General features: G+C 51.3%; 1 protein-coding gene across 2 annotated transcripts; it reads right to left on the bottom strand.

Moving 5' to 3' along the window:
* Nucleotides 1–14,739: 14,739 nt before the first annotated feature.
* On the bottom strand, nt 14,740–68,603 carry VDR (vitamin D receptor). 2 transcript variants are annotated; one of them, XM_046669633.1, is made up of 11 exons: nt 68,540–68,603; nt 67,287–67,380; nt 49,179–49,259; nt 46,136–46,283; nt 35,597–35,727; nt 28,161–28,345; nt 27,822–27,942; nt 25,472–25,643; nt 19,063–19,214; nt 18,736–18,852; nt 14,740–17,418 (listed from the first exon to the last, which is right to left on the bottom strand). In XM_046669633.1, the coding sequence occupies exons 4-11, from the start codon at nt 46,279–46,281 to the stop codon at nt 17,159–17,161; spliced, it is 1,284 nt and encodes a 427-aa protein (XP_046525589.1). In that variant the 5' UTR covers nt 46,282–46,283; nt 49,179–49,259; nt 67,287–67,380; nt 68,540–68,603; the 3' UTR covers nt 14,740–17,158. The 2 variants fall into 2 exon arrangements, with proteins under 2 accessions (XP_046525589.1, XP_046525597.1); XM_046669641.1 differs by lacking the exon at nt 67,287–67,380 and having other exon boundaries at nt 68,540–68,585.
* Between the last annotated feature and the right edge of the window lie 2,138 nt (nt 68,604–70,741).

Below are 70,741 nucleotides of genomic sequence, written 5' to 3'. Positions count from 1 at the left end.
GGATCCAAACCACTCCTTCTACAGATGAGGAAACTGAGCCCCAAAGGGGAAACAACTTGTCAGAGATGACATGGTTAATCAGTGGTGGGGCAGAGAACGGAGGCCTCTTGGCTTCTAGGTCAGTGCTCCTTCCACAGCCCGCGCTGCCCAGCCCCGGAGATGACTGTGCCAGCAGAGATTATGGTCAGGGAGGCAGCCACCGGGCCATGCTCTAATCATGAGCGAGAAGAAATTCGTCTGAGTTGCAAAATGCCTTTCTGCAGCCAGCTCACAATTACTCGCTCCAGTGGGCCCCTGCAGGGACGCTGTGGTCCACCCCCTGGCAGGCTTGGGGGTTCGGCCTGGCTACATGCCCCCAGCAGGACCCTATATAGCCCCAGTGGCTAATCGGCTGGAAGGCACGGTCCCATCTTGTTACAAATCTGAATGGCTGCTCTTTGGAGGCATCTACCTCTGGCCTTCGAATCTCCAGGGAAGACCTTGAGGAAGTCCTGGCCTAAGGACACTCACCTCTCTCCCCAGGAGTGTCTTTTAGGGTGGGTGTGGACTACACCCCCATGTGTCAGGGCAGTAGAGGCACAAAGGAGGGACAAGCTGAGGTGAGGGTGAAATGGGGTGAGGATGGCTGTGCTGGGGGCGAGCGGGTGTGTCCTTGCAGTACCCCACCCACATATGACCACCATTATACTCTTTTGCATTTGGTATAATTTCTTATTTATTGAGCATCTACCCTGTGCCAGGTTCTTGGGCATAGAAGCAAGAGAAGCCCCTATCTTTGAGGAGTTCATCTTCTCCTGGAGAGCAGGATACAGCTGAAGAAGAGAGCCTGGAGCGGAGAGAACTGTCAAATGACAGTCCACTGACCTGTGCTGCAAAGGAGATCCTGGCTTCACAGAGTCACAGAAGTTCCACGTTGGAAGGGCCCTGATAGATCATTGGGTCTATGCTGGCTGAGGCAGTGGTCCTGCTCTGATCTGCCGCTCTCTGTGCCTGGAACAGTGATTCTAGAAGTCTCTGCCCCTATCACCTCCCTCCCTCCAGCTTGGCCTGAGTGGCTAGGGGTAGAAGGGCATGGGAGGCAGAGAGACAACGCCCCCTTGCCCCTGGGCAGCCCCTGAGGCTGGGCTCCAGGTGTCTCTACACTGAGCCTTCAAGGAACCATTTAAAAATGGCTAGACCAATAGCTAAAGGGAGGCAGGGTTGCGTTGTGGTCAAAAAGCAAGAATGTGGAGTCAGGCTGCTTGGGCTGGAGTTTGCTTACCCACTGGGTGATCCTAAGCATTAGTTGACCTCACAGAAGCTCATCTGTGAACTGGGGTGTGAAGCCTCGCCATATTAGGGTCCTTGTGAGGACTGATGAGATGGGGATGTGAAGTGCTTAGCGCAGAGCCTGACCCAGGCTGGGCTCTGTGAGGGATAGGGCTGGAGGCTGATGTTAGGAACAGAAGACAGCGTCCTGTCTCTTCTGTCCCTCTAAGCTTCAGTTTTCTCCTACAAATTCAGTCTCAAATGAGTACTGACCTAATTCATGCAAAGGAATCCAGACAGGTCTCCTGGGGTGGGCAGGGTAGTGGGCCAGGCTCTGGCAGTGGCGGAAATATGAGGCACCTTCTCCAGCCCTCCTGGGGTACTCAAGGGTTGACTCAGAGTTGAGGGGAGTCTGGACCGTGCTGCAGGGAATGCCCATACTGACTGCAGAAAGGGCCTCGCTACTCTCCCAAATCTGGCACTGCACATCTGGAGTGATCTGCGCATCTGGCTGCATCCCTGGGGCAATGGCCACAGCTGCTGACATTTGAAGGAAGAGCAATGTAGCTCCTCAGCCAGGGCCTGGGGGGCTATAAATAACTAGCTAAGAGGACCAGGGGGACGAGGTTGACCTTTTGGGGGGCGGGAGCGGCTGGCGACTTCCCCCACCTCCTTGGGTCCAGAGCCAGAGTTTTAGCAAAACAGGAAGAGGCAGCAGCAGCTGCTGGGAAAGTAGGAGTGGCTCCCCTTCCCCCACTTGCCTGGGGCCTTCGGATCCCAGCCAGGACCTGGGAGAGGTGGAGTCATCTTGGCGGGCGGGGGGAGGAGGGGCAGACTGCCACCCCAGCTCCCGGTGCCCTCCTGTGGCTCCGCTGGGGCACAGGCAGGGGAGAATGAGACAGAGAAATGCACCCAGTGGGCTGTGCCTGCCACCCCGGCCCCCTCCTATTCTCTTTCTGTTCCCCTATTAGTGGGACAGCAAGGATAGGCATTAGAAATGGAGCGTAAAATAAGCCTGCGACCCAGGCAGCATATCAAGAGGCCCAGGGTGGCCTCTCCTATCTTCTTCAGCCTCCAGTTGGGCTGAGCATCAGCTCAAGTGGGTGGGAGAGAGGCCTCCAGACAGGAGGAAGGATGCCTTTGGGCTTCTGGAGAGGGGTCCAGGGCCCAGCCCCAATGGAATGATGGAGAACTTTCCCAAGAACTGTTGAGGTGAGGAGATTGAAAGCTCTAGAGTGGCCCTGGGTGACTGATTTCCTGGAATAACAAGGCATCCACAGGAACAGGCTCAGGAGAGCCAAGCCCCAGCTCAGAGGGCTCCTTGAAGTCCAGGGGTAGAGAGTTATCCAGGAAACCTTGCTTTGCTTTGCTCCCTCTGGGAGACCGGCCACAGAGAACCTGTCCTTCAGCCTCTGACTGGGTGGTGCCATCTGGCTCGAGCTTCGGCTGGCCCATATCTCCAGTGGGTTCTGCATCTGTATCTGTCATGGCCTGTCATTGCCTCTCAGCCTGGATCCCCATGTTTTGCCTGCTGGGAGCGTCTAGACCAGCACTGTCTGGTAGAAACAGAATGTGAGCCATATATATAACTTGAAATTTTCTAAAAAAAGTATAAATATAATAGGTGACATTAATTTTAATAATATATTTATTTAACCTAATATACGTAAAATATTATTTTAGCATGTAATCAAAACAAAAAATTTGTAAGGAGATATTTTACATCCTTTTTTCATACTAAGTCTTTGAAATCCCATGTGTGTTCTAACTTGTAGCACATGTCAGTTGTGATTAGCCATGTTTCAAGGGCTCAATAGCACATGTGGTCAGTGGCCACTGCATCAAACAGCACAGGTTTAGACAACTTTGTAGCTTAACCTTTTCTTCAGCCCTTCTAGTGCCTTGCTGAGGAAGAGGCTCATGAAGCAGAGGAGGATGTCAGTGAGGTCAATGTTTAGGGTTAATTTGCTCTAGGGGGACGGCTTCCCACTTGGGCTTTCAAGCATCTACCTCTAGAGCTGGAACCTGTCCTCCTATATGGGCAAGCAGGGAAAGTGACTCACAGAGCAGCAGCTTCCTCGATAGCTGGCCTTCTCTTCCTCTTCCCAGCCCTCCTCCTTTAAGCTGAAGGTTGGTAGAATCTCATTCCCTCTTGAGGTGTGCTAGCCTCTACCCTCCTTTTTCCCCTTCAAAACAGGACCCCAAACCCAAAGGTATTCAAGCAGCAGAGCTACGGAATATGGGAAGAGATGCAGATTTGGAGGGGAAGACAGAGTCAAGCTACGGACATGTGGAGTTGAGGTGCTGGTGGGACAATCGAGGGCATGCTGAGTTGTCTGTGGCTATCTGGAGCTCAGAAGAGGAGGGAAGGGCCATAAAGATCCGGAATCATCAGTGAGAGCTGGAGTTGTAGGTGGGAGTGGATGAGACCACATGAGCAAGGGAGAAGAGGGGAGAGACGGGAGGGAACCAGGAAGACAGCTGCATAGAGAAACTGGAGAAAACAAAGATTTGGGGAGCAGAGGAACGGCTGCAGGTGAAGGAGGCTGACAGGGGACAGAGATTTCACTGAAGCCAGAGGAAGGGCCATGTCAGAAACTAAAGTGGGAGAAAATGTCATGAAGGAGAGATTTATATTCGATTACAATCAACAACGCTTTAAAATCATTCTTACAGAGAGAGCTCTCACCAATTGATAAGAAACACTAAAACAGTGGTAGGCTAAAGTTCAAAGCACAGGAACGACTCTTCAGGGAAAGAGGAAACACAGCTCGTAAGCAGAGGCAGGAGAATGTTCAACCTGATTGTCATCAAAGTGATGCCAATTATAACCAGACAAAGGTAGGCACCATTTTCAAACATTGGTGAGAGTGCGGTGAAATGTACATGCTGTTGGTGGTGGTATAACCTCTTTTGAAATCAATTTGGCAATATATAGTAACAAGTATAAAATATTTTTACCCTTTGACTCAATAACCCCACGCAATGTGCCCTAAACTAGATTTCTATAGCCAAAATTCGGGTAGGGGGAAGTGGAATATGTGCATAATGATGTTCACCACCACACTCTTTATAATATGGAAAATTAGAAACAATTTAAACACCTACAATTGGAAAATTGTGGGCAAATTATATTTCCACTCAATAGAAAATTATGAAGCTGTTAAAAAGGTGTTTATGAATGTGACACAGCATCACAGGAGAATATAGATTTGTGCATGCCTTGTGATGGCAACTGTATTTGAAAAAAAACCAACATAAGCCTAGAGAAAAAGATCAAGAGGAAATGTGGGCACTAGGTAGTGACTGTGGAGGGTGGTAGGAGTACACACGTTTTTCTAGTCATTTAATAATTGTCAACATTGGGAAGGGGTGGGGGGGTGGGGTGAGGGTTGACCAGAAGCCTAGATTGGGCTATAGGGAGGCCCTGACAACATTGTGAAGGTCATGAATTCCTGCATCTAGCACATATATTTACTGGGCTCTGTCCATGCACCAGGCACTGTCACTGTGGATATGAGCTCAGCCCTGTCCTGATGGAAAAAGCCCAGATTCCCTGTCTAGGTTCCAGGGTGTTCTGTCTACTGGAAGCTACTGGGCTCCACTGGTTCCTGTGTCATTGCTGAGGGCGAGACCTTGTCCTGGGCCTGGAGGTACAGACCCCAGAGGACAGGACCAAGGCAAGTCAAGAGCAGACACTGGGGAAAGGGAGCAGTATGTGTGGGTAGCAGCGGGCCCTAGCAAGATTAGGGGAGGGTTGGGGGGATGGCCAAGGAACCTAGGGGATGCGCGGCTGCTCTGCTCTGGGGGAGGGGTTGGCGGGCTGTGGTCGGCCACCTGGTGTTTCACATTACCCTGAAGGTAACATGAAATGTGAGTGGGCTATCACCTCCACCGCCCCCCACAGGAACTCTACCTGGGCCCCCACCTACGGGCACCATCCGGCCTGGGTAGCCTCCTGCTCCTCCCCCCTCAGCTCTCTTCCTACAACGACATACTGGGGCCTTGAAATAACACATCTTTATTTACGCCATCATTTCCACATCATTTGCCTATGATTCATTTGTTGTCAAGAAGCATTAAAACCTCCAGCCCCAGCTCCCAGGCACCTACCAGTCCCTGCCCACTCTCTCCTGTGTCCACCACCCCCCTTCTCACTATCTCACCCAGCTCTCACCCCTATCTCTGCTTCCAGAACCCCTGGCATTCCCCAGTCTCAGCACCTCTTTCTGCTCCAGTGCCCCCCACCCCTAGCTCCTCCCTACTTGGCCTTTGTTGGGGGGTGGGAGGCTGCGAATGGCCCAGATCAAATGTCCTAGATGGCATCCATGCACTTCCTGTGCCCAGACCTGGGCCTGAGGAAGGCCCTGCTGGGAAGGCCTCTAGTCTTAGGACTAAGGTGACCCCACGCAAGCAGGAAGCCCTGGAAAAGGGAAGAAGCTTCTCTTTGCCTAGAAGTGGGAAGCTGTGGAACCCCCAGTCCCAGAGGCAGCCCCTTTCTGTGAGCCCCCCACCCCCTCACTTCCTCAGGCTGGATTTTCCTCATACCTCAAGGCTGGTCCCTGACTCCCACCCCCTCACTCTGTTTTCTACAGGGCACAGGGGTATAGAGTTTCCATGTGTGAGCGTGTGTGTGTGTGTGTGTGTGTGTGTGTGTGTGTGTGTGTGTGTGTATGTTGAGGGGTAGGAAGAGTTGTCTTCTCACCCTCATTACCCTAGTAAGGCTTTAAGGTTTGGGGGAGCCCCCTCTCCAGCCCTCCCCAAGGGAATTAGGTGAGTCAGGGAGCTACAAGGTGGGGGAGGCAGGAGAGGAAGAGGGCAGGGGGCGAGGAGGGGGCTGCTGAAAGCGGGTGGAGTGAGGGGAGCTGCTGTGGTTGGTTATCTGATGTGAGGAGCCAGGTGTGCAGCTTGGGGCTCTGGGGGTGGGGGCAGAGCAGCCTGAGAGAGAGGCAGACACTGCAGAAGCGGCCCAGAGACACAGAGAGGCAGACACAGAGAGACATAGCAGCAAGGAACTAAAAGGAAGACCGGGGAGATTTCGAGATCTTTCCCCATCAGACTGGCTTTCCTCCTCATGCTCTGGAAGCAGCCTGGGGGTAGGGGACAGTGTCCTCCTGGTCGCCCCCATCCTTGGTCCCCAGCCCCCAGCCCCTGGGACACCTGCCCCCCAGCTCCCCAGCTCCCAGAGAAGGAGCAGCCTCCCCTCAACCCGTCCTGGCAGAGGTGGGGGTGGCCAGGGCATGTGTGGAGTGGGGCTGAGGGTCCAGCCTTATCCCTGAATCAGAGCAGTTGGAGACAGTTGAGGGACTATAATCTCGGTCGGGAGTTGGTGGGTGGAGGAGGCTGCAGGAGGAGATAATGGGGCCGAGTAGAGCCCTGGCCTGGAACAGGGTGCCCTACCAGACGCCCCTCAACCAGCTCTCCCCCAACAGCTCCTCCTGCCTTGGTGGCCCCAATGGAGACAGAAGCTGCCCTGCCAGCACATGGAGGTGGAGAGGAAGCCGGGCTGTGAACACCACTGAGGGGCCAGCTTGGTGCCGCACAGGAGGGAACTACCTGTGCATGCTACCTTCCACCTCCTCCAACCCTGACGTGGGATGTGTGTATGTTGGGGGCACGGTGCTCCTTGTAAGGAAGAGGATACGGGTTAGAGGAGACGATCCCCAGATGGTGATGAAAACTATGACAATAAAGGCTAATGGTTGTCAAGTCCTCACCATGTGCCAGGAACAATTCTAAACGCCGTGCACTAACTCATTGAGTCCTCACAACACTTATGAAGTCAGAACCATTGTTATCTTCACTTTAAGCAGAGTGACAGGACAAGGGCAGATTGCCAGCAGTCCCACAGCTGGTTCAAGTCCTGCTCCCCCTCGATGCTGTGTCTGCTCTTGTTACCTGCCACCCTAGATGGGGCCCTGGCAGGCACAGTGCTACAGGCCATCCTTTGTGTTATCTTCACAAAGACCCTATGACCCCATTCATCGATGAGGAAATGAGGCCCAGAGAGCTCAAGTCATTTCCCCCAAGTTACACAGCTTGTAAGAGACACTATCAAGATTCAGGACGACCCACTTGTAAAGTCCACGCCCTTATTTACTACCTTGGCTGCTTCCCTCAAGCCGGGGAGTGGCATGGAGACAGGGTGGGAGAGCATCTGCTTTTGCTGCCCTCACAGCCTAGCACTGGGCTGGCCCATGGTAGGAAGAGCTGTGGTTAAGTATTTGCTCAAACAATGAACTAACAACCGAGAGAACCAACGACGAACGGTCATCTTCCAAGGCCACTGACATCCTGCCCACCGACAGTGTCCCCTCCCTTCCCATCCACTCCTATACCACCTCAAGGCCTTCCTGTAAACACAGCAGAAGGCAGGGAGCCCCTTGGGGTGGCGTCCCTATCGGAGAGGAAGTGGGGCTGGCTTCTCTCCCATCCCCTTTATCACCTCTCCCCATCCCCACTTTATCACCAAGGGCTGCTCCACCATCCCCTCCCTGCCGCTCCTCTCCCCTGGGCTCCAGGGTGGGAAAGAGGAAGAAATTTAAATCCGTGGAACTGGGGGTAGGGCTGAGGATGCCAGGAAGGGGTTTCCCTGGCCCTCGGAACCTGGTGCTCACAGTCCTCCATGCCCAGGCTGGGATGGCCTGGTGGTCGAGCTTTTCCTGATGGGCTGCGTGATCTACTCAGCCATCCTGGGAGGCAAATGGAGAAACAGGAGCCAGGCGCAGACGCAGTTGGGCCCCTGCCCTCGGCTTGCCCTAGTCCCACACTGGCTCTACGGATGTTCACAGGTGTCTGTGGGATGCAGTTTAATTAGATGGGGTTGGGTCAGGGTGACACAGGCCTTTTCAGATGCCCTGTAGAATTCTGGATGCAAGTGAAGAGGGCAGTGGAGAGGCTCCATGGAGCTAAATAAGGGCTGCCAGTCTAAGCTACATGTGCCTTCTCCATTCCCCACCAAGGTACGGATGCTAAAGGAGAGTTCTGCCCACTGCCCACTGCCTTCCTCCTCTCAGCAGCCAGTATCTAGGAGACTATGCCTTTCTTCCCTGAGCCAGCTCAGACAGAATTTGCAAAACAATGCAGCTTGGAATTTGATACTTGATCCACCCCTCCCTGCATCCCCTGTATCAGATATCCCTGGATCCCCGATCCTTGGCTCAGATCTGGTCTAATTCTATAAAATCTGTTCAGACTTGGGGAGAGACTGTCAGGTCCTGAGAAGAGCAGGATTGTGGAAGCACTGACAAGCTCCCCAAATTCCTGCAGATGCCTGGGTCTTTCCAATTCCTCCCTTCTCCTGAGACTCAGTCTCTCATTACCTACCCCCTTCCCTGGCTCCCAGTGTGGTCCGGAACCACTGAACCCAAGTGTTCCTGGTCAGTGCGCTAACGTCAACCTGCAGGAGGGCATCCTCTTAGCTCTGCCTCAGCCAACCCTGTACATGGTCTGCAGACTTAAATTTTTGGAAGATGCAAGGCCAGGAAGGCATGGTCAGAATATTGGATGACAAAATGAGGATTCAAAAGATCTGAGCAGGCCAAGATGTGGGAGAAATCAAATCAGATAAATGTGAATAGGCATAAGTGCGAAGTTCTACATTTTGGCCCAAACAACAAACTGTCCACATATAGAATGCGGGCGATGTGGCAGATGCCTTAGGGAGAGGTAGTTAGCATGTGGGTTCTGAAGCCACAGGGACTTAACTTCTCGGTTTCCAAAGTTCAAGGGAAGGTGTTCAAATTTGCATAAGTCTGTTTGCATTTCATATTCTAGCAGGGACCCGAGCAGAATTTTTTTTAACCTGACATCTATTGTGAAGATTAGCTCTTTGAGATGCTAACAGAGTGGGGAGCACATTGTCTCACATTCATTCATTCCTCATTTATTTGGCTGTATTTATTGAATTTCTCCTTTGTTCCAGTTTGGTAGGGAGCCCCAAAAGCGAAACAGAAATTTAAAACACACTATAATGTACCTTTCATTCTACAATAAAGTGGGTGCACAGTTCTACCCAGATGAGGCAAGTGGGGGCACAGAATGGTGAAGTTCACAGTAGAATTTGTGAAAGACATGAAGCTGAGCTAGAAGCTGAAGGAGCAGAAGGAGTTTGCCCAGTTGAGAAAACTGGAGGTTAGAGAGCAAGGGGCGGGCGTGTCAGGCCAATGAAACAACATGTGGAAAGGTGTGCAGTGTGGATCTCAGAGTGCAGTCTGGGGATGCCTGTGGGTCCCTGAGCCCCATTTAGGGACTCTGCATGGTCAAAACTACTTTCATAATAATACAAAGACATTATTTCTCTTTTTCCCTCTCATTCTCTCACTTGTATACAGAGTTTTCCAGAGGTTTCGTGATGAGTGGTATCCTAACAGGTGGAATGCAGAGCCAGATCTGAGAATCTAACTGCCTTCTATTAAGCCAGATGTTAAAGAGACTTGCAAAACTATAAAACAATACCTTCTTGTCACTAAATTTGTTTTGCTTTGGAAAAAGGTTATTTTTAATAAAAATTGTGTTACGTTTACTTAGATTCATAATTGTTATTTTAAAAAATCTAATAGATATTTTTTAAATTTCTCAATTTAAATGTCTAACGTGGTAAATATTGATGGATATAATTCATATAAACAAAAACTCTTTGGGGTCCTTAATTTTAATAGTGTAAAGGGGTCGTAAGACCAATTGTTTGAGAACCAACCACTGGCGCACAGGCACAGAGCTGCAAGTGTTTGGACGTGGCAGTGGCTTGAGTTGCAACAGCAGGACAGTGACACATGACCCTGGAGAGGCAGACAGGCTGGATCACGGTGGGCTTTGTATCTCGCCAAAGGAGTAAATGTCCAGTAAATGCTGGGGCTAATGAATGAGAAACAATGTCACAACAAATGCATAGAGCAAATCTGATTCTCGAAGTTCATATGGATTCCCCTTCCTCTGGGCATGAGCCCTTCTTCCTAGAGAATACTGACATTCGTTATGGGTGGGTAATATGTGTGCAGTGAAGTCAGGTAGCGGTGGTCGTTGGAGGAGAGAAGCTGGCAAAGAAAGACCATAAATAAAAGAAGCTGGGGACAGTATTAACCCGAGTGCCACGTGTTTCAGATTTCAGTGCCTCCTTCCTATCTCTTTCCCACACTTGTGCCTCTGGCGGGCTATTTCACTTGGGGAGGATTTGACTTATTAAGTTGCACGCCTGCCCCCTGGTGGCCAGATGGCACAATGATGCCTTCCCCCAGGTCTAGCAGATAACCATGGAGCTGGAGCCCATAGTTCCAGAGGCTGAGATCCAGAGGAGGGGCCAAAGAGATCCGTCTCGGGCCAGTCCAGAGGGCTGAGCAGAGATCAGTGGTCAGAGGATGGGAACAATGTCAAATCCCAATGAAAACTTATTGGACCATCCCTGCACTGTGCAACCTAATGATGATGCTAGTCAGCATTTATGAGTCATGAGTTGTACCCAGGTACTGTGATAAGCACACAGATTATATCACAACAACAAACCTAGAAGTACATACTATTATTGTTGCGGTTGTTTAGATGAAGATTTGAAGTTCAAAAACATAAAGTAACTTGCTCAAGGTCACACAGGTAGCAAGTGGCAGAGCCAGGACAAGGACCCAGCAGCTTACACCATTAATTGTTCTATTTGGTGGCTTCTGCTTGGGCTGCAGGTGATGGTCTGTTTGTAGGTCTCCTTTCTTGGGGGTGGTGACTGTCCTGTTCATGGCTCTGTCCCCAGCACTGAAATCAGGGCTGTGTCTGTGCTTGGAAACACTGGAAGGCCTGTGCCACCAGGCTGGACCTCAGAGGAAACCTGAGGCCAGCATAGAAGGTGCTCAGCAGCCCTGGGCACATGAGCTCGGTACTGGGGGGCCCTTGGCTAAAAGTGAGCGTCAGATTCTCCCCTGGCTTGGCTGTGACTCTAGAGGTGGCCCGGAAAGCCAGAGAGCAGGTCCATTATTCATCCTGCTTGGTGGCTGGCACGAGGAGAGAAAAACACCATAAGGTGCCCGCAGTGGCGGGTACTCTGGGCCTTCCTTGCTGGATCTGAGTTGCCTTCGCAGATATAAAGAGCAGGAGAGAGGTAGACCAAGCAAGGAGATGGGGAGAGAGGGGCCAACAAGTACTAGCTCCAACTTGTCCCAGAAGGGCAGTAGCACCACCTAGTGGTGAAGCTCAAGATGATTCAGGAAAAACAATGCCAGATAGTCCAGAGCTGGGAAGAGGCTGGAAACATGCTCCTCTGGAGGGAGCTCCAGGGACTATGCAGGCCTCCTCTATCCCAAGAGCCAAAGGGAAGGGCCTGGAAGCTTTCCAACTTCTCCCCAAAGCAGAGCAGCCCACTTTGAAAGAGCCACCTGGTAGTACAAAGGGGGAAGAAACTGCCCCCAGGGCTACTTGCCCTTGGCTGAAAAGTACCCCATAGTTCAAGGTCATGTCAAGGTTACACTCTCTTTCTGGGGATGGCCTACATCCAACGACTAGCTGATGCAGGAATATAAAAGCTAGCTCCCTCACTTCAGCTTGGAGCCATCTGAAGGGCCATCCCAGTTTCAGAACTCCCTGTAAGTGTTGGTCAAGACCTCTGTTATCAGAGACTGCACGGCAGCCCAACTTCTCTGTCTACCTGATGCGATCTCCTTCCCTGCCGCCAAAGCTGGTGATCCTGAGGCCGCTCCCCAGCAAACTCCCTGCCCTTCAATCTACATGTCAGAGTCGGCTTGCCCGGAACCTGACTTGCAACATCATCTCGTATATCATGAGACATGTCTGAACACAGATTCAGAGCAGCTATCTGGAGCAGTGACTTCCCCCCTGGAATCCAGTCCCTTGCCTGGCCTCCACTGCTCCACACTCCCCTGTGCTTCTTGGTCACTTGGAGCACAGACTCGTCTGGGAGCCTCACAGCCTTCTTGCCCACAATGAGGACTAGTCACTGACAAGATGTTGGCATGATGAGCATCACCGCAGCCACGCTAGGAGTGCCAGACGTCACTCATCACCCTTGTCCCCTGCAGGGCCATGGGGCAGAGGGCCACATTGCATAGATACTTCCAAGGACTCCAAGGAGCCCTGGCAGAAGCTAGAGATACTGACCTGAGGGCTCTCTCTGGCCACTCTGGACAGGCCTCATTTGCTTGCCCCCAGGGCTGAAGGAATCAGTATTTCCCAACGTACTCCTGACCTGTTTCTGCTACATGAAGCTCTGAACCTATCAACCCCACTGTGAGATGTTTTTCCTATATGTCCCTTTTGAGGAGCAGACCTGTTCACTGAGTGGGGTGCAGCATTGCTTGATATAAAGGGAGGCTGTCTCCTAGTGGGGAATGCCAAATAATTTAGTGGTTCTCTGCCCAACAGATCAACAGAAGCATATCATCCACAATTGGTCCCAACTAAGAATGCACTGCGTAGACCAGCACTGTCCAATGGCTCTTTCTGCGATGATGGAAATGTTTTGAATCTGCACTGTCCATTCCTGTAGCCCTGGGGCCACTGTGCACTGGAAATGTGGCTAGCGCAATGGAAGAGCTAAATGTTTACTTTTATTTACTTTTAGTGAATTTTAATTTAAATAGTCACATGCGGCTACTGTATTGAACAGCACAGGTGTAGAACCGAAGCTTGGAATGCGAAAACTTAAAATCACTTTATCCTAACTATACAATCTTTCCGGGGTGCATTCCTCTCAGTTTACCTGGAAAAAGTTTGCTGTAACACACAGCCTTGGAAATTCTGTGTTCCTCTAGATCATCCATAAAATGCTAAATAAGATTGTTCTAACAGTTTTTTTGTGTGTGTGTGTGTTTTTTTTTTTGAGGAAGATTAGCCCTGAGCTAACATCTGCTGCCAATCCTCCTCTTTTTGCTGAGGAAGACTGGCCCTGAGCTAACATCTGTGCCCACCTTCCTCTACTTTCTATGTGGGACGCCTGTCACAGCATGGCTTGCCAAGCAGTGCCATGTCCACACCCGGGATCCGAACCTACGAACCCCGGGCCGCCGAAGTGGAATGTGTGAACTTAACCGCTGCACCACCGGGCCAGCCCCCTAAAAGTTTTTAAGAACTCATCTTCACACGTCTCCAGCCAGAGGCATGCCCATTTATATTGTTGGTTTCTTTTCTCTAAGTCCATTCATTTTCCATGACAAATAGCCCTCAAGCCCTATCTCAGATTCTCTCAAACCCCATCCCATCCCACATTGACACATTCTAGCCTTTGGTTTGAAATCTTTCAGATACTTCCAAAAATTAAAGTAAATTACATCCACAGGTTCCCAGGCCCACTTATCCTAAATAAATACATCGGTTGGGCATAATTTCCTCATTTACAGATCACGATGCTGTGTCTTTGGTTATTTTGCCTGCTATGTTTAGCAATGCTGCCTTTTATCATAAACTCATTTCTTGGGAAACGAAGCAGGGGAGTTCACTGGGTCCTGTTTATGCACAGGAGTCATTTGCAATTCTTCAAGTCACGGCTCAGCATTTTGGATATAAGACACATTTAACAGTTGCCTGGGTTTCATTCCCGAGCTTCTCAGGTAGGTGCCACACTTGACTGGACCCAACGCACGTGACTGAATGCTCCCTGAGAGTCAAGCACTGTTTGATCCAGCACCACCAATTTCCCCATCTCGGGCCCTCCTTTAGGAACAGGAATCTCCCTTACATCCTCATTAGCACAGAGCTGGCAAGACTATCTGTCATGTGTCAGGCCCCTCAACTCAGTAGGAAGCCGTATAGTGTAGCAGTTAATTATTGGCTTCTGGAGCCAGCTGCCAAGGGTTCAAACCCAACTTCTGTCACTTCCCACCAGTGTGGCTTTGGGCAAACTATCCGTCCTGTCAAAGGCGGGGTAGCAGTAGTCCATCTCCCCTGGGGTCCTTATAAGGATAAAGGAGGTTGATTTGCATAACGCATTTATTTACAGGAGGACTTGCCGCAAAGAAAGCACTATGCAAGTAGAAGCCATTTTTATTGCCACAAGCAAAGCTTTCTTCATTGATTTATTTGACAAAGTTCTGGCAAATTTTTCCCTCTTTGGCAATCACTCAGGAGGCACTCTGTGAAGGCCTCTGCTGCTGCTTGAGTCCCAGCTTTCACCGAATCGCTCACATTCCAACCTTCTCTGTTGGCCTCACTCCGATTCTCCAGTTAGCCAGCAGGATTTTCCTATCTCCTGGTTTGCTCAGCATTTTGGTGCACATTTTCCTAGTTTCCCAGTAATATACTTCAAGAGTTTTAGATTTGTAAATGTCTACCTTCACATCCTCTCATTCTAAAGCAGAACAGACGACAACATTTTCTCCCAGGGCAGCCCCGTGAAGCCCCCTTTTCCTCTTCTCTTTCCTCCCAGCTCCTAGACTTCCTTCGGGAGTGGGCTGGGTTGTTGTGGGCCCAGGGCAGAGTGACCGGTGCTCTCCGTGTGTCCAGTCGGGTTCCCCTGAGGAGGCAAGGCTAGAGGGAGAGCTGAGAAAATGGAAACACTACAAAGACAAATGCACTTTATTGATAAGGCAACAGCATCACACAGGGCTGAGGCAGAGACCCCATCCATCCAGCCAGGGTCACACTGGGGGTGGGGGATCTGATTCACATTGAGATGCAGGCTCAGGTGTCCTCCTCCTCTTCCTGATGCATCAGCGGGGTGAGAACCCAGGGAAGGGAGGCCGGGGTCCCGGATCTAGACTTGCTCTGTTTAAAATCCAGAGCTTCCACCAAAAGACCAGGTCAGCCCCCAGGGGAAGGGACATGGGGTCTGAGCTCAAGTGTGTTCTAGTGAACCCTGCACTGGACCAAAGTCCAAAGTCCAAAGTCTGGGTCCAGTCCCGGCGAAGCTTCCAACTAGTTCTATGAGCTTGGGTGAGTCAGGCCCTCCTCTCAGCGTCAGTTTTCTTTAACAAGGGAGTTGAACTAGTTTAGCGATTTTTCAAGTCTTTTCTCCCACTGAATAGCAAGCTGCACCAATGTGTTCTGCAGCTAAAATCAAATAACAAGGGTCTCTCTCTAATTTGTAAAATGACAACAACAATAATAATTAATGTATAGAATTTTCACCATGTAAGCTTTCCCCCCATAAATACCTCTTAATCAGTGGTGCCTACTACCCGCTATATTCGAACGTAGTACAAAATGGAGTCTGATTCTGAAAACAACTCAAATCCAATAAACGTAAGATTCAGCCATAAGGATGGTATTCTGCACTCAGGACCGTGGCCGTCAGGCGTTTCTCCTCCTGAAGAAACGGTGGGCCAGGTGGGCTCTGCCGTGCTCGGTCAGATTGCTCCCGGGGCTTCCAGGGAACAGCAGATGCAGGGGGAGGGGACATCCTATGGACATTAACTCCCCCCTGTTGACACATCAAATGCAGGCGTGTTCCGCAAACTCAAGCAACAATCTGAAGGACCCTCTATGACTCCTGGAAGAAGCCCCTCTGTGCTGGTCCTGCACACCTACAACTCACTCACCAAAGAGCCCCACCCGGAGTAAAGAGAGGAGCGTTCCCACCTCCCGGGCTGGTCAAGTTTGAAGTTATGGACCCTCCACCCCTACCCTGCCCCACAGGCCCCTGCTGACTTTGGGGTGGTAGAGTGAGACTAAGAAAGGAACCAGCCCCACATGCTCTCTCCGACTAGACCCCAGAGGCCAACTTCCTCCCTCCACCCCCACCTGAGGTGCTGGAGCATTAGCTCCTGGTTCTGCCGGGGGACCAGCAGCCTTGGAACCACACCTAGGTGGGCAAGGGGAGCACGACTTTGCTGTTGGGTCTGGAAGTTCTTCTCCTCCCTCCCATACTGCCAGGTGGAACAGATGCAGCCCCCGCTGGTAAGCAGAGCAGGCACCGCTTCTCCAGACTCAGGGGTAGTTGGGAGAATGGGCCTATCTCTGGATCATCCTTGGCTGTCCTGGAGGCAACACAGTCCTGCCAAGTGGGTGGTTGGAAGGAGAGCTCCCGCCTCAATCAACCCCTCAGATCCAGGCAGAGGATCCCTGGGCTTGGTGACAGGGACAGCTATGGCCGCCATCTACTACTCTTCTGTGAAGCTGGGCGTGTGTGTCCCCCACTGCCTAGGTCTTGCTTCCTTCCCTCCTTGGGCCTCTTAGCAGGTGGGTTCTGGGCCAGTGGCCCCAGGCTAGGGGAGAAAGCCCACCTTGCTATAGCTACTTGCAGGCAGAATGTTATTATGGTGACGGGATGAAGTGGACACTGAAGGGTTATACAAGTGCCTTTTGGCAAGCAGAGGTGGATGAGGGGCAAGTTGTGACCTTAGTCACCTTGTTTCTGGTTATTCTTGGCAGTGACTGTCCTAGACAAGCCTGGGATGAGAAGGCAGAGGGAAAAGACCCCATCTTGGCACACTGCCCTGGGACAGAACAGCACAGAGTGGTAGCAGGATGAGATGAGGGTGGAGTGGGGTTGTGGCCAGTTGTTTATCATGGGTGGGCCGGGCTGGGGGGAGATCCCCACCAGGCTCTGGACAGGTGGGCCTGGAGCAGGGGGAGGTATGGGTGTCTCTGTCCCTGAGGAATGGGTGTGCTTTTTCTGCCTGCCTGTTCCCTCGGTCCAGCCAGCAGCCACTTCTGGAGTGTTGGGGGCATCCTCAGGCGAGACCCTGCCTTCAGCCTCTGCCCTCTGCCCCTACTTGAGTTTCTTGGTCAAATAAACAGTAACTCCTCATGACTGAGGTCTCAAGGGACTGGGGGTAGCCTGTGGCCTGCAGGAAATGGGGACCTGGTGTTACGTTGGGCAGGAGAGAGGATGGGCCGGAGGGGGGAGGGAGGTAGGAAAGGAGGGACGGAACTCCAGGAGGGGTGGGAAGACCTGCTGGGCAGCACCCAGCCCCAGGCCCTGGCACATGGCCCCAAGGGAGCAGCCCCACCCCAGTGCCACCACAGGCTGCCCTGGTCAGGAGATCTCGTTGCCAAACACCTCGAGCACGAGGGGCGTGAGCTTCATGCTGCTGTCAGGCTGGAAGGAGAGGCAGCGGTACTGCTTAGAGTGCTCCTCATTGAGGCTGCGCAGGTCGGCCAGCTTCTGGATCATCTTGGCATACAGCTGGTGGCTGCCCGGGGGTGGGTGGCGGCAGCGGATGTAGGTCTGCAGTGTGTTGGACAGGCGGTCCTGGATGGCCTCGATCAGTGCGGGGTCCTGTACCCCAGGACGGTCTGTGGGCACAGGGGGGTGGGAGGAGGAGGCACAGGAGCTCTGAGCTGGGTCCCTTACTGTTCAATCTCCCCACCACCCTTGGCTCACACAGAGACACCCAACCTCAGCATCCTCCTATATGGCTGCTGACCTGTAACACCACAGTCCTTCCTAAAGCCCCTCAACCACTTCCCATTGCATTTAGGATCAAGTCCCAGCTCCTTTTGTGGGCCCATCTGGCCCTGTCTGCACCTCACCTTTCTCCCTCCATCTCTATGCTCCATCTTTCCATTAGTATCCTGAGGTACCATGCTCTCTAGTTTCCATGCTTCTCATTTGTGTTCCCTTTGCCTGGAACTTAGCTCTTTTATCTTGGCCTGACTCTTACTGACCCTTCAGGTAACAGCTAAAAGGACTTTCCTCAAAAGGCCGTTCCTGACAACACCCTACCTCCATGCCAGAGACTACATCAGCATCCCTCCTTCTATTATACCCTGCTGAAGTATCACATGCTTCTTTACTTTTAAAACTTTTGTCACATCAGGAATTAGTTGTTAAATAGCATTTGTTTCCTCCTACACTTCATGGGAGAGAAGTCTGTGTTCCCAACTCCTACGCCTAATACTGTGCCTGGTATCCAGTAGGTGCTCAATAAATCCTTGCTGAGTGTATGAATGGATGAATAAGTCAATGCTGGAAGGGAAAAGGGAGGGAAGCCCATGTTCATTCCTTGGGTTCCCAGCCCAGGAAAGCATGGCCACTTGCTTGTTTCTTGAACACAGTCTAAGCTGAGGCAGGGCTGCCCTCTTTGGGCCTTATCAGCAACACAACACCCCCAGGACCACAATAACGTCCTTCTTAGCCTCCCTCTCTCTTCCCACCCCAAACAGGTAGAAGAGTTCAGACATCACAGCACACTGCTTCCAAACTCAGTCAGGTAAATTGTCTAGGCAGAACCATCCATCAGGCCCCAGGGCTTTATACCTTGTCCCCAGGGGACCTCAGGAAAGTTTAGTCCAGTTCACATGTGAGCAGAGCCTGAGTAATGGGAACTCCAGCCCTGCCTGTGGCCTGAGAAACCCTCTCTGTGTGGTTCCTCAGAATCCCACCTATGAATCACCTACAGTCTCTCCAGGGCAAGGCCAAGAGCACTGAGAGGCCTCTCCCCCTATACATATCACATGGGCTGTGCAAACCAAGCGAAGTGGGTATTTACTGTATGTTTCTCCTTTTGCTCATCCCTCCCTCCAGACCACGCTGCTGGCCCTCAGCAGAGCTTCCTCCTTCACACTCGCCACGTCCCAGATCCCTGAGTTCCTTACTCCTAGGCTACGTACCTGGGGAGACAATGCAGATGGCCATGAGGAGGACATGTTCCTCCTCATGCAAGTTCAGCTTCTTCAGCCCCACCTGGAACTTGATGAGGGGCTCGATCAGCTCCAGGCTGTGTCCAGCTATAAGAGAGAATGGCCAGATGCTGTGGGCAGAACTGAGGAGGCACCCTGCCTCACCCTGACTCCAAGGCCAACTGGGCCTGACCCTCATCTGTCTCTCTTTGTTGCAGCCTCACCCCCTCTTACGTCCTTGACTGGGGCCCATGATCCCAGGAAGGATGGAACCAGAGTCTGGGAGCTAGAAAGGATGGAGGTGGAGCCCATGCTCACCTTGGGTCACATCTCTGGCATTGTACTTGTAGTCCTGGCTGCCACAGGTCCAAGACATGTCGTCCATGGTGAAAGACTGGTTGGAGCGCAACATGATGACCTCAATGGCGCTTGACTTCAGCAGCACGATCTGGTCCTCAGAGGTGAGGTCTCTGTCAGGGAGGGCAGGAGTAGGATTCAGGTTACCAGTTAAGACCTTCAAGTCATGCAAATCAGTGTAGTGCTTTGACAGGTATACATCTGCCAGGTGACCAGCATGTGCCCTGGGTCTTCCACTGAGGAGCCTGCAGCCTGGATGGTAAGGATAAGACTGATTGTTTCTTTTCATTTTTTTTTTTTTTTTGCTTGAGGAAAACTGTCACTGAGCTAACGTCTCTGCCAATCTTCCTCCATTTTGTAAGTGGGATGCCACCATAGTGTGGCTTGATGAGCAGTGTGTAGATCCGCGCCCAGGATCTGAACCAGTAAACCCGGGGCTGCAGAAGTGAAGCATGTGAACTTAACCACTATGCCACCGGGTCAGCCCCAAGACTGATTGTTTCTTGAGGGAGAACAACCCAAGGTTGTGATTATGTGCCAAGGAAATATAAAGAAGACAAAGACAAGGAAAGAAAGTCCTAAGACAAGGAAAATCCAGTGACTTGCCAGGATCTCCCAGGCCTAAGTGGCCAGAGCTATTAGGGACAGGAAGATAGAGCCCGAGGAAGCTCCCAGGTTATGGATTGAATATGGTGGTCTACAAAAGGTATGGCCAGAGTCATCTTCAACAACTCCCATTCTTTCTTTTCTTCTCCTTCCTCCTTTCCTCCAGTCCTTCCCCAATAGAAAAGTTCAGCCAACTCTGTCTCCAGGGCATCTCTGATCCCTTGACTTCATTCCCGCTCCTACCAGGACTGCTGTGGTTCAGAGCTTCATTGCCTTTTTCACTCGTCTCCTTCTAGAATCTTGGAGTCAAGTCTCTCGGGTGTCTCATTCATTGTCTGACTGCTGCTACAGGGAAGTATCCCTCCTCTGCTCAGAAATCCTCCTGATTATCAGACACCTAGGATCAAGCCCGCACTCCATAACTTGGGTCCAACCTGCCTTTCCAGCCCGCTTCCCATCACAAATGCCACCAACCCTTCATTCTGGCAACACTGGACTACTCCACAGTCAGATGCTGTGTGTTCTCTCACCGCCATGCCTTTGAGCATGCAACTGCTGCATAAGAATGCCTTTCTTCTTCTGTTCCATCTCATCTTTCTGATCCTGAATCCGGTGAGGTGTCCCTTGGAGCCCCAATCCCACCCCCTGATTCTCTTCAGCAGAATTAGAGCCACTTCTTTACGACCCGCTGCACATTGCCTCCTGTTTTGCCCTTTCTCCTTCATCTCTGGTCTCTATATGTTTGTCTTTGGCTCTTAACTGTAAGCTACTTGAGGACAAGCATCACCTCTTAATTACCTTAGTGTCACTTACACGTTGATCATCCAGCCATGAGCACAATGGGGGTCAATAAATATGTGCTGATGAGTCAAGAGGCCAATGACTAGTTCCACTATTTTGAGTCATGAGCCAGGCTTACATGAACAATAACAGGAAAAAGCAGGCCCCACAGATCAACTTGCTGCTGGTTTTCCCTTTCTCTCCCTGACTGTATATTTCCACCTGGATATCCTGTAAATAGGCTGTCATCCTCTCTGTGGCTGCACTTTGATTCATAAAAAGAAGAGAAGTGGATGTCAACTGATGAGAGTTCTGTGTCAACACATGATAGATGATGGGGAAAGAAAAGGCTGGAGTGATTAGGATGACCAGCAAAGCGTCTCCATTGAAAAAAAAATCACAAAATACTAGAGTTAGAAGGGTTCTCTTAGAGGCTATGTGGACAATTCCTTCTTCAGCATTCCTGACAGATGACTCTCACACAGCCTATGCAGGATTCTCCCAGTGCCAGGGAGCTCACAGCCTCTGGATACAGCCATGAGGTTGTTAGCTCTTAAGTCAAAAGTCTCTTCTACTGGGGCTGGCCCCGCGGCCAAGTGGTTAAGTTCGCATGCTCCGCTGCAGGCGGCCCAGTGTTTCGTTGGTTCGAATCCTGGGCGCGGACATGGCACTGCTCATCAAACCACGCTGAGGCAGTGTCCCGCATGCCACAACTAGAAGGACCCACAATGAAGAATGTACAACTACGTACCGGGGGGCTTTGGGGAGAAAAATGAAAAGATAAAATCTTTAAAAAAAAAAAAAAAAGTCTCTTCTACTGAGCTAGAACCTACACGATGACAAGCTCACCTACTACTTGAAGTTCTGTCCTTTCGAGGAACACAGAACCAGACTTCTCCATTAGCTGTGGGACAACCCTTCAGCCATTTAAAGAAAGCTACCATGCCCCTTCTGTGTCTTTTCCAGGATAGACAGCCTAATGGCATCGTGTCTAGATGTCTCACCATCCTTGTCACTTTTCTCTAGATGCTCAAGCCACATTTTAAAAAATAAAAACTAACACCACCCTCATTTTGGGTTTTAATTCATTACACAAGTAAAACATGTCTATTATTAAATCTTTGGAAAATATAGAAAAAGTATAAAAGCAAATAAAAATTACTCATAACCACAATTAACATTTTGGTGTATTTCCTTCCTATCTTTTTTTTATGCAAATCTCTCTCTTTATCTTAAACCTACTTGAGTTCATACTAATTCTGTGTCCCACTTCCTACGTGACTAAAATTTCTTTAGCCCAGTTCACAGTGGGCTGCATAATGTTACACGATATTAACATACTGTAAGTTATTTAATCAGGCTCCCATTCACCTATTTTTGGACATTTTGGTTTCTTCTAATTTTTGCTATTATAAGTAATTCTGTGAGGAATAATGTACATAACCCTTTGTTCAATGGTCCACTCAAAATGGTTGGCCAGAAGAGAACAAACACCCAAGGGTGCCCGGCCAGAGAGATTTCGGGGGAGACCACTGCCTATTGTGTCTATTGTGATCCAGACATGCCACTTCCATAAGCAAACCTAGAATGACCTCAAACACCACCCTCAGCCTGGAAATACAGGGACTTTCTAAGTGCAGCTTACAGCCAGAACAGGGGATGGTGGTGGGTGGGGGGAGAGGTGGAGATAAAGGAGAAACCAGTAAGAGAGCTCGTTGCGGCTGCGATAGGCGCCAGCTCAGGCTCTGTGCCTCCTCTCTAAACCAGGGTAATAAACCTGGGTGATCACACCCTGATCAGTTTTCACACCTGTGACTGCTTCTGGGCACCTGCCATGTGCTCTGGAAATGTGTTGCTGTCTCATCTTCCCACCCCTCAGGCAAAGACCAACCCCTCCCGACCTGCATTCCCACGGTTTCTCTAGCAGGTCTCTCTTCGCCTCTATCTCATCACAGAAACTGTTTATATGTCTATCTCTTCCATCAGACACTAAACCCCTGGAGGCCAGGGACTGCGTCCTAGTCAACTTTGATCCCTCACAGTTTATCTAAGAAAGCTGTTTGCTGGATGGATGAACAAGTGATTATAGAGGGAAGGGCAGAGGGCAAGGGAAGCCTTGGGACCCCAGGCCTTAGACCCAGGAAGGAGCTCCTGGGAATGGAAATGGCAGTGAGATTGAAGGCATGTAGCCCATTGGGCTGGGCTTCAGCCAATTTGGCCTCTGCCTTGGAACACCTCTCTTGGCAGTGAAACCCGGGGGTCCTTGGTTCTCAGATCCAAGATTGCTCCTGACCATTTAGATCCTGCTCCTGACATCACTTCCTCCATGTACTTCTTTTGCAGTGCTGAGGGAGGGAGATTTATGAGGCACAGAAATGAGAGACTGAGGGAGGGGAGGTGGGAGGTGGGAGCAGGGCCGGGGCCACACCGTGGTACAAAAGTTCACACCCAGTGCAACCCATCCAGTCCCGCCCCACTTTGGTCCCATGCCTACGCTGGAGTCTCATCCTGTCCCCTCCACACTCACCCACACAGAAGTCTCACCCTGCCTTCCCCACACCCTCCACCCCTGCCTACAGGCAGCAAGATCAAAGCCACCAGGGACACAGCCACTGTTCTCTCACTTCTTGGAAAAACAGAACCCCTAAGTACAGAAGCTGGCAAAACCAGAGAGCCGTTGTGCTGGCCCCGCCTGGGTTCCACTGGAACCTGGGCTCTGGCCCCAGGCCAGTCTGAGCATCATGTCTGCCTGGTCAGAGAGTATCCACATCAGTGTCCCCCCCAAGAGCTCTGGCTAAGGTCTGCTTCATTTTTATTAGAGAACATTCCACTTTGGGACTTCTCAAGTCATGCCGAAGAGAGAGAAGCCAACCCAAGTATGTTCAGGATCAATTTAACCAATTTTGCATTAATAGCTGGGCAGCTCCAGTACCTGCTCCCATACACCTCACTCTGGCCATGACAGGAACGCTAGACTAGGGAACTCTGGAAAATGAGACTTGAAAGGGAAGGAAGGGGGTAGACTTCAGCTTGTCACTGGGGAGAGAAATTGAGGGGCAGGTGGTAATTTGTGTCAAGGTTTATGAGGCGAGGGTAAGGGATGGGGCCAAGGGCGTGGGTGAAAAACGGGGGCTCAGGTTACTTAGTAGAGGGGGCTGCTTTGGGGTAATCTGGTTAAGTGAGTAACTTTCTTTCTGGAAACAGTTTTCCCATGTGTACAATTTGTCACCACTTAGAATCATTTAGAACCTTAGCATCTGGACGGGGCTTCAGGGGCCCTCTCCTCCAACCCCCGACTCTTCAAGGAAGGACGAGCCCTGCATAGATGAGGTCTGCTCCTTGGAATTAGGATGGCAGCTCAGGTGCTGCAGTGTGTCCACCGGCACCTTGAAGTGCTTTTTCTCTAGCTGTTTACACAAAACAAGACTTTGGAACACATGGAGTTTGCCAACAGTAATGTGAAGAGTGGAGGAGGGAGCTGGAACTTGAGCTAAGCAGAATGCGTTGTCAATTCCAAGGAAAGGCTCTGGAGGGTGAATCCCAGGCTCAGCGCGATGCTGGCTCACAGGTGACACTAGCTGGCTCCTGCCTGCCTGCCGGACTGGCCCTGACTCCTTTTGCTGCAACCAAGATGTGCAATGCAGTAAGAGTGTCTCGATGTCATTTGACCTTTTTCTCTTTTTTTTACAATTTCCACATTAACTCCAGGGGAAGAGCATTGGAGAATTCTTGGTATTTGGGTTGGTGAGAGGCATAAAATAACACAGAGCCAACTGTCTAGGGCAGAAAGAAACTGGGAAGTGCTGGGGTTAGCTCTGCGAATTACTATCAGCTAGCTGGCAATGTGGTAATTTAGACAGTAACTGATGGCTTCCCTAAACAGCAGAGAGATTCATGAAACAATAAATGGCATCTCATATTAGTCTCCATCCAGAGCTGGCCAATGTCAAATCATTCTCTGGCTCCCAGTATTCCAGGCCTGCATCTAAGCATTCAGAAATAAGAAGCATTCTGCCCATTCTGCTACACCTGCCACTCTTGGCACTACTTGAAATGATGATAATATTGCCTGATATTGATTTCTTTCTTGCTATCTCTCAATCACATAGAATATGTATTTTATGGCACGTCCCAAATGAACTTTTAAAAAGAATGAAGATAAAAATACACATAAATATAGATATAACTACCTCCCAACATATCTACTAAAAGCATCAACACTCTATCATTTTAAGAATATTTAACACTGCACGACTATATAAATGTACGTACTGTACATGCCACTATTACCAAAACAATGAAACATTTGGATGAATGAATGAAATTTGTATAAGTGAATCCATAATGGAGGCTCTCCATTGCAGTGGTACTCCTTATGCTTATGGATTTGGGCAAAAAGGTCTCAGTACGTTTAGGAAATGGCCTTGGATGAAGGGTAAGTTGGGTAAAGGATGCTTAGGTCACATACGGCCATAAGTCTGTCTCCCTCTAGGATTCTGAAATTATTTCACAAGTCTTCATGCCCAACCCTTTCTCCTCTCCTTCACCCTGGTTTCAGAATTGGGTGTGGAGGATTAATGTAGGTTTAATTTAAAGGGATAACACAAAAATTAGACCCAAGCCAGCTGGAGCGGACACAGCAGCGAACTAAGAGCTCTAGACCTGGCTCTGACACAATGGCTCCAACGCTAGAAATCCTGGTGTTAGCCATTGAACCTCTCTGGGCTTCTGTTCCATCATCCAAAGGGGATGGATAGCTCTCCAGTGCTGGCCTGCCAAGTAATGCTGGATGTGCCACACTTCCTAAAATATAGATTCCTGGACCTAGCCCAGAGACTCTGATTTATGAGGTTTTACTATTTTGGGAAGCAGATTACTTCAGATTTACTATTTTGGGAAGCAGTGGATTGGTGATATCCAAGCCTTCTTCTGGCTCAGTCCAGGATTCTGACTCTGTTCCCCAGGTAACCCAGAAGCTTCTTACCTGAACCCTGGGATCATCTTGGCAAAGCCGACCACCTTTTGGATGCTGTAACTGACCAGGTCAGCCAGGTGGGGCAGCATGGAGAGCTGGGACAGGTCCAGGGTCACAGAAGGGTCATCTGAGTCTTCTTCATTCAGATCTAGGTTGGAGAAGCTGGTCGGTTCCACCACATCTGGAGAAAGATGAGGAAAGAGAAGGAACAACTTAAGGATATAGAGCCAGGCCTCCTCCTGCTTGGTCCTGGGAGGACCTCCTGTATCCTGGCAGCAGGGCCAGCTGGGAATCCCATGGTGACCCCCTCTCCTCAGCCCAGGCTTCCCTCTAGGATGCCCCTGCTCTTCCTTCAGCAGAGTGTGGCAGGAAAATCAAAGATCAGAGACACTCTGAGAAACGAGACCTCCTCAAGCCATGAGTTCACAGACCATGTGTTGTTCTTCATGATCTCAAATCAAAAATGCATTTGGAACCAATAAACTTTTGGAAAACAATGTTCAACCTCACTAGTGATCAAAGAACTGCAAAGTAGAACATCTACACTTTTCACCTATGAACTGGAAATAAATATGTTTAAATGCTGACACCATTTGACAACGGGGTCAGAAGCCTACACTTAGGTATACTCTTTGACCAGTGATCCAACTTCCATGAATTCACCATAAGGAAAAAATTCTGAATAAGGGCAAATATTCAGCCACAAGCATACTGTTATCTTAATGAAAAGCTGGGAAACAATCTAGATACCCAACGATAGGGAATTTAGATACGTTATTGTACATTCATACCCGAGAATACCATGCAGCCTTTAAAAATGAGATGAGATGAAATAAGATAAGTTGAAATGAGATCAATGAGATGAAAATATGATACAACATTTTATTAAGAGAAAAAAGCAAATTACCAGACTGTGTATAGCACAATTCCATTTCTGAATATACATATATGTTAAAAAAAAAGATGGAAAAGAGACACATCACAGTGTTAGCAATGATTATCTTTGGATAGTAAGATTAAAGATTATATACATCTACACACACACACACATATATAATTTAGTTTATATTTTCTGACTGCCTACAATGAACATGTATTACTTCTGTATAATAATTTTTTAAAAATTAGAATGTTAACCAGTTTGAATTTTTAAATAAAATATTTGCTATACTGAACATACCATTAGTTGGGGTGAGCACCTCAACTCAATTAACCTCTGAGAGGCTATCAAAACTCCTAAAATACAGACCAATGTATAACATTCAGATTGACCCTCGTTGATACGAATGTCATCAAGGGAAAAAGCAGGGAGGTGAGTAGAGAAAATTAACACATGGGAGGGATCTCTCCAAGGTAAGAGGCTCAGTGGGTCAGTCAATCCCCTGACCACCTCCCTCATGTCACTCTCAGGTGGGTAGACACGGTGTCCAGCTCCACTGCTGCCTCTGTCCAGTTGGCACAGGGGCCCCTCCCACCTATTCTGGATCGGGCCCAGATCCGTGAGTCTGGAAGAACCATACTGGAGGGTTCCAGTTACCAGAGTGGAGGGGGCTTTTCCATCCCTGCCCTCCTGCAGGCCTCAAGCAGGGGGCAGCAGGGTTGGGTGAGAGGTAGAGGGATGAAGGACGAGGGCAGAGGAGGATGAGACAGGAAGATGAGGAGGAAGGTAGAAAAGACCAAAAGAAGAAAAGCAAGAATGAGCTGAGGGCACAGGTCCTCCAGGGCCTTAGTGGTACCCAATGGCTCAGGAGTAAGGTGGGCTGCAGTGGGACCCACATGTTCTCCTTCCAGACTGAATTTCACCTTCCACAAGGCCCAGGCTCTGAAGACCATAGTTAGCAATACTGTTTGGTATATTTGAAAGTTACTAAGAGGGTAGATCTTAAAACTCTCATCACTAGTGAAGAAAAGATCTTTGTGACTATGTGAGGTGATGGATGTTAACTAGCCTACTGCGGTGATCTTTTTGCAATAGATACATATATCAAGTCATGATGCTGTACACCTTAAACTTATACAGTGTTCTATGTCAACTATATCTCCACAAAACTGAGGAAAAACAAAAACAAAAACAGAAAACAAAACCCCAAAGGGTCCAGGCTCAAAATACCATATAAAGGAACCAGGTCACCCCCAGGGAGGAAGCCAGGAGCAGAAGCTTGGCTCAGAGGAAAGAGCAGATGCTCTGCGGGCAGACCCTGCCCTACAGACACCCCAGCTTGGCTGCTTCCCCAGCATGGGCCCTTGGGCTAGTTACACCTCTCCTGAAAAAAAAAAAAGGGACAGGTGGGGTGGGAAGCTCTGGGTCCTCACCCCTCACCCTCACCTCTCGGCCCCCTGGGGGTGCAGTCCTGCTTACCTGGAGAGACAAGGCAGGGATCTGAGCAGGATGAAGATGAGTCTCCGGAGACGCTGGGCATGTGTCTTGAGGAAAGACCCCAGGAACAGCTCCCTCCACCCTCACCCCTGCGAACTGGAGGCTGGAAGGGAAAGATGGAGTGTCAGAAGCTCGCATTTCCAGGCAACCTTCTAACCTTGTCCCTGATCTCTGATAGGAGCAGCTTCAAGGAAGGCCTATGGGAAGGGGAGGCCTCCCCAAGGCCAGAGGGACAGAGCAGCCTCCGTCCCTCCCCAGGTTCTGTGCCAGGATGCCCCTCGCCCTCCACCCCACTCTCCCCGTCCCAGCAGGCGGACATACCCGGAACTGGCCAAAGTCAGCGTAGGTGGGGTCATAGGTCTTGTGGTGGGCGTCCAGCAGGATAGTGATGATGCTCTGCTGCTCCTCGGACAGCTTGGGCCGCAGACTGTCCTTCAAGGCCTCCTCCTCCTTCCGTTTCAAGATCATCTCCCGCTTCCGCTGCACCTCCTCATCTGTCAGGATGACTGTGGGGCAGGAAGGGGGGAGGCAGGCGGGCTGGGCCGGCAGCTCCTCCAAGGAACCTTCCTCTAGGCACCAAAGGCACGAGACAGGAGGGCTGCTCCCCTCACACTGGGCGCTCACTGGGGCCTTCCTGCCATGGGGGATTCCAAGCCCACAAAGTGGATGGAAAATGGGTTTTTCTATGTTGAAAAAGCAGGTGCACGAGGAAGGAGACGAAAGGGGATTTGAGAGGTGGGATGGTCTGGGCGTGAGGGAGTCTGGATTCTCGAGAACAAGTTGTATGACTCTGGGCAAACTGTTTGAACTCTCTGGACTTTTGCTCTCTTGTTTATCAAATGAAAAGTTTGGACCACACAATTTCTTCTGAGGTCCCTTTTTTGTTCCTTCTGTCATAAAGTGCGTGTATGTGGGGTGGCAGAGTAACAACATCTACCCCAAAGGATCGACTGTTTTGAGAACTAAATGCATGCCTAACGTAGGACAGATGCTCATTAAACCTTAGTTCTAGTTTCTTCTCCCCTTCCCCATGGTCCGTGATCCTGAGGAAGACTTGAGGGTGCAGAGAGGGTGAAAGAGGCACTGTGTGGCCTCCACAGTGCTGGAAGCTAGGAGATGCGGAGAAGACCCCTCGACATGGCCATTCCCACGTCCAAGTTTCCAGACATGGAACTCGGGTATCTGATCTATTCCAAACAACTTAGAAAGACTTTGCTTCTTTGGTTTCCTGCCTCCTCCAGCCTGTCCAGTCTTGAAATTTCTTCCCAAGGAAGTTTTTGAGACCTCTAGAAGTCCCTGAAGATAACACCCCACCAGCTCTAATCTGGGAAGTTCTCTCCAGCTGCTAGTCAGGATGTCAGACCCTACCCCACTTTCAGGCCATGAAGGGGCTTTGGAGGTGGTGCCTGCCTCACTGTGCTGGGGCAGCTGCCCAGGAGGGTGGGGCTGGGAGCAGGGATGCCTGGCACAGCAGCCAGGCAAACAGAACCTCCTGGCTGGGGCTTGTAGAGCTCTGACGGCAGGAGTGGGCACTGGGGCCCTCGGCCTGTAGCTACTTGCTCTGTGCTGGTGTTGCCCGGGCCTCTGCCCACAGAACTGGGGAGTTTCACAAGAGCAGGCAAAGGAACAAGAACACCAGAGTGGGTGGGTTCCGGACTTCGAGACAGACCCATTGGCCTAGGCTCCTCAGTTGAGGGAGGATGAGAGAAGTTGGTGGGGGGTGAGGGACAGGCTAACAGGGGTTGGAGTGGGCCACCAGAACCTCGGGCACAGCAGGAAAGGGAAGCCTGCGGGAAAAGATGGCACGTGCCCTCCACAGCTGAGGTAGGACACACCAGGAGGAGGACTGGGAAGAGGCCATGCCCAGGGGACTGACTCACCTGCCCAAAGACCTGCCAACCCTCCTCCCACAGAGGGTGTCTGCTCAGACCTGAAGAGGTCAAGTCGGGTGGAGGGGAAGGCACAGGGAGCACCCCATTCAAGGCAGGGTGTGAGGCCCTAGCCTGAGGATGCCAAGGTTAGGTGTCTGGTCTTTCCTGCTCACCTGAGGGGTGGGCAGAGGAGGTGGTGAGACCAGAGCTAGAGGGGCTGGCTCTGCCAGTCACCCCATGGGTGTCCACGGGCTTAAGCCACCCCTTGTGATTCCTCAGTGTCACTCCCCTGCTCAGAAACTTTTCCTGGATCCTTCCTGCTTACTGGGTCCAAACTGAAGTCAAGATTCTCCGTGATTTTGCTCCTTCCTAATTTCCAAGCTCATTTCCCAGTGCCTACGGACACGGCTTCTGCTTCTGCTCTAGTCCTGTTGAATTTGCTGACCTGTGAACATGACACGCTCACTCTTGTCACCACATTGCCGCTTGTACCACATGCCTGTCCAGCTGTGTCTTTTCTCCCCAAAAGCTGTGCAAGTTCTATTGTCTCTTCAGCGCCCAGCCTACAGCCCTCTTCCACCATGAAGCCTTTCATGATTGCCTCATCTGCACTGAGCTCTCATTTCTTATTTCTGCAGAATGTCTAGTTTTTCCTACACACATTGGCACCCAGCTGTCTTCCACTCTGTAATACTGATGGTTAGTACACATTCCAACAAATGCCTGTATAGAGAGAGCCTAAGAAGGTCAAGATCTCCTTTGCTATCCTGTAGGCTGCTTGAGGGCAAGGGCCACATCTTACAATTCCTGTGTTCCCCGACAAAAGCTACCCTAGTAGGGCTTCCTGGCCATGGTGCTTGCTCAGTAGTCTGACAGATCAGATACCTAATACCTCAACACTGATTGTACCTACTGTGTGCTAGTCATTGTCCTGGCTCAGGAAAGGACAGTACACTAATGCTGCATGTACCCTACAATGTCGGGAACGGCATAGGCCAGTCCACTGGCTGACTGAACAAAGCTTACATTTTTAATTTAAATAATTGTGATTTAAATATTTTCAAGACGGAATACCTTGTAACGGGACACCTGTAACATCATGTAACCTTTTCTTGATGATTCAGAGGTATCATTCTGAACAATTACTCTACCTTGCAGGAACAAGGTTATGACCTCAGAATTGTTTAGGGCTGTTTCCCCGCACTAGATGACTCAGCCTGCTATGATTTTGAGTTCCTGTGCTACTTTTCATAGCTTTCGGTCTCCCCGCTCTGTGAAGCTATATGTCGCCTCTTCTTGTTGATGTCTACCTCTAGAAGTGTGCCTTTATCCCCCTCGAGAGTTACTTCTAATCTGTCAGGATCTGGACATCCTGGTGACCAAGTTTTATGTAATAAAAAATAGTGTTAATAAGAATGGATAAAATATAGAGAGCTTTTTATGTACCAGGCACTATTCCAAGTGTTTCTTTCATATTAACTCACATATATTTAGTCCTCGTAGCAACCTCTTAAGGCAGGTGCTATTATGCCTATTTCGCAGATGAGGAAATGGGAGACCCAGGGGCTATATATGTTGCTCAAAGTCATACAGCTAACAGGGGTGGAGCTGGTATTCAGGCCTGGGTTCTGGAGTCCGTGGTCATAACCACTACTCCACACCGCCTCTGATTATAATTGGCTATGACTGCTCAGCAGGACTCTGGTCTCAGCCATGGAACGCACAATGTGTTCCAGTCCGCCTGGAGAGTGTGGAAAAATAAATAAAGTAGCAAAGTTTATAAATGATTTACTTTAGAAGGACAAAGTTCAAGGTTGACCTGATGACATTGTTCTCCTCCATCGCTTGTATCCACAGCGACCACCATCCTGTGTGCAGCACTAGAGGAAAAAATCCTGAGATCTGCTAGTTTCAAACAGGGGCTGCCAATCCATGGACCTCCCACCAGGCAACATGGTCTGGGGACTAAAGAAGACGTAAGTCTCGCCTACGCAGATGCTGTTGTGATTACGAAATAAATCATTTCTTTAAAGGAGTTATTAATTTCATAAGAAATTATTTTTATCATTTCCTCAATGGATTGTTATTAAAAAGTCCCATGACTGTCATGCAGGAGGACACCTGTTTTGAAGTTAAAGCCATTGAGCTAGAATAAGAGCTTATAGGTTCTGAAAGGACACTTGCTGGGCTCTCCCACAAATGAAGAGCATGAGCTGTGACCATGACTTTGTGAAATCTGTGTGGCTGCCCAGCAGCTCTTCTGTCTTCCTTCTAGCTCCCTGCTGAGCACATAAATGGCTTATTCCCATGCAAGACGTTCCCTGCTCCATGAAGACTAGAACTGAGTTAGACAGTCAAGATCTGAGAGCACATTTCCAGTTGTCCCTGGTGGCCTAAGGACAGTGTTGGGGAAGCAGGCATCAAGTTTCTCCAAGTGAATGATCCAGACAGTGCCAGGTTTGGGAGAAGTTCCTGATCTCTAGACCCGTGGGAGATGCAGAGATACAGAGAGGCGTGATGAGGAGCTACTGTTCGGTCACTCAGCACACAGTTATTGAGCACCTGCTACCTGCCAGGTGCTGTGCTGACGCTGGGCAGAAGAGACGCACATCTGGAACAGCATGATACAACCTAACATGAACTGGGGTTCTGCACAGGACAAGTCTACAGGAAGCAAGAGCTCAAATATGCAATTTCTTGGGCTCAAGGATTTAAAGTCCCCTAGGACTTGAAGAGAGATAAAGGGAGACTTCAGAGTGACAAAGCTCCCCTCAGCCCATCCCTGAGGGCCCCGGGCAATGCCTGGAAGCCCATGGTAGAGGAGTTCTGGCCCTGCAGGTGCCTGAGGCTGCACTGGGGTGGATGGAGCCAACTGGCCTTTGGAAGCAGACAGACCATCCTCTTATTAGCTTAGAGGTGCGACATTTTAATTCCTCTGAGTCTCCTCATCTATTAAAACCAACAACAGCAGTATTTACATATTTAGGGATTGTAGTGAGAGTTAAACAAGAAAGTGCCTGTGTCTGATGCTGTATCTGGCACTTAGCAGGTAGTCAAGAAACCCTTGTCCCAGGCTCCTCCCCTCCCCCTTCTTAAGCCTCTTCTAGGGAAGGGCACCTGGCTCCCCAGCCAGAAAGGAGCCTGGTTGGAAGCTCCCTTCATGGGAGCCCTGGGGTGTGCTGTGGTTTTACCCATGTTGAAACTCAATTGTCTCTGGGAGGCTATGCCTTGGGGACAACAGCCAGCTCAGGTGACAAATGAGCAGCTCTCCCAGGGTTCTGAGCCGGGAGCTCCAGGCCCAGACGCACTGACAGGCGTCCCACAGCTGGGCTAACTTGGCAGGGAAGTACAGCTCCCCTTGGAGGACCTGCCCTGCAGGTCAGTGGAAGGAATGAGCCTAGTCCTGGCCCAAGGTTTCTACTTTAACTGGGGCTCTGGGGCTCCAGATCCCAAGAGCTCAGCTCCATCAGCCCATCCTTAACTCATTATAGCTCCCTGCACTGGCATCACGAGAGTGGTAGGCACTGGACTGCACTGGGCATAGAGCAGGACGGGGGCACCAGACTGCACTGGGCATACAGCAGGATGGGTGCACCAGGCTGCACTGGGCATACAGCAGGACCGGGGTACTGGGATGCAGTGTGTGCAGAGCAGGATGGGGGCACCAGGCTGCAGTGGGCGTATAGCAGGACGGGGGCACCAGGCTGCACTGGGCGTATGGCAGGACGGGGGTCCTGGGATGCACTGGGCATATAGCAGGATGGGTGCACAGGGATGCACTGGGTGTATAGCAGGATGGGGGTACCAGGCTGCAGTGGGTGTATAGCAGGATGGGGGCACAGGGATGCACTGGGTGTATAGCAGGATGGGGGCCCCAGGGCTCCATGGGGGAGGAATGAGGCTGGGGTTGAGGTGGCTGAGGCATAAGGCTGATTAAAGGCAGTGGTGGGCATCTACTTCTGGTTTGCACCCCCACCACAGGGGGCAGAGGCACCCTGATACACTCAAGGCCTGCTCTTTACCATAGACACAGTGCTCTTTGTGGGGACCAGGAAGGATCTAGCAGGGGACATGGAGTTGGACTCTAGTCCCAACTTGCTTTCTGACTCAAATCTTCCTATTTTTACCTTTCTGGCTCTCAGATGATTTCTAAGTGTTCTTCCTATTCTAAGTTGATAGGACATCTCCTTCCTCCTGAGACAGGAGAGGGGCCTCTGGGACATCAGTGAGGGTGGCCCTGACCAGAACTCCTGTGGCCAAGCCTTACTGAATCCCAGTGGTGTGACTCTGTGCCAGTCTCGGTTGGCTGGAGCCTTAGACCCAGGTTCCCTGCCCAGTGGAGCCTGTGCCCTTCTCGGGGGCAGGGGCTGCGGGCTGCATCTTAGTCTGCTCTAGCCCCTTGCACAGAGCAGGCCCCACTAAGCCGGCAAGTGAGAAGCCCCATGAGGCACCCAGGCCTTGAGCCTCTACTGCTCCAGGACAAACACAGGAGTTGGGGTGGGGCAGGGGACTGGGCTAGGAGCCATCAGCGTGTCCAGGCCTGCATGCTCCTGTGGGGGCGAGGAGGAACGACAGCCTGGAAACTTCTTCCAGGGCTGCCAGCATTGGCTGAGGATCTGGAATCAGGAGTAAGGTGCTGTGACCCACCAGAGGGGAGCCTGTCAAGGCCCAAGGGGGAGACCCCAGGTGAAGGCCCCCACTCTGCTCTGTTTACCAACTTCAGAGAATTTTTTTTTCCCATCAAGGAAGACATTTCCCATCCCTTAAGCCCCGTTCAGTGACTTTTCCCTTGTCCCAGACTCATTTTCCCTATACCTGCCCCCGCACCCCAGAAAACAGCCCCATAGCCAGAAGGGGCTCCAGGGTGCCTGCATCTGAGCACCCCTCCTGAGCCTCCCCAGGCCCACAGCTCAGCAGGGTGTAGGCCCTGCCCACCACCGGGGAGGAGGTTGGGGTGCAGACTGCAGGCAGGAGTGAGTGAGAGGCAGGGTGGGGGCTGCATGTGCAGAGAGCGCCCATGCCCAGGCCGGCCCAGTGCCTTTGCCTCCAGCTTGAGGAGGGCCTGGCAGCCCCTCCGGTATCTGCTGAATTCAATGGCTACTCTGGTTACCAAGTAACTGGTACTAGAGCTCAGATGCAAAGTCCAGGGGTTGTTTATAACGTGAGTCAGAACATGTGCATCTGCCCCATTGGACCTCTCCTCCAACCCCAGAGCCGGCCTGGAAGTCCTATCGGATCGCTCCTGTTTCTCCGTCTGGATCTAGAGGGTCATCCTAGAGTCCAGTGCTCCCTTTCGCCAAATCTTTCCACCTAGTTTCCCTTGGGCGTCAGCCCCCAGATCTGTTCATGGGGCCAGAGTGGCTGGAAGGCTGGGGAGGGTGGAACCCGACACCAGCTGGACTCTGAATATTTATTCTCCCTGTCAATCCTGCCCCTCGCTACCCACAGCAACCCTCTCTCCCAAAGTCCAAAGAACCCTGGGGTCCTAGAGCCTCATCCTTTCCCCACAGGTCCAAGGAATAGGGAGCTGTGAGAACAGTGATGAGGTCTTGGAGGAAGACGGACCTGGGGCACTCACAAAGGCAGCGCGCTGCCTCCCTCCTCACAGTCCTCACACTGGAGGGGCCCTTCCCAGGCCTCCAAGACACATGTGTGGATCCCAGAGAGGCTAGGGGGACCCCTCAGTGCCTCCTTTGACCCTGGAGGTCCAGCCATCCAGCCCCAGGCTGCTGGTCCTACTCACACCCCAGCGTGGGGCCCTGGATACCAGTAGCTAAACAGGAAGGGCAGGCAGACCCCTCTGTCCAAATCTGCATAAGCAGGAGCCAGAACTTTCCCTTGACTCCAGTCCAGCCCCAGCCCCCTGCCCTGGCCCTGAGCACTCACACTCCTTCATCATGCCGATGTCCACACAGCGTTTGAGGCGGCAGGCCTGGCAGTGGCGGCGGTTGTCCTTGGTGATGCGGCAGTCCCCGTTGAAGGGACAGGTGAACAGCGCCTTCCGCTTCATGCTTCGCCTGCCGAGAGAGCACACATCCTTCCCTGGGTCACCCATCTTCCAGCCTCTCAGCCCTGGCTGCAGGAGAACAGGCCCTGGGGCCTGTGACCACCGAGACCTGCCCACGGGGCTTCCAGATCTCCATTTCTCCCACAGAGCACTGGGGCCCGTCCCAGCCCCCGGGCCACTCTCAGTGACCACCACTCCCCCACCCATCTGTGGCTGTGTGCACTGCCACGCCCTCATTCTCCTTCACTGCCTATTTGCTCCCATTGTTTTTATTTCCTTTTACAGCACTCTGCTCCTCCCCTTTTTTTGTCAAACAGGAAGTATATGAGTGAGTTTGCCTAGGAAAAATTTTTTAAAATACTGAAATCTGCAGAGTAGCCCTCACTGCTTTTAGTGAGCCGATATGAAAGGCGAGGATGTGAGACTCAGCTTTAGGGATTCTAGAGTCCAGAGATCTATGACGAGAGCATCACCGATCCAGGGACAGACATGTGCACAGATGCATGGAGAAGGGAGAAAAGGCCCAAACCGTAGCTTCAGACATTCAGATAACCTGCCCAGAGAGAGACAAGGCCAGAGGCGCAGTGGGAGCTCTGAGGTCTGGCCTTGGTTTTCTGAAAGGCAGAGGAAGCAAGGGTTCTCTAAGAACAGAAAACTACCAAAGGTTCTTGACTTGGAAGCCAGGACTTCCCTGGAATCCTGTGTAAAAAAAGTGTGTATGTGAGCCCATGCATGCGTGTGCAAGCTTGAGGGCTCATTTTCCTAATTTCAGCTCTCTCTCCTCATCCAGACCACATGGGACTTTTGGGAGGCTGCAGAAAAGACCCCTCCCTGCAGTCTCCCCATCATCCGTGTTCTAAAGGTTCCTCTGACTCTTCCCAGCCCCAGCAGGGGCAGGCTCTACTTTTTTGCCCCAGGGTGACAGGACTTAGCAGGGAAAGATGGTAGCGGAATCACATCCTCCATGAGCAGCAGCATCTTCCAGGAGCTGTGGAGATGCCCAAGCCTTCGAAGCAAAGGCCCAGGTCCAGCCCTTTCCCTTTCCTGGAGATGAGCTGGTAATATCATCTCCAGAGGTCACACATTAGTTCTGTTTCTTGAAAAATGACTCCCTGTTCACATTCACTAGAACATACACTGGTTTAGGACAATCACACCCACCAGTCAACATGGACAGACGGGGACCAAACCAACTTAACCCAGGGAACAGGGAAGAAGAGACCAGAGGAATGGCTCTGCTGGCAGTCACAGATAATCAGACTCTAAGATTCTTAGGGGACCTAAGAGACTGTTAGTGTACCCCCCAGCCCCCCATTTTATAGAGGGGACTGCTGAGTGAAGAGACTTATCAGTGAGTTGATTTAGCAAGAAGTAAAGGCTCCCAGGTTGGGATCGTTAAGGATCTGAGGCTCAGCTTTTAGCTTCCTGGATTGAACAGACTGTTCCATCCTCAGAAACTCAAGATGCTCAGTGAAGCTGAGCCCACAGGCAAACAGCTTCAGGCAGCTGGCCCTTGAGCACAGCTCAAGGCAGAGGATGACCCAGTGGTCCAGGAAGTAGCTGCTGTTGGCTTTGGACCTTGGCTCTGGTACCCTCCTGTTACAACCTCATCATCCAAGGGCATCCACCAGCAGACTGGGGTCATATGGGGGATGGAGTAGTGCTGGGCTATGGGGGGTGGTCTAGCCCCAAGTCAGTCCACCGAGGGCTGCATCCCATCCCTGCAGTGACTCCCCAGGGAGAGACTGTACATCAGGCTGTTGCCTTCCTTTATGGAAAGAGGAAGCCTTTCTCCTTGAGCCGCTATACCTCTATTGCAGCTTTCTGGAGGGACAGGAGAATATGGAAGTACCTTGGGAACTTTGAGGGCCACCCAGAAATGAGATACCAGCATCACCAAGGGACATATCTATCTATTCCAGGACATGAGATTCGTTTCCCTCTTCACTCCTTTCCACTTTGTGCTTCGTGAGGCGCCACCTATTACCACTAATGCTCGTGCCCCAGAATGCCCACAATTCTCTAAACCGACTCAAGGACCAGAAGTTTCTAATTCAGAGCAAACTCTCATTTCCCAGTTTTTTTTTTTTTTTTCTTTTTACAACCAGGCATCTTGCCCAGGGGCTGAGGGGCTGCTCTATTCTCCCACCACTGTCTTGTCTGGCTCAGAGCTCTACCTACCTATTCTCCAGGGCCATGGACACCAAGAGGAGGACAAATGGGGGGCCCCCAAGACCAATGAGCCAAAGCCTCTTGCCAGCTATGTGCTGGAGGCTGACAGCTTCCCCAGTCCCCAAAGGGAGGCAGCCTGCATCCTTCTGAGGCCGCCTCTCCTTCCTCAGGCTCTGGGGGGGGCTGCCTCTGACTCTCACCAGTGGGCTCCTCGCCCAATGGCAAGCTTACTTGGAAAGAGATTTTGGAACTTCACCGTCTTTCTTTTATTTTTCTCATTTGTAAATCTGAAGCCCAATCCCAGGCTTCCCCACACAGCAGAGTTGGAGACAGTCGCTCAGCCCAACTTCGCCTGACAACAGGAGTGGACTCTAACGAGGCTGGGGTGGGAATCCAGAAGAACGCAGAGCCGAGTTAATGAAAATACCGGGGGGGCGGGGGAGAGGCAGGGTCTGTGCGTCCAGCTTTATAACTGTAGAATGAAGGCCAAGAGCATTGAGAAAAAAGGAGGAGGAGCAGAGGGAGGATCAAGACGATGACAAGGAGCGGGGAGAGATGGAGAGGAAGGCGGAGGAGGAGGAGAAAGAGGGAAGGAAGGAAGAGGAGGCAGGGAGGGAAAGAAGGAAGGAAGCCCGCCAACCTCGTGGCGTGTCTGCACACTATTTGAGCAAAGCAGAAAGCAGCCTATAAACTTAAATACATTATTATTATTAAAAAATATTAGGGGCCAGCCCCATGGCCTAGTGGTTAATTTCTGCATGCTCCACTTTGGCAGCCCAGGGTTAGGTTCCCAGATGGAGACCTACACCGTTTGTCAGCAGCCATGCTGTGATAACAACCCACATACAAAATAGAGGAAGATTGGCACAGGTGTTAGCTCAGGGTGAATCTTCCTCAGCAAAAAAATATATACACATGTATATGAGAGCTAGCTCTTCCCTGGCTCCACTAAATACAGAAGGAGAGGAAAGGCACTGGAATTGTAGCTGTGAAGATGGAGACCACACATCACAGATAGCGTCGTCACGCTCTGGATTGTGGGGTCAGCATTTGGGGAATGGAAAGCTCCCTCGTCAGCTCCAAGAGACGGACCCAGCTGCCTTTCAGGTGTGAACAGCCCAGCACAGTTGTTTGCTGGGCCACAGGTCCTGTGGGCTCTGAGGCCCAGTTCTTCCCCATTCTCCTGACTTCTAAGACTTCCACACGTGTGGCTGTCATCCAGCTTCTGCCCACAAGGAGTCAGGGCAGCCAGACTAGCCAGCTCTGGCTCCGTGCTCTGTCTTGAAGATCTGCATCCTGTCCTGCCTTCTTCCCAACACCAACTGCCTGTGAGCTGGTTTGGTTTTGAGAAACCAGAGCCTTGGGTTTCCATGGCAGCCCGTTGCCTCAGCTGCTCTCTGAGCCTGGGCCCTGTCATTGCCTGACGGCAATTGCCTGAGGGCTGGCAATTATACCCCAGCTCAGGAAGGGGAGTAGGGGTGGTGCAACCAGGCTAAATATAGACGCAGTTTCTAGAAAGCCAGGGGTGAGAGAGGACACTGACCAATTCTCATGCCAGAGACCAATTCATCAAAACATGAGAGACAAGCAGCTCACAAAGCATCAAGCGCCTGGGACAGCAGGGTCCTTCTAAGTAGGTGACCCCTTTCAGCAGAGACACATGGGATAAAACCCAAGCCTGGGGCCAAGCACCAGCTCTGGGCTTTGTCTCCACTGCAGCACTGAGTGTCACAGCAATCCCGGAGTCTGGTCCGGATGCAGGAGCCTGACACAACCCCTGATGTGAAAGACCAATGTGGTCTGATGGCTGGGACCTATGCAGCACATTTGTACGTGGCAGCATCAAGGGGATCTCAGCAGGTGGGGTGAAAAAAAAACAACTTTAAAGGAAGGTAGGTTAACACTGGTAAGGAGCCCAGGCCTCTTTATTGGAGGGCAACTTGGCAATACCTATCAATGTGTAAAATGTACAGAGCCTTCAACACAGTAAATCCACTTCCAGGAAGTCATCCTGTGGGTAGACCAGTCCATGGGCCCCCAGACACATGCACCAGGGTGGTGCCTGCAGCATCGTCTGGAGAAGCAGAGGATGGAGCCTAAACCCCGTCAACAGAAGGCTGTTGGCTAATTCACAGTAAGGACCCCCATACAAACGCCGCTACTGTGAGAAGGACAGAGCAAGAATGCTGAACTGGGAACAAGCTTAAAGAAATGTTCTTTAGTTGACAGAAGCAAGAGGCAGGACAGAGTGGACAGTATACGTACACACATGCGCACATACACACAAACGCTCGTCCACAATTTACACAAAGAATCCAGAAGCAAACACAATGAGCTGGCAACAGGGGCAGCTTCTGGGGAGGGGGTAGGGCCCCGAGATTTGGTTTGAGCAGGGGACTTACTTTTCACTTCTATGCCCTTTTGAACTGTTTGCATCTTTTTAAAAACCAGACACAGGCATTACTTACAAAAAAATCCACCACCCACTATAAACTATTTAGAAATTAAAAATGAAATACAGGCTTTAGTTAGTTTGATTGATCTGTTTGGGTTTAAATCCTAGTGCACAACGTTGGGCCAGTTACTTCATCTCCTTATGCCATCAGTTTCCACATCTGTGAAATGGAAGCAACCCTACAGAGGGGGGTTGTTGTAAGGATTAAAAAAAGAAGGCAGCACTTGACGCAAAGTAAGCACTAAATAAAAGGAAGGGAGAGAGGCTAGCAGGGAGAGGCCGTGGGCGGGAGCAAAGAAAGGGCGGCTGGAGAAGGCAGTATTTAACCTTCCCAGGGAGAGTCTGAGACCCTGGTGCAGACACCACATCTTACACCGCCCACTGTGTGCCCAGCACAGGGCTCTGCGCGCAGAAGAGACTGAAACATTGTAACTTCACATATTGTTGCTCCTGAGGTCTAGACCCACAGCCCCTGCGCAAGTTACAGGGACCATTGCTCAGTTCCAGCCAGTTCCCATGGAGCCCTTGACCCCCGTGAAGGTCAATTAGAGCCCCTGGTGTGGCCCGTCCTTTCTCACATCTGATATTGAACTCATTCTGCTCAGGGACCTTTTCTCAGAGACCCCTGCTGGCATATCACAGTCACACACATTCCAGGTTCCACAACAGAGGAGAGGAAAGCGTTGTCTGTTCTCAGAAATGAAGGCAGAACAAAGTGATGATGATAATAGCTACCACTTACTGACAGCCTTCGACGCCAGTACTTCACATACTATCTCCAAGGCTCTCAACGACCTTCCAGGATAGGTATTATCCCTATTTCATAGGTGATGTGAAAAGGCACAGGAAGGTTAAATAACTTGCTTCATGTCACACAGCTCGTAAGTGTGAAAGCTGGGATCAGAAGCACGATCTGCTTGATTCCAAAGCCTCTGTTAGTCTCACATCATATGGTTCTCATCATGAACCTACTGTATCTCAATCCGAGCCAGAGCAGTAGTCAAAAATACGCCCCCAAAAGTCCAAGAGCCTGAAGCAGAAGCTGTTTGAAGGGCTCCTGTAGGACAAAGAAGCCACTGGGCAGGAGGCAGTCTCTGAGATGGGTGGTTTGGAAGTGTGGGCTAACAGCTGGCCGTCCTCTCTGCTGGCCCTATGCTGCCTAAGCACAGGGAGGATCCCCAAGATGTGCTGGGGGTAAATTCATGCCAATGAGCCCTGTGGGAGTGCTGAGTTCCCAAAGAAATAAAACTCTGACCAACAAGAAATGTAAGATCTCATATCCTTGCAACTGCCTTTCTTGACAACTCCAGTGGCCTTCCTTCTCCAAATAGTCTGGCCTCTGTTACTCAAGCTTCCGAACATTACTCTTGGCCTATCCACAGATAACTTCCCTCATTCTCTTCCATTCACATCCTTGAGCAGTTGTGGAGGGAGGCCAGCTGCCAAGCTGACCTGGACAAAGTTCTCTCAGGCAACGCTGACTTCTTGGTGAGTCATTCACTTGTGCCCATAGAATGCCCCATGTGGCCGCTCTCTCTTCGCTCCCTCCTCTCTATTTACTCCATTGCCTTTAAGCATTTTGAGTTTTCAGTGGCTGGACATCTGCCCCATTTCTCTGCTTCCCTTCACATCATGGCTCCTACAAATATCAGCTGGGTGAACTTCCTGAAAGGCAGAATATTCCTCAGGTTCCTGGATCCTCACCAGCCTGCTTTTTGCCTGCTACACTCCACAAGACCCATAATTAACAAGGTCCCTGAGAACCTCGGGGCTAGCAGACAAGAGAGCATTTCTCCACACTGTCTTTGTTAGTTTGGTGTTTGCAGCACAGAGCTTCACAGTGTCCTGACTAAAGAGGTATCAACAGGGAGGGAGAAGACAAGATGGAGAGGCCAACAATGGTCTGTTTCTCAACCCTGCCTTCCAGGACCTCCTCTTAAACTTCATCACAAGCTTCATTCTCTTCATCAAAAGGGTCCCTCTGATTTTCTTCTCTGTCCTTTACTTCTTTCCTTTTGTATGAGAGCCTGGACAAAGCCATCCATGACCACAGATCTATCCCATCCATAGATCATCCACTACAGATATATATAGTGGATATATATACAGACACTTTGTAGTGGACCTATGTATTTGCCCCCTCTGGCCTTACTTACACTATGGTTATTAACATACAACCAAGACATATACCATCTATAATCCTGCCCGTGACACCTTTGACTCACACTGGAAATACCATCTTTCTCTGAGGATGTCCAGTATTCCAGAGGAGCAGGAAGCAGAAACAACATGAAACAGCTTACAGGAGGAACTGGTCAGCAGTGGTCTCTGATTCCTGACCATAGGCCAATGGAACTGTGGTCACTGTCCAACCTTCATAATCACACTTTGGTTTGGTTATGAGGCTTGGACCTCCCAGGAATGACCACAACTAGCTCCCAGAGCAGTTTAATTTGACTATCTTAGAAGTCAACCAAACACTAAATGGTCAAATGGGATTACTGGCCCCTAGGGCTTAGAAAATTGCCAGTGACCCAACACTACAGTGGTGCTCTTTCCTTGAGAACTGCCTGAAAGGGCTGAGTGAACTCCTTGAGACCAAGGACTTGGCTGCATTTATCTTTGCATTCCCAAGGATGCAGTGCCTGACACAGAGAAGGTACCCACCACTAACATAGACTCTCCTTCTTGGGATCAGAATTTCACAGACAGATAGTAGTGACAACAGGATTCTCAAACAACTATTTGAACTAAACTAAAAAGGAAAAACAGCAAATAGATTTGGATGAAGCAAAAGAGGAGAAGTAGGGTGAGGGGGTAAAAGGAGAAAAGAAATTACATATATACAGTCCATTCTTGTTATCTGTGGGAGTTATGTTCTGGAAAGTCACTGTGAACACTGAGTTAGTGAATTCTGAACCACTGCTCCCAGTGGAAATACACAGTTAGGTTCCTGTGAACCTCTGGGCACATTTTCATCAAGTGATCAATACATAACCTTATTTCATGTGTGCTTTCTGTTTAAAGACAGCTTACTTAATATATAGTGTTGATTCACTAGCACTGAATTCATGGCCAAGAGCACTGCAGCTCACGTCTGAACAAAAGCTTACCTAACACACATATTATCTCTGAGGGCACATTGCAGCTTTCTTGCCTGTAAGAACACTTGACAGCACTTCAGCACTATGAGTGGGGATATCTTAGTGAGATCTTCATCAAAAAGTATAAAAGTGCAAAAAATGTGGCTATAAATAGACTGCAAAAAGGACACTTGTTTATAGCACGAGAGCTAAAACAGAAGGCAGAACGTCACCTGGTTGGATCTCAGCTTGAGCATCAGGAGACTCAACTTTTCACCACTCTGCATATGTCCATGAATGATCATGAAAGTGCTGCAAGTATTGATTTGGGGATTACAGTAAATTTTAGCAAGTGGGCAAATTTGCAAATATGGAATCCATGAATAATGAGGATCGACTGTGTGTGTGTCAGACAAAATTCTAGCCCCAAAACAACAGGGATGTTGGCTCTTCAGAAAGTGCAGCCTGGCCCAGTCATCAAGACAGGGACAGTAAAGACATAAGGCAGGCTGAGGACAAGGTAACAAGACAAAAGCACCTGTGCCCATAATGGGAGGCCTTGCAGGCAGGGTTGTGGCCATCAGCCAGCAACAGCATGAGGAAACCTAGTGTGAGAGATGGCAACTATGCCATTCCTGCCACCCAGATACCTAACATGCCCTTCCCAAGGATTCAGAGCCTAGTGGTTTGTCCGAGGGCAGCAGGCACAGGTGCATAGGTGTTGAGGCTATTCTCATGTGGAACTGACCTCCAATACGTCCTAACTGAACAAGCAGCCACATAAGGGTCCCATCTCCCAGAGCTGAACCCAGGGGTAGATGCCTGGGAAGAGAGGGAATGTAGGGATGGGGGTCCATCAACTAGCCAACCAGTCCCAAGAGCTGTTGGAGACCTTTGGGTTGCAGATTGGTGAGACGTGACCTTTGGTGAGAGTCTCCATATTGTCAGCTCCTAGCCCAATGCCTGGATCATTGATGCTCATTAAAATCAGGTGAGGGAGTGCGTGTGAAAGAAAAAACAAAAGGAGGGTTAATGGTCGGAGAGACTTTATTTTATTAGGGCAGGGTTCCACTAAGGACATCAGTATTGACCCATTAGGCTCAGCTCAAAAATATGTATTTACATTGTGCTTTATGTTTTTCAAAGCACTTTTATATATGTCATCTCATTAATCTTCACATTAGCTCTCTACTCTAGAAGGGCCATATATTAATACACCCATGTGGTTAGTTGAGGTAACTGAAACATAGAGAAGTCAAGAGATTTGAGCAACGACATACAGTTAATTAATGACACAGCCAGCACTACAGCCCACACCTTTCGGATTGGTTTGATGAGAGGAAGCAGGCCCTGATGTGTGCACTCAGACTCCTTCTCCATGATCACTCAGAAGGCAGCTCCTCCATTCCCAGGCCCTGGCAGAAGAGGGCCAAGGTGGGCTTGGGCTCTGGAAGGCCCACCCTGAAGGAACTGTGGGCTTCAGGCCAGAGGAATGAGAGATGTGGCAACAGGACCTAGAGTCAGCGATGCTGCTGGTCTGGTTCCCCAAGCTGGGGAGCAGTCTGCCGGGAAGCCAAGCAAGCAATTGGGGCCTGGCCAAACGTGCATTCAGCATCCACAGATGCTCTGCTACTCAGTGATTGCTCAGGGCAATGAAACTCCCCGGCCTGCTCATCAGGGGCAGAGGGCAGGTGCGTCAGGAGCCTGCCTTATAGAACCCGGGAGTTCCTGAGCTGGGAGGTAGTCCTGAGGCCTCTGATTCGCTCTGTCCTCAAAGCTGGTGAGCCCTTCAGTTCAGGGAACCAGGCCCATCTCTGTGTCCTTGTTCTGGACTAGATTCTCTCTCTCGTCTCTAATGGCTAACGTTCTGTCCTTCCCTTTCCTCACCTCCAATCAAGACTATTACACAGAAGCTCTCTTTTGGCTGCCTTCTTCTAGGCTTCTCTTTCTCTCTTTCTCTGTCTCTTCAGTATATGCCAAATGCTAATTTCTCATGGTTCCCATCCCAACCTGCAATCTGTCACTTTCCCATCCTCCCTCCCTGACTCTGGATGGGAACATCCTTCATTTGGCCTTTCCAGTTCTTTCCCATACTCTTTGCACTTGCAATGCTGGGCTCCCAGGAGAAGAGAAGAGGCAGCTGGTAGAGAAACTGGCCCTGACCAACCAGAAAGCTGGTGCATTACTGACACACCTGAGGATTCTGAGGTCGGCTTTCTAATCTGCGTGAGGACACGCACACAGATCAAGGATGGAGGCCCAACCAGGGATGCAGGTTTCCTTGTTCCAAGGAATGGTTTGATCTGGAGGGGAGGGCAAGCTCTGAGGCCAAATTCTTGGGCTTCTCCAAGGACATGCTTGTCTCTTAGATCAGGAAGCTGCGATCATCAACCGGTTAGGAGGTTTATTCCGGAAGGGCAGACACATGGGTTAGTGCAGGGGGCGGTGGGTAAACGGGTAATGGAAAGATGGGGACCTACCTAGCAAGGTCAGAAAAGCAATTTCTGAGAAGGTCAGAGGACACAGCTGGAGCTGAGGGGAGAGGAGAAAGAAGATACCCCTCACCAAGACGCTGTCGCTCCCAGTGGCTGTGAGCATGCTGGCATGTTCCATGGGCATGGTGAAGAAGGAGACATGGAAAATGCAGGGCTCCTCTTTATGGAAAACCTTGTTTCCTCTCCTTCCCCTCGCCCTTGGGGAGGACTCACCTGAAGAAACCTTTGCAGCCTTCGCAGGTCATAGCGTTGAAATGAAAGCCTGTGGCTCGGTCTCCGCACACCCCACAGATCCGGGGCACATTCCGGTCAAAGTCACCAGGGTCAGGCAGGGAAGTGCTGGCTGCCATCGCCTCCATCCCTGCAAGGACAGCAGGCAGGTCATGGCCAGAGCTGGAGTCAGTGCCAGGGCCATCTGGCATCCTTTGCACATCTCCACCCGCATCTCCTGGGAGTTCAGTGAAGCTGGGCAGCTCCCCAGGGCCCAGGCCCGAGCAGGATTTCTTTGGTGCCCTCACTTCATGGCTCTCTGTACCCCAGCTCACCCTTCTGACACTCCACTGGCCCTGAGCAGAAGCAGAGCTCCCTTACCCACAGCTGAAGGGACTCTGTGGGGCGCACTATGGTGAAGCTGCTCTTAGCCTGGCTTGGAATCAAACTGCCTGGGTTCAAAGGCTGCATCTGCCGCAAACGAGCCAGCTCCTTCAGGTGAGGTTCAGCCTCTCTGTACCCCACTGAAGAACCAACAGCGTTTTACTTTCTTGGGTGTGAGGAAGGATTACACGAAAGACCATTCACACACCACTCAGGAGCAGATCTGCAGCAGCTCAGACACCCCTATCTTGTCCAGCAACACCCCCAAGAGAAAAGGGGGAGCCCTCCAATAGCCTCACATGCAGAGCGAAACCCTCAGCCCCTCTTTTCTTGAGGGCAAGGGGAAAAGAACAGATCACAGGCCCAAATGAGATCTGTCATTGCAGTTGCGGCTCCTCGCAGCCACGTGGCTCAGGACTGACAGGCTTTGGGCCCTGCTGTCATGGTATCAAGCTCATCAAAATATTTTCCCTCTTCTTTTTTTGCAATACAAATTTAACACATTGTCCTGCACATCCTTCTGAGTAATGTGAGTCATACACAATTAACTGATTTTGTTTTCAGAGATGGTTTTGTCAACGGGCACAATCATCACCTAGAGATAGATTTCACGCTTAAGGAAAGGGAAGCAGAGAGAGAACAAAATGTAACAGCTTCAGGAAGTCCTTCTCAGGGAGCAGCTGACTTTACCCTCCCATCAGGCCCATCGGGCCCTCAGTCGCCACCGCTGATCCCGACCGCTGTCAGGCTCAGAGCTGCTTCTGGGGTTCCTCAGGGCCCCTCAAATAGTGTCAGACCTTGCTGCCTCGCAGTTTTATCTGAGTCCTCACAAGGGTCATTACAAGTTTAAGGGGCTCCTTGGCCCCAGGACAGGAAGGTCCGTCAGGTCAGAAGAAAAAGAAGAAAGCCAGTTATGAGGGGCGAGCACCCACTCCTGCCCATCCCGGGGCACCATGTCCTCCCACCCCATAGCAAGAGAGGTAGATTTGGGGATGTTCTGAGCTTCTCTTCAATGAGTAGCCCCAAGACCTCGAAGCCAGGGTTTTGCATATCAAAGCAGAGTAGAATCTCATCTCAGTTCATCTTCCTATCACCCCAATGAGGTGAGTCCTGTTATCATCACTCTCTTTACAAACCAGGCCAGAGAAGCCCAAACACTGAGGTACTTCTAGCAACCACGATCCCAAAATGCACAAAACAAATAATTAAAAAAAAAATTCCACACAGAGCTTCAAGCCAAAGGAAGGAGGTGGGACAGATTAGGACAGATATTGTCAGTCCCAAAGGGGTAGAGGGGACTCTGCTCACAGACAGACTTTCTCTCTCAGCTTTTCTTTTCCTGGGAACTTTAATGTAACAAGAGTGGCACTAGGGTCCATCCCAATCATAGCTAGACTGATACTTGCTAAACTATAATGTTTATATGTACACATATGCACAGAGAGAGAAACACCTGGGGAAAAAAAAAGAACAAAGGAATAATGAATAGAAACCTTCCAGGGAATGAGATTGGCAGGGGTGTGCAGAGGCATAACATAGTAGCCATATTCTATTTCTTTGAGTGGTAGATATATGGAGTCTCATTATCATTATTAAAACACTATTTTATGTTTTATCTGCCTGTCTGTATATATAAAACATTTTATAATTTTCAAACAGTTAAAAAGAAAAGAAAAAGTGCCTGTGGGTTTGCCAGCATTGTCCCCGTGGCCTATCTCAAGTCCCATCTGACTGCCAGGCTTCTAGAGCGGTGCACACATCCAAGACGCGGGCAGGGATCCCAGAGGCCCAATACCATTGTGGGGCCATAGGAGAAACTGTCTGGGAGGCTGTGGCTTAACCCCAGGTCGGCTGGGATGTTGCAACTCCTAGTCATCATGATGTTGCCACAGAGTCTGTATCATCTGTGCGACCAAACATCTGGTGGATTTGGTGGAAAAAAGAGAAATCAGATGTGGGGGTGGGGGGAATGTCAGTCAAATCAGTCCAGTGGGTGTTCAGCATCACATGGGCTCATTGGAGATGTTTTGAGACAACGGTGTTGGAACAACACGACACCATAGCGAGGCAACAGCGCCTTCCTGCAATGGGGTGAGGTTCTGCCTTGATGTCAGGAAGGCTCTTGGGCCCGGGAGTGGGGGCCCGAGCATGGGCTTAGGCCAAACAGAAGGCTGGACCCGGCAGCCAGAGGTCCACAGTGAACAGGACCATTTCAGGGGAACTGAGAGAAAACTCAGCCCTACATGGGGTTATCTGCTGCTCCCAAGGAGCTAGGGCCCAAGACTAGAGTCCAGAGGTGGAGAAGAGGCCCAGGCATCTGTGGCCTGAGAGTTGGCCGTCCCAGGAATGACAGGCAGAGACTGTGGAGAACAGGAGAGAGAAAGGGGAGGTGAGAGGTGGACGGGAAACATCAAGATGCTGGACGGTGCCCTGGGGTCCCAGGCTGGGAGTCAGCAAGGCCCTCCCCTTGGAGCTCTTCTCGGAGCTCCCACCCCAACTCCAGCAGGGCTCTGGGTCTCAGCTGCGGGCTGCCAGGCTGCTGCGGATTCTGCTGACACAGGACCTGCCTTTGCAGAGCCCGGGTAGGATCACCTTCCTAGGCCCACCCCTGCCCCAGGAAAACAGAAAGCCAGGGAGGTTGTGGTGATGAGGGAACAGGCACCTGAAGGAGCAGGGGACAGGTAAGTCGAGTCCAGGGGTGCCCTTCGGTGAGGTCTCACAGACACGTCCAACCCAAAAGACTCTGAAATGGAAAGGGAAAAACATTTTATCTACAGATTAGCACCGACCCCATAGCCAGTCCTCTATGAGCTCAACAAGCAGGTACAAGCAGCTCCTTCTAGGGACTTTAATCCTCAGATCAGGGACTGAAAACGTGACAGAAGTGGCTTGTTGGGGGCAGGTGTGCCATGTCATCGCTGGCAGGGGTGAGGGGCGGGAGCCTCGCTGCAGCCAGGAACAGCCCACCCTTAAGGCAGGGAGTAGCAAGAAGCAATGGGAAGGGGTGAGCGCAGCCACCAGCACGTGGCAAAAGGAAACAGCCTCCCTGCTGTGGGTTCCCCTTCTCCTTCCACAGCGGAGGGTGTGAGGAGGGAGGAAGGGCTTCTTTCTGAGGGAGCTCTGCTGCTTCCACGGCCCCCACCCTACATTTTAGGGATGCTCGGAGAAGCAGACCCAGAAGGCAGCCTGGCATGCTGCTGAGGAGGGGAAGGAGACCAGCGCCCCAAGCAGGACTGCAGAGGAGCTGGGGCTGGCGCAGGCTGGGATGGCAGCCCAGGGCCTGGCCTCTTGGGCTGGCTTCAAAGACAAGGTGTCTGGGATCTCCCGTCGGTGGAGACTGAGTGTAGGCGGAGCAAGTGCTGCAGGGGTTAAATACAGCAATGCACAGCTTTCAAACAGGATGTTTTCTGCCACTTTTAGCTCTTCCCCAGACATGCTCAACACCCCCGGCCTCAGCGAAGGCTGAAGGTGGGCTGACTCTGGTGCCCAGACTCTGAGTCTTAGTGGCATGATGGATCACCAAGAATTCCACCCTCCTCACTTCTACCCACAGCTAGCCCTTCTTGTCTATCCATAGAGACAGACAGACAGACACCCATACACACCCTTCCTCCCTTCACGGATGCCAACAGGAGGTGGCTGGGAAGATAATAGATATGCAGGTGTCTGACCTTGAACCCTGGCAAACGCCTTTAAGCCAAACTGCAGATGGGGAAGGTCCCGACCCCCAGCCTTTGTTTCTCTGCCTCCCAGTGGCTTGACTAGGCAGGGAAGGGGAGAGACCAATGGGTTTCTAAGCCCTGGGCCCAGACCTAGGACTGCCAGCCCAGTGAGCCCATTTGCCACCCTCTTGGACACTGGCAGCCTGCGAGGAACAGCTGAGGAAAATGCTGGTGGACGATGAGCTGAGACAATCTGAGCTATGCTGGCCCACTCCCCAGGACCATGGTTGGAGCAGGTGTACCTGCAGGGGACAGACATGTTGCCACTTACCCCCAAGCCAGGCTGGCCTTTGCTCACTCTGCTTGTACTGCCCAGGGCCTCCAGCTGACCATGCTCTTCTGGATTCTACCCCATGGCCTTATCAATTTCCCAGACTCCCTGCTTGTTCCTCAGGAAGACTAAGGTGAGGGCCAAGTGGGTACAGAAAGGACCACTGCTTTCCTGTCCTCAACCCCTAAGATCTTCGGAAGTCAGACTTGAGATCCAGGTAGACCACCACCTGTGAGCTTCAAAAATGGTGTATGGAGCACTGACTGTGTGCAGCCTGCTGAGCTCCACATACAGCATCTCACAACAGTCCTGTGAGGCAAGGAGCAGTCCCACTTCACAGAGGGCAAAACCGAGGTCCAGAGCACTTTGAGTGACTTGCGCAGGGTCCCATGATGGTGCTGGGGCCAAAGGAGGACAGGCTGACTGCAATGTCCAAGTGCTTCCCTTGCCTCCTGACTCCTCCCTTTCAGGTGATAATCATCAACGCAGATGCTATTGCTCTGTGCTGGGCCCTGCTCCAAGTTCTTCAGTGCGCTCACTCACTTAATCCTCTCAACAACCTCACAGGCGGGTACTGTTATTATCCATGTTTAGGCATGGGGAAACTGAGGCACAGAGAAGTTGATTGTTTTGGGGGTCTGGATTTAAACCAAGGGAGCTTAGAGTCTCTGCTCCACTGCCTTTCCTAAGTGAACTACCTCAGTCATTTCCCCACCCTAAGCCCTGGACGCCCTTCACTTCCACGAAGTCAGGGAGCAACGGAGAAAACCATCCCCAGCTCATGACGGAAGAACGTTATGGCACTTCCCCTTTCAAGGCTCCCAAGATCAAGGGAGGGCAGGCCTCAGCCAGGATCCCCTTTCTGCCAGCCAGCCCCTCCTATCAGGGAGAATCCCATTCAACAGGCAGGCCTCTCCTCCCCATGTCACTGTGCTATGCGGTGGTCCTTTTAGGAGAGATCATCCTCCATCGAGCCTTTGGGTCCAAGGGCATGAAAAGTGGGGCAAAGATAACAGAGCAACAAAAGGACAAGTGGAAAAAAAAGATTAATATCACCCTCCTTTGCCACGTCATACAATCCTCCACCCCACCCCCAATTCATGTTCTGAGTACATAGAACATCCCACTGCTTTTGCTGGGGCTGTCCCCAGAGCAACCCCCTCTTGCCCCGGCTTTAGAAATTCCCAAACCCCCAGCACTGAGCCTTGAAGAAGCAGAGGAGGAGCTCAACTCTCCAGAAAGCCCCTGGCATCCATTTCTCTGGGGTCTGCAGCCCACATCAAAACCCCTGGCTGAGCCTGACCCCAGTCCTGACCTTGCCTCAGCAAGAAATGAGGATGTAATGTGTTTCCTTCCAGTCATTGAAGCCACAACCACTGCTTCTCCTACACGTCTGCCTGTGAGCTCACATAACAAGCATGCCATCTTCCAGGGGCTTCCACGAAATGAGCATCCTCAGGCAGAGTCTCGGCTAAGACAGTCTGGTGGGGTGGTGGCTGTGGCAGGTCCTGGGCAGAGCCCTGGCAAGACAAGGATCAAAGTGCTGCTGGCCTCAGTTTAACTCCGTCACATTCACTGGACCCTCCTCGGAGTCCTGAGGGTGGTAAGGCAGTGACTATGGGAGGACACACAGTGGACAAGACGTCTGACCTCTAAGGTCTTTTCTAACTCTGAAAGTGTGCAACTGCAAGGCCAGAATCCCCATCATGGTGAGGCCTTAAGACCATTCAGAAAGTGAGATTCCCTCACTGAGCTTTCTTCCTGACGCCCTCAGTAACCGGATGAGCCCCAACATAAGGCTGGTGCAGGTGAGGCCCACTCACCCCCAGATGCTAAGGACCAGGAAGGGGATGAGTGATCGTGGCCCCTAATGGGCCCCACGGAGAATGGGAGCCCAGGAGAGGGGACCTCACTCAGCCAGGTTGGGACTAGAGTGATCAAAACTGGGCTTTCAAACTGTTGACATTGGCTCAAAGCTCCTCCTCCTTCTAGAGAGAAACAGAAAGCCAAGTGATTTCCCAGCAGAGAAGGAGAAAATTCTTCTTCCTAAAATTGGCACACACAGAGTCAGCCACATGTGGGGCTCTCCATGGAGCAGATAGGCGCATGTGTACGCCAGCCACAACTGCACATCGGCTTGCATACGAGCTTCTTTTTCTTGCTGTTTTCACTTCATCATCCTTTCAACTCTGCCCAGAGTTTTAAAACACTGTATGACCTACCTTACTTTTTATTTGTCATCTCTTTATTCTAGTGTAACTTCGGCACAGCAATATCATGGGCAGCTAAGGTGATGCCCTCTCTTCCTTCTCTGCCATCCCCAACATATATCCACATTCTTTTTCCAGAACAGTCTCAGCATTACCTCCCCGAAGAAGCTGAGGACGAATAGAATGGAAAAGAGGGAAAGGGAAGAGGAAAGTGCACTGTATAAACAGAACTTGTGAGGGCAAGTAGTTTGCTCTTGCCCTCATCGTCTCCCCAGCTCCTCCACACACACATATTTCAAATATGGGTGAGAGTGTTGGACAAGATCTCCTGCAGACTACAATGTCCGAAGTCAAACCAACAGATACCAGTGATCTCAGAATATCTCAGGATTGGAAGGAAACTTACCACCACCTAGTCCAATCATCTTAAATCCCTACAATAAGATTCTAGCCAGTTTTCCAGCCTGTCCTTGAATATTTTTCTTGTTGGAGAGCTATCTCTCACGGCAATCCATTTTCTTTGGATGGATCTATGCTTAGAAAGTTCTTCATTATGCACAGATGAAATAGTCCCTGTAGCTTTCAATCACTGGTCCTAGACCAGCTCTTTGCAGCCATCTAAGACAAACCTAAGATAAATCTTCTAGGCCATTCCCATAGGGTCTGTGGAGGAGAGGTTGGTGAGGCCACAGCATGGAGGCAACGCACAAATGAGAAAAAAGGGCCCATTCCTTATCTGCCAGAAAATTGCCATTAAAAATATAAAAATCTATGATGTCTGTGATGTGAATGAGGTTGCAGGGGAGAAGCAGAGGAAGCTCAGCCTGGGCGACATTGGATTTTCATTTAGACCTGGTAAACTTGCCAGGAATGGTCATGATTCCCACAAGGGCACTAAGGCAGGTGGTGAGTGCAGACAGCATCTGCCTCTGTGGCTTTCACCTGGAAAGAGCAGTTTCCAGCCCGTGAAAAGGGCTCTGTGGAAGAGCACTGGGTGGCTGTATGAGCTCCACCAAGCCTGCCTGCCTCCTCCGTCTTCAGTTCAGTTGTTTCCAGGGGAGGCTGGCCCCCAGCACTGCAGCTCTAAGAACACCCGTGAGGTGTACCCAACTATTTAACTACCGACCGAACCATGGGAAATTAAGTAGCAGATGACCCAACAGTTGCAGGAGGGAGTTTACCCCTGAAGGTGCCTCTTAATTAACCCTTCGGTGACTGGACATCACCTTTGAGAACCTGATAAAGGTCATGGACTGACACCGCATACAATGTCAAAGTTAGTGGGTCACTCCATTGAAACCAGGCTACAAACTCCCACTCTACGGGCCATTCACCAAGATTCTTTCTTGGTTGACTGTCCTGTCACTCTAGGGAGCACGGGCAGCTTCTTGGAGCTGAGCAGAACCCAGAGGCAGGAACCCACAAGGCCCCAGGCAGTGGGGCAGGAGATACACAGCTTACTTAGATATATTTCCACTTCTTATCGACAACAATTATTCCTGCAAGCTGCTTTTTTTTCCAGTGGAAACTCTGCCCTCAGCTTTGTCAACAAGATTTCTGGGTTGATTACTGCTCTCCAGGTAACAGGCAGGCCATGCCCTGTCACTGCCAGAAAGCGTGGGCAGCGACAGTGGCTGATGAAGCAGAGGGAACCCGCCCATTCACAAGCTGCAGCCCAATCTCTCTGGTTTTACAGTTGAAGAAATCGAGGCCATCAGAGAGGAAGTGACTCGTCCAAGGGCACACAACAAGGGAGAACGCTTCTCCACTGCCACCCTGGCCCAGTCCTAAGACTTCTCCTCACCAGCTTGCACAGCTTCCAGGGGGACAGAGCTGGAGAGAAAACGGGCCATGGGAGGAGGGGGGAATTTCCTTCTTCAGAGGAGGGGAGTTGTGGCGAGGCCACGCAGGAGGCTCTGATGTAGATTACAGTGGGATCACCCAACAGTGACTTCATCCTTACAAGCAATTCAGAGAAACAAAGAGGTGGGTGAGGGTTACTGACTCACTCCTGCCTGACCCACTCCAGCTCCCGGCTCCAGACTCCATGGCCTAAAGAGATGGACAAGGTCTCAAGACCATCAGGGAGTATTTTGGAGGGAAGTGGGATATGCCTGGCCTGCTCTCTCTCCCTCCTCTGGGTGGCTTTCCTGGGATACGAGGATAGGGGTGCTTCCCTAGGGTATCTGCTACAGCCCACAGTTGATGGGACATGGAGGTTCTTTGTCCAGTGACTTGGAGACCAAGGAATAGAAACTGAGGCAGCCCAAAGGGACAGCACCAAGAATACAGAGAGAGCGGGTATAGCCCAACTCTGGGGAGACCTGAGCTCCTGCTATTGCTGTTGCAGCCAGTTTCTAAGTGGGATTTTCAAAAAAACCCGATGGCCTCAGGACGACAGGAGAGAGCTCCTTCTTTCTCCCAAGTGTCTGCCAAGCCCAGTTTTCACTGCCCCTGGGGGCCTCTCTCAGGCTAAGCGTCTTTCTTAGGGCTGGGCCCCCAGCCCAAGTCCACAGAGGCCCGAGTCCATCTCTGCTCAGACACATGGCTTTGAGGCCCACCTCACCCCAGGCCACCATGGCCAGCCTTCCTTGCCTTATTTTCCTTCTGGGACCAACATGATCTCTGAATCACTCAGACTCTTCCTGTACTGAAAGGTCGTACCCCACCCAGGTCCTGCCACCTCCAAGATATTGGGGATCATTGGCATCAGATCCCTTGCTGACCTCCACAACCACCTTGGCCAGACTCACACCCTTGGCTACCTAACTACCATCCAGCTTCCTCCAAAGCCCACCTGCGTCCTCATCTACAAAGAGGAACATGATGGTGCCTGGGTCACAGGGCTGCTTGGGGACCAAGATCTCTGCGTAGCACTCAGCATGGTGCCCTGCACACGGTAGCTTTATAGAAGTTACCTCTCATTGTAAGGGTTGTAACTGTTGTTAGTACAACTCTTGGAGAGTTCGAGGCCTGGTAGACGAGAAGACTGGCAGGTCCCAGAGAGGAGCTGTGGAGGGCAGGAAGCCTGCCTTCTGTCCCAAATGCTCCACCCCAAACAAACATTGTCCAGAAACCCACATTTCTGCTGAACTGGGGAAAAACTGACCACCCCACTCATTGGCTGTGGCTTCCAAAAACTAGCTGCTCCAGATGGGGAGGAATGGGTCAGTCGAATCTCTCCCCAACAGCAAAGAAGCTGAGTCACACATCTGGATATTTCCTCTGCAAGGAAGATAAGGGCCGCGGCTCCCAAGGAGACACTGATTACTAACCCCTTCTGCTCATCATCCTTCCTTTCCCCTCTAACCTAGCACCATCTCTCTCCTACCTCCTCTGTCATCTAGTGCTTGTCACCCATCTGTCACGCATCTGTTCTTCCCGTAGTGGGACCTGAAACTCAGCAGCCCCGTGATACCCCCTGTCCGTTATCAGGGCAACCTCACCCCACTCCCGCCCACCAGCACATGCAGCAGAAGGCAGAGAGCTGGGAAAGGCTGAGGTGGGGGGCCTGGGGATTGGAGCTAGGAGTAGCAGTGAGGGCTGCTCTGGCAGGAGGGTGGCCTGCTGTGGCCCCTAACCCCAATACTGGGCTGGCTCTGACTCAGTGGGCCTGGATTTCTGGTTGCTCCCACCTCTTGGAGGCCTTGGAAGGCCATTCACTTATCCTAGGATAGACTCTGAGGCCTGTGTCAGAATCAGGGAAGGATCCCCAGGTCCTCTGAGATGGGCAGGGCTAGGATAAGTCTCTACCAGGCAGTTCCAGTCCCAAAAGGAGCTGACTGACGCAAAGACATCCTCTCAATCTTCTGGGTAAGCAGTGAGGAGGTGGACACTTCTCACATATTCATGAAGTTCTCAGGGCCTGGCCAAGAGGGCAGGTTCCATTCTCCTTGGAGGGCAGAGCAGTCACCCCAAGGTGACACCGGCTGCACCTCTGTTCCTGATTAGAATGATTTCCCCCCAAGAGCTTTTCCAGAGCTTCTGTTTGGTCAGGGTTCCAGCCATCCTTCTGTATAGATTTCTTCTTGGGGACTCCCTTGGAGTGCCCGGGAGGCTGCAGCATTTCTTCTTGGCCTCACACTGTGGTGGGCATTCGTTCTGGCCTCTGATACCTTATCTTTGATGGTTATCCTTGCCTGGTTTTAAGCACTTTCTACTACATGGCAAGCCCTGTACTAGATGTCAGAGACACAATGGTGAGCAAGACATAGACCCTGCCCTCTTGAAGCTTACAGTCTACTGGGGAAGACAGAGAGGAATGTACAGCTGGGTACAATCTGTGCTATGATGCAAGTAAGCACAGGTGTGACGGGAGCGCATGGGAGGGCAGGCAACCGGCCTGTGTCAGTGAGCCAGAGCAGGCCCTTCAGAGGAGGGTACTTCTCACCCTTTCAACTGAGACAAGAAGGATGGTAATTTAATATGACGGTGGTAAGAAGGGTGATGAGGATTCCAAGCAGATAACAGCATGTGTGCAAAGGCTACAACGCAAAAGGGAAAGGGCATGTCGGAGGCAGAGAAACTAGTCCCGATGGCTGGAGAGAGAGGGGCACCAGGAAGAGATGAGCCAAAGGATCGTACTCATTTCAAAGATCTGTTTGGGGTATCAGTCTTTCCAGGGCAGCCAGATATGGTTGCTGGGCACGGGGAGAGCTGAGTTACCACGCAGCCAACAGACCCCTAGACCTGCCTCCATTGTCCACTCGGCTCTCTGCTCTTTCCCAGTCAACAAGGTCACTTCCTTGTTGCCAGGAATCGCTCTAAGGAAGGGTATCAACCACAAACGTGTCGTTTGTGAAACAATGGTCACAAACAACCTGCACTGTGGACATGTGTGGGAAGTCCCCTACACGTGTGGGCACATGCCAGCCCAAACCCTGAGTATGGACGTCACACTCACAGCTGGCTGTCGTAACACAAGCCCAGCCTTCCCCTTGGAGCTATAATTGAAGATAATCTTCTTGTTTCAACATTTCAGGCCAAAACGTCCTAATCCGTCTGGAAGATTCTTCCTTAGGGCCACAAAGTGGTAGGAAATAGCTGCCTTTGTCCCAACCCATGAGCCTTCTCCAAACTCCAAGCCTCCTCCTTCAGCCCCACCCTTTGGCCACCTTCCTCCTCCTGGTTTTTCCTTGGTATCCAGGGGCAAAGGAGGAACAGATTTGATGCACAGAGCAGCTTTCAGTGCTGCCTCAGAGCACAGGAGGAGCCACACCAGGGTCTCCAGAGGAACCACCTCTTTCTCTCCCCAGCAGTCAGCTGAGGCTCCTCCCAGGGCTGCCGTGAGCCAGGCCTGCTGCCCACCTGGGCATGCGCACCAGGCAACAGAATTTCTCCTCCCTTCACTCAACACTCTTCCCAGCAGAGGCAAACATCCCCAGAGAAGGAATCTGATGGCCCAGCTCAGAGCCTGTGCTCAGTTAAATGAGCTGTGAGTGAAACTGCTCCAGCTGGCTGGGCAGGCTCCCCTCTGTCTGCTGGAGTGGCTGCCAGTCAGTCAGGTGGCCCAGTGGGCAGCATTCTAGCGGAGGAGGCTGGTGGCTGTGGCCCATCACTGCCCCTAGGGGGAGGTGGCAGCCCCTCCCCCTGCTGCTCCCCATCCCAACTTCTCCCAGAACTCCCCATGACCTGAAGAACAGCTCTGCAGCCAGGCTCTTCAGGAGCCCAGGATTGAAGTTTAACAGACACGAAATAATTCCCTCTAGGGAGCTATTTTCTGCCCAGCTTTGGGAACAATAGCTCAGGGTGGCAGGCGGCGGGGGTAGGCATGGGGAGGAGGCTGTCCACCCATCACTTGAGGGCCTTTCCCATGCCCACTCTGCATCCCCCAGGAGCAGGATTTTCAGGGAGGTGGGCACCTCAGTCGGGGGCTCTGCAGCCGCCAGGTGCGGAGTGAGGGCAGCACGTAAGGGAAGGCCTGGGGGAGCTGGGGGCTCCCTGCACTCTGGGTTTCAACGCTCCATGGCCACTGCTCTCTTGTGGAATGGAGGAAAGAAGAGGAAGAGAACACTGCTACTTTATAAAGCCTCAAAGAGGGGGTTCTACACACGTTTGCCTGTCTCCCAAGACTGTTGTAGCAGCTGAGATAAAATAAAGTGTGTCATAAAAATTGTCACCGTCCATCAAAGTGTTAGTTATTAGTTTACTATTATTCCCTGAGTATTTAAGAGGAGGAGGAGGACTAAACGCAGGCATCAAGTACAAGGCTGCGAGAAAGCGTTTTGAAGTATTACGTGCAGTGTGGTCCTCCCTCTGGCAGCACGAGGTCCTCACAGCCCGGGAGAGCCCAGGGCACCGGGCGGGTTTCATTTCATGCGTGATAAGCATCATTCATCACTGACTAAGTCCAGTCCCCAAATTCCACTCTTTCTTTGCCTAGAGACCCTTTCCTGGACTGTTAGCTTCCTTTTGATTTCTCTACCCAGAACTTACTAATATCTATGGGAAATTATCTGACGGGGAAGACAGAGTGAGGGAGGAAGGAGGGAGCGAGGAAGGGAGGGCCGGAAGGAGGAGAGAGGGGGATAATGATATTCATGGAATATGGTTAGACTGAAAGATTTCATTATAGCTCTCCAGAAAGAAACACCCTGCATGGTAAAGTATTATCACTTGCTGGGAGGGGTACCCGTGGAGAGTGATCCTTCCTGCCTTTAGTAAGGAATTCTACATAAACATAACAGTCACCTGTTAAAGGAAAGAAACTGCCAGAAGACACACTGGAAGCCTGTGGCCCCACCTAACCACAGATGTGTTCTGTTTGCCATCCCACCCTCCCCAGTGATTATAAATTTTTTAATTAGTTGTCAATGTTTAAAAAAAAATAGAGATTTCACTTTTGAAAAAACTCTGGACGTCCAGCTTCCTATAAAAAGGAAGTGGATCATCTGACCACAGTGGGCTGCAGTGCCAGTGGCAACCCTGCCGGTCTGAGGCAGGGCTGCCCCTCTATGCCAAGCCTGTGCCCTCTGGTCCATCCCACCAGGGTCTGCATCCCTCCAGCCTCACTCATTACCCACCCAGCCCTGGTTCCCGGAAGCAGCCCAGCGACAGCAGAGCTCTGTGGCCAGGGAGACGTGGTTAAGAGAATGGGCTCTGTAGGCAGCCTGCCTGGGTGCCAACCCTGGCTTCCCTCCCTGCCAGCTGTGGGACCAGAACCAATGACCTGAGCTCTCTATGCTTCTGTTTCCTTGCCTGTAAAATGAGAAAAATAACAATACCTACCCTAAAGGCCCATGAGGATTAAATAAGATAATGCATACGAAGTGCTTAGCATGGTGCTGGGCTTGTGGCATCTGCTCAGGAAACATTACTGCTTGTTTTTGTGCACCGTTGGTTCAACAACTGGGAAGAATTCATCTGAGTTGCAGCTCAGCTTTTTTTTGTTTTTTGGTGAGGAAGATTGGCCCTGAGCTAACATCTGTTGCCAATCTTCCTCTTTTTGCTTGAGGAAGATTGTTGCTGAGCTAACATCTGTGCCAATCTTCCTCTATTTTGTATGAGGGACACCACCACAGCATGGTTTGATGAGCGGCGTATAGGTCCACACCCAGGATCTGAACCCGTGAACCCCCGGCCGCCAAAGCAGAGCACGTGAACTTAACCACTATGCCACCAGGCCAGCCCCCAGCTCAGCTTTTTAAGAGATGTTTTAGCCACACAAGGAAATTACCCTTCAACTTTCCTTTCTAGCTCAGGGACCCAGCCTGCCTACAGACATATTTCTATCCAATAACATCTATTGAGCACATCTGTGATGTGTTAGGTATCATGTTGAGTGGTGACACTTCACAGAAGTGATTCAGACCTGTTCTCAGGGGCTCACCATACAGTGGGTGAAAGGACAACTGAAGAGTCACAACACTGTCAGCTGGAGATAAGGACGAAGCCCTCCCCTCCTGGGCCCATCCCAGCCATCCAGGAGCCTGGCATTCAAGGAGGAACCAGGAGTCTGTCTGACTCTTCTTCTAGGCTCCAAACCTTTCTAGAGCTTTACTAAGAGACATCCACTGGTGAGTTAGCTCCTTTTCACCTCCAGTTTCTCAGCTGCATACTTGATTCTTCCACCGCACACAGGTTAACATAATTCTATTTCAACAAAGCCCATCAGACCGCAAATGGAGTCCATTATAATGGAATTTTACCTGAGGCAGACCATGCCCCCACTTCTTAACAGCATGGCACCCAAGATGTCAATGTGCTTGCCAAATAGGCTGGGCAGAAGTATCTTCCCGCCCCTGGCAGAAGTCCGGAAATTCAGAGCCATTTGGAACAAAGAACTCTGCCCCGAAGGTGTTTTCCAGCATCGTCCTGGCCAGCCTGGAACTGTCCCATTCACCCTCCACCGACACCACCTGCTGCCTCTTTTCCAGCCCTCCTCAGACAGGAAGGGGAGGGGAGGAAGCCTGAGCTGGGCGCAGGTGAAGATGGAACGTATATTCTGGACTTAGAAAGACTCGGATTTAAGTTCTGGTTCTGGCTTAGGAACTTGATGGCTTTGGGCAAGAAATTTAGCCTCTTAACCTCTTTCAATCTCAGTTTCCTCTTCAATAAGATGGAAATAACGATACTACCTACCTCATAAGATTATGAGAAAATGCATGGAAAACATTTAACTCAGCTCCTGGAATGTAGAAGTTATAATAACCATTGGTTTATTATGATTGTCAGCTATTATATGATATGTTAGCCTGGCAAGGGTCAAAGTTTGGTGTAGAGAAAGACATTGGGGCAAAGTTGGGTGTGAGGGGTAGGTGGGGCCCTGCCACGGAGCTCAGCATGGTCATGGTGACCAAGATGAGGCCCAGGGCAGAGGCGCTCGCCTGCCCCTGGAGCTAGGAGGCACAGTCTAGATGGGTAATTATAGGATTGCGGGCTGGGGTGGCCCATGCAGCTGCTCAGCCAGCCACATTCTTTTGTCCTGTGGGTGGCTGGGTGGGTGGGCAGCTGGCTGTTTATGTGGCTGCCAGGACATGGGGTATATCTAACACTTCTTTTCCCTAGCAGCCCCTGGCAGAGTGTTCAACCCTCGGAAGGGAAAGGGATTCTCTGTGGGCATCCTGCTGCTTTCCACACGGCGCCTCCTCTGTTCTCTCCACCCCAATCCTCCAGCCATCCCCTGCTTCTCAGACTGGACAAGTCAGAGGGTCAAAGAACAACGCCAGGCTCTGAACAATTGGTCAATGGAGACTGTTAAACTTCGATTCACCTCCCTCGGAGCCTTTAAACAATCAAGAAGCCCTGGACAGACGTATATCCCATCACTGGCCCTGGCCCCATGTGCTTTGACTAGCTGGCACACACATGGTTCTGGGACTTTCATGTCCTTTTCTCAAAATCAATGCCCAGGGAAAATATACATCCCTTCCAATCCACTGGGCAAAAATACAATTCAGTGGGTATTGATTGAGCATCTAGAACATGCTCAGTGCTGACACCAGGCTTGTGGCTGAACTGAACAGAAAGCCACGGGTGGGGGAAGACGTGTTGCCAGGGGCTCCCTCACCCACTGCTGGTGGAAATCCAGTGAGGAAGGGCGTCAACTGCCCCAGGAGACCCTGCACAGAGTCTGAGTCAGGCTGTGGTGTGTGCGGGGCCACCTATACAGAACACATCAGACAGGTGCACACATAAGCCAGAAACCAGGTCCTTACGTGGAGGATGTACAATTGTTAGAGCAGAAAGTGACTTTAGAAACTCATCTGGTACCACTTGCTCATTTTAGAAATGAAGCCTAGATCTACCGAACGACTGTCTGCATATGCTTTTCAAGGGCCTCCTTCGTGCCATGCCTTTGACTTACATCATCTCTAATCCTCAGACAGCTCTGCAAGGGAGTTATTATTGCCCCCAGTTTACACATAGGGAAGCTGAGATTCAGACAGATGAAGAAACTTGCCCAAGGCCACAAGCTAAAAAGTGACAAAGCCACGATTTGAACCCAACTGTGTCTAACTCAAACCCTGTGTTTCTCCTATTCCACCAGGCTGCTAGCACAGCTTCCAACGGCACTACCTAAGATTCAAGTCCTATCCCAAGGAACCCTGGAAACCACAGCTGAGGGACAAGTCAGCCGAGGGACAGGCTGAGCATTTTCTCCTCCTCCTACCTCTGTCTCTGAGCTCTGGCACTTGGAGTGGCTTGTATGGCCAAGCCCAACACCAGCAAGCAGTGTAGAGCAGTGGTCACGGGCTGACCTTACTGCCACGGGCAGGTCACTACATCTCGTTAACCCCTGATTTCCTCTATACATGCCGGAGAGAATCCCAGTAACTTCCTCCAAAGAGAGGCTGGGAAGATTATGAAGACAAGTGATGAGCACAGCGCCTGGCAGAGGCTCCCCGTAGAGGCTAGAGTCTGTTTCTCCTTCCAGGTGGGCTGGGCTCAGGAGGGTTCCATAAGGAGTAGCCAGGAGGGGAAAATGTAAGCACGGTGAGAAGAGCTCCAGCTGGCCAATGAGATCGTGGCCTTTTCTTTCTTGGTGCACTTTGCACATAGCAGGTTATCAATAAAGTGGCTTGTTTGAAACTGAAAGAGTGTTTCTTATTTGCCTTCCAGACCATTCAAGCCTTCTTTGATGCCATGCCATCTCTCTGCACAGAGCTACCTCTCTCGGGTTCTTGTCTATTTTTACCCAAGTAAGGTACCCAAGACTGCCGGAGATGCACCAAGGCCTGAGGGTGGTGGCAGAGGGAGCCTCCTTCTGAGATGCCACTGTGCCCAGAGCAACCTGTGGCAAACTGAGCTTGCTCCCAGGTCAACGTGTTCAAACTAGTTAGTACATCTAACCCTGAAGCTCACAAACATTTACTGCAGGCCTATTATATGCACTGATGGTCTAGTGGTTAAGATTCCGTGCTCTCACTGCTGTCGCCCGGGTTTCTTTCCTGGTCAGGGAACCACAACACCTGCCTGTCGGTTGTCATCCTGTGGCAGCTGGGTGTTGCTGTGATGCTGAAAGCTATGTCACTGGTATTTCAAATACCAGCAGGTTCACCCATGGTGGACAGGTTTCAGCAGAGCTTCCAGACTAGAAAGACTAGGAAGAAGGACCTAGCCATGCACTTCTGGAAAAACTGGCCATGGACACCTTATGAATAGCAGCCGAGCATTGTCTGATATAGCGCCGGAAGGTGAGAGTATGGTGCAAAAAGACTGGGCAGGGTTCCGCTCTGCTGTACTCAGGGGCTCTGGGAGTCAGAATCAACTAGACAGCACTAACAACGACAACAAAAATTATGTGCCAGGCATGGCCCTGAATGCCCTGTGGCTGCCCATACACGCAGAGGTGGTAGGGTTCCACAGAGGTTGAGACAGACCCAAGTGTGAGTCCTGACTCTCCCACTCACCAGCTGTGTCACCTTGGCACATTGCTCAACCTCACTGAACCTCAGTTTCCCATGTGTAAAAGGAACATAACAGTCGCTCCTGTCTCACAAGGTTGTGGCAGGTCTGGGAGGCCGTGCATGCCATGTACCTAGCTTGGCACCTGGTACAACTGAGCTGTTCATTCAGTGAGTAGCTGTTCCTGGAGCTACAACTCCAGTGCCAGCAGGTGGCACACACAGGATGTGTTACCAGCAAAGCCTTGGGCCTCCTGGGTGCCCCACAGTGCCTGGAATGTCACACCTTGCATAACATCTCAAAGCTTCAACCTGTCATCAGAAGGCCAGTCAGAGGCAGCAGCTTCCCAGGAACCAGCTGCCGGGTCCTGCCCAGACTCCACTTTCCCACTGGTGCAGCTGCCCACGCCCTGCTCAGGACCAGACTCTCCCCTGCGCAGAATGGGGACTTTGTGTGGCATCTGGTTCTGGGAACACTGCTTGGTCTATTCCTTGGCATGGGACCTGCAGGGCAGGTTTGCAAAAGCATGACACACACTCCAACTCCAAGCGCCTGCTGCTTCTGCCTATGGCTCCTGCCATTTACCGACCAGCCAGCCCCTCCTTCCTCTGCCAGCCCAGGGGGTCTTTCCCCTTCCCCCTCATCACAAGTCTCTTCAAAGGGTGAGACTTCCTAAGGGGTCTTCACCTGCCCTTTTCATTTGTTGGTGATGAGAATGACTTCCTTCCTGCCAGAGCAGACAGAGTCACTATGCAGTCATTAAGGAGACTCCAGGCCCCACGCCCAATGCCCATCACTCACACCAGACCTCTGGGGACGCTGTAGGGAGCCGGCCCTGAGCATCTGGACCAAGAGGACCAAGGATTCAGAAGAGGGGGGGTAGTTTCTCTTCCACATGTCACCACGGCAGGATACAGTTGCTGCCACCAATGCCTGTAGCTTGGGTTGAGCAAGAACAGTCTGTCCCCACCCTGGACCATTTCCCCAACAGTCCGACCAGACTGGAGAGTCAGACTCCAGTGTCCAAGGGAACTGACCACATCTCCTGCTAAGAAGCTTCTCTCTGGCTCTGATCTCCACTTTGCTTACCATTTTCCAGGAACCTGATTACAAGTGACCTGTGCCCTTTTTCCACATGGCAAGATTTGACTACCTTGCCCTTCCTGGTTGTTTACCCGCTTTAGAGCTGGACTTTCCTGTGGGGTGGGGTGGCCCCCAGACGTCTGGGAAGCTGGATGGACAAAATGAAGAGGCTGCAGACATGGGGAAGAGGGAAGAGGAAGCACAAGGCTACAGCTTGGCTCGGATATGAACCCCAATTCCCCCAGGGGCAGCTGAAGGGGAGCTGGCAGGCCTTCCTGTCCCTGTCTGAGGTAGGGGTGGGGCAGAAAAACCAAAGGCGAGGCCAGTCACAAGTCAAAGGTGAAGGGAAGTCACCCGAACAGTAGGCTGGGTTCTGGGAGAGGTGGCTGGAAGCAGTGCTGCCCTCAGGGAAAAGACTGGAATTAGCTGACAAGGCCAGGGAGTAGGCTCGGGCATCGAGGCCGCCCTCAGAATTAAGCTACCGCCATCTTCCCCTCATCCTTAAGCACTTACCCGTCTTTTTCTCATTAAACCCACACCCACCCATCTTCCCCTCATCGCTGTGACTTCCCCTGGGTTTGGAGTGGTGTTCAGTAGAATGACTGAATGTTCCAGCTTGCCCTGGACAGTTTTGGTTTATTTCTAACGTCCTAACATAACTATAAATAGCACCTCCTATCACTCTCAAAAGTATCCCAATTTGGACAATAAATTAGATGGTCACTCTCTAGCCCAACCAGGAGGGCAGTGACACAGGAGAGGGACACAAAGGAAGCAGAGGAAAGCATAACTAGAAACAAGGCCACAGAGGTTCAGAGCAACAGCCAGCGGCTGCTGCCCTGCTGGATCCTCTCAGAACTGGACAGCAGTGGAGAGAGAGCCCGAGAGTGCTGCCCATTCTGGGGCTCAGACCATCTCGGGGAAGAGGCATGGTCTGGTGGGTTCTGCTTCCTGTCAGCCTCAGAGGGCCTTGCACCAAGCTGGGCACACAAGAGGCTCCTAATCGAATCCTGTTGTTTCCTGACTTCCCTCTCCCTGCATCCAAAACAGACTTGAAGCAGTGACAATGGAAAGCTAGAGTCCTAGAATCATCCTGTCCAGCAACAAACCGGGAGACTTCCAGGTGCTCCTGACTCTGGCTTTCTGGCCACTAGAACCCAGCGAAGCAACAGCAGGTGTCTAGCAGAGGTTCCAGAGGCAGAGCTCGGCCAGGAGGTCACTGCCCCCAGAGGATGCGGGGTAAATCTGAACAACCGGGACTTCCTCCCCTGTCTTGGATAGCCAGTTGGTCTGGCCCACTGGGCCCCAGGACTTCCTCCAAACATGGAGGACAGTGGCTTTGGACACTGGCTATTTGTTCTGGGAGTGGAGGGTGGGGGTCCAGGAAGTCCTCTTGGTGCTTCCTCTGGGCCTTAGTTTCAAAAAGAGGATCAGTTCTGAGGTTGAGTAGGGGGAGAAGATTGAGAAACCATAAACGCAAATCACCAGGGCACCCCAAACAGCACCAGACTTTCCACAATATTGTACAAATAAAGAGTGATGGCCTTGGCTGAAGAGCCGTGAGGGTCGGGAAAGCTTCCTAACTCCCACTTCCTTATCCCACTCTCCAGCTCTTCCTTTACCCTGGAAAAGGTCCAAGTTGTGGCTGATCAGGGTCCAGCCAAACCGAAGCCATGGGACCCAGCCAGGGCACAGACTGAGAATTCCCCAGCTTTTTACAATTTGAGTCAGCCCCACAGCCTGTTGTGGATTCTTCGCAAATGGGTCTAGAGAGGCCACTGAATGGAGGGCAATCAGCTCGAGGGCCCCCATTGCTGCTCAAGGATCTAAGCCCCCAAAACAAAGGCCAGAGAGAAATCTGCAGTCTTACTACCTCCTGGTCTGGCTGCATTTCAGTCCTGACACCATTCCAGAAGGATCCACAATCCCCTCCAGCACTTGGACAGGGACTGGTTGAGGAAGGTCCCCCAACACATCACACAACACTCTCAGTTCACAGAGTTGAGGATCCAGGGTCCAGATAATCCATTTTCACCTTAGCAAACCACCCCCACTTCCTAGCCTGGGTTAAAACCTTCTTTGCCAACACCATGGCTTCCCTAGTCCCAGGACCCTCCCGATTTCTTGTGCACACCTACCTCACTAACAGACACGGGCGGCTAACAAGATCACTAGGCAGAAATGGAACGAGGGGCTGGAAAAGTCTGCAGCGCTGGGATACACCTCCTGATCCTGGGGAAGGATAAGAGATGTGGATTTACCACAAAGCCACGGTCTCTTCACACTCAACCCCTTCTGGAATCATACCACAGCCATCCCATAATCATTGCTGTGTTGGGTATCCCCTTCAGGAGTGGCCACTACTGGCCACGAGGAAGACAGTCTTCCAGCAGGGAGCTGAAGCAGAGCTGAACTCTGCCCAGGAGAGCTTCTGCAATGCTCAGAAAATGCCTGCCCAAGTGCTTGCCTGGGCTCTGGCCCCTCTGGCTGCAACTGAGCCCAGACAGGAGGCTGACTCACTCACCACATGGAGGAGGAGGAAGAGGAGGAGGAGAAGGAGGAGGAGGAGATTCGGGAAGGGCCTGGGCTCAGAGACCCAGGGCTGTCCCTGGCCAGGCAGCCTGGGTCTCAACCTCAGTGGTCCATGGGGGGAGGGGGGCAGTGTCCACTGCTCCCTCAAGACCACACGCTGTTCCCTCCTAGATACTTCAACTGAATCCTCCTCACCCACCACCCACAAAGGCAGGGCCCCTCATCCCCCAAACAGAAACTACTCCCTGAGCCCCCTCCTCACTCAGGTGCTTGTCCCCGAGTTCCCCTGGACATCTAGGAACAGGCTCTCTTGAAAAAATCAATCCAGTGCACTAGGGCCAACTAGGTCTAAAATCACTGGTGATTAAGAAAAAAAAAAGTCAAGAAAAGAAAAAAAACTCTACTCAAAAGATCCAACTCCACCATCTCGGGTGACCACCTGTGGGTCCTACGAAATAATAGGGCTACACACACTCCATCCCCAAGGAGATCTTAGCACCATCGACAGCCAGTTCCTCCCTTTCTCTTCCTCCGCTCCATGCCAGGGCGACCCGACAGAGGAAGGAAATAAATGCTTCTTGTTGCCCAAGTGCTGAGAACTGTGCTAGTGGAGCACTTCTGCGTTAGGCAGCCTGAGCATCGAGGAGGTCGCTGCTCCCCTCGCTAGCCTGGCTCGAACTTCAGCTCCTTCTCAGACCTCAGTGTCCCCTCGGTGCCATGGCGCGACAGCCCGGATCTCAGTCGCCAAGTTCGCCGCTAGCGCTTGCACCGGGCTCTCAGGCCCACTAGCCCCGATGCCCCCACCCCGGGCCTAATCCTGAGCCTGGGACCCCCTTCCCCGCCGCTCCGGGGTCCGCACCTGGTCCGGCGAGTGGGCACGCTGCTCCGCGCTCCCGGCGCCTCTGGCTCGGCTGCTGCCTTTTGACAAGCAGAGACAGCCCAGCACCTGGCCCCGCCCCTCGCAAGGACCCGCCCCTGGACCCGCCCCGCCCCCGGGCCCCGCCCCCAGGTCCAGTCCTCGCTTGCCCGAAGCTCCCTCCGCGCTGCTACCACCTTGACTTGGAATCAACCACCCCACCGTCGCCTGGAGTCTGTGCCCAGTGTGGTCCTCCACGGCTGCCGTTCGTAGCGCACGGCAGGCTTCTGCCCTCCGTGCATGAGAATTTTCCATGGTTATGTGTCCAGATCCACGCTTCTGCCTGCGATGATCTGGGATGCACACCCCCTCCCCCCACCAGGCTGCCTGTGGTTTTACCCAGCCTGGTGCGGACGCCTCTTCTAGGTGCGTCATTCCCACCTGGGCTGACCCGGCCAGGACTTCTCCATCGTTTCCTGGGCGCTGGAGGGGCGCTTGCCGCGGGCGCCAACAGTTCTTTCTGCGCTCCTGGGAAATTCCGGGCGCCGCTCGCCATCGCGTTAATTCTGCAGAGCGCCAGGGAGCTCAGCCCGACCCCACACGCTAGGATAAAAGAGTAAACGGAAAACGGAGTCTGAAGTTGCGTCATCGTCCCCATCTGATGTCCCCTCGGCCACGAACGCGGCTGACCACGTTCCCAATGCGTCGCGAACCTCATCCAAGCAAACAGAGTCTCAGCTTCCCCGGGCCCTGGTCCCCATCCCCCTCCATCCCCTCACCCGACATTGATATGATATGAAGAGAAGAGAGGGGGTAAAGAGTACATCCTGAGACCTGGAATTGTTAGTGGATGGGGAAAACGCCGTAGAAAATTTTGGCTAAAAATTCCTCTGCTTCCTTGGCCGTGTGCTAGGCATCGCTCTAGATGCTACAGGAGAGGTGAAAAAGACGTGGTTTCCTCCTTCTTACACCTCACTGTCCAGTGAGAGAATGTATAAGTAAATAGTAATAGTAACTGCAACATAATGTTCTATAATAGAAATGCCCACAAGGTCTTCCCGCACTGGTGACCTCCTTTGGGCAGGGAAGATATTGCCATTCACTTTTTATGGAAGAGGAAACCATGGCTCGGAGGGGCAAGCTGAATAGCTGGGAAGTTGATGCATAGAGAGGTTAAGTGATTTGCCCAAGGTTACACAGCTATTCGCGGAAGGACAGTGCTAGAAGCCAGCAAGTCAGCTGATGCCATGGCCTCTGAAACAGTTATGCTAGACTGTCTGACAAGCACCCCCTCTCAAACCCTCAGTATCTGGACCAAGAGGGATGAACTGAGGCTAAACAGAAGGAAGAACCGTCCAACAGTGAAGTTTGTTGAGCACTGAAACAGTTCATTAAGAGAGTAGCATGGGAAGTTTCTCTCTGGAAAGGTTTAAAAAAAAAATGAGAGACACAGATTGTTTGATTGAACTCGGGAATGGAAGATCTATTCTGAGAAACAGAAGGAAGGAAGTACCCCTTTGGAGGTCCTGTCTATCTGATGGATGGATTCTCTGCTTGGAATGAAAGTAAAAGAAAAAAATCCCCTTGCCTAAAGCATCGTGGAAAAGCTAGCAGTGATTCTCATGGGAAAAAAAGTGTAAGAGGGAATCTCTAATAATCAACACCTAGGGACAGCCTCAGGAAGTTCCATGAGCCTCTGGAAGAGGTTGATCACTCAGAAGCCACTTTTGTGGTACTTAATTGGCCAGACAGGTGACCCTGGCATCTTGAAAATAAACTTTATCAAAAGTGGTAGAAGATGAGTACTAAGTATTCCATAGTAATTGGCTGTGAGTGTCTTTTCACAGCTCTCCATTTGCTGTCCATCACGAGCTTTTGAGTCAGGCAGAGTAGAAAATACTTTCCTCGTTGTACAACTGATGTGCAGAGTTGTCAAAGTTCTTACAGCTGGGGAGTGACAGAGCCACTTGAGCCCAAGACTTCTCTCTCCACTTTCTACAGTTCCATGCTGCCTCCAAAAATTAAAATATTTCCTTGGGCTTGTCACCTGTTGGGCCACAATCTAGCTAAGCCAGCTTTGGAGAACTCAGAGGTGCTGGGTTTGGCAGATTTGCAGGATTATAGGTGTTATTACAGTCCCTAGCAAATGCTCTCGTCAGCCCCATCCCTTTGTCCTTACCCGAGTTGTTTTCATTTTCCCCCTGT

This window comes from Equus quagga, chromosome 1 (assembly GCF_021613505.1).
Source record: "Equus quagga isolate Etosha38 chromosome 1, UCLA_HA_Equagga_1.0, whole genome shotgun sequence".
Classification (NCBI taxonomy): domain Eukaryota; kingdom Metazoa; phylum Chordata; class Mammalia; order Perissodactyla; family Equidae; genus Equus; species Equus quagga.
Note: the sequence above shows the minus strand (reverse complement) of the source record. Positions and strands in the feature narration are given on the sequence as shown.

Bases quoted from the DNA above. Each gene is read 5' to 3' on its own strand.
- VDR (XM_046669633.1), bottom strand. From the start codon at position 46,281: ATGGAGGCGATGGCAGCCAGCACTTCCCTGCCTGACCCTGGTGACTTT. The intron at 28,346-35,596 runs GTGAGTGCTCAG...CCTGCCCCACAG, and splicing joins CATCGGCATGATGAAGGAGT to TCATCCTGACAGATGAGGAG. The intron at 25,644-27,821 runs GTAAGCAGGACT...ATCTTTCTCCAG, and splicing joins TCCCTGCCTTGTCTCTCCAG to ATGTGGTGGAACCGACCAGC.